This window comes from Larimichthys crocea, chromosome XII (assembly GCF_000972845.2).
Source record: "Larimichthys crocea isolate SSNF chromosome XII, L_crocea_2.0, whole genome shotgun sequence".
Classification (NCBI taxonomy): Eukaryota; Metazoa; Chordata; class Actinopteri; family Sciaenidae; genus Larimichthys; species Larimichthys crocea.
The window spans coordinates 24201720-24273808 of record NC_040022.1 but is presented as its reverse complement, the minus strand read 5'-3'; the positions used below and the strand labels follow the sequence as shown (position 1 = coordinate 24273808).

Below are 72089 nucleotides of genomic sequence, written 5' to 3'. Positions count from 1 at the left end.
GACACGCATGACTTAAGAGCCTTGTTTCATATTTTAGAGCACTGGTTCCCACAAGGCCTTCAGCATTTTTTTAAATGCACTCTACAGTAGGCCTATATCTCAGCATTTCATTAATATCTGTGAAGAATAAGACATATGATTTTAAAAAAAGAAGAAATCTCACAGGATAAGGGCATGGTGGAGACCTAAAAACTAAATATTCACAGAGCTTTCACTCCCTGCTAAACAGCCTCTCTGTGCATTAGAAAAGTGCAACCGAAGTGCTAACAGAAAAATGTAATTGGTCGAAAAACATGCCTGTTAAGTATGTCTGACTGAAATGCTTAAAATGTATCATACAGACAGAGAATTGTATAAAAAGTTCCTAAAATATCAGGAAAACTCTGACGCAATATTTACAGGAAAAAAATCTACTAATAATCTTAGAGTCTTGTAGATAGGAGACATGCTCACCATTGAGTTTTCTGATTAGAAAATAATGTATGATGAAGGTTTGACCAGTAGGTGGCATCACCACACAGCATTATTTATACACAACACACACTCTCAAAGAGAGAGAGAGAGAGAGAGAGAGAGGTCATGAAAAAGGTGTAGTAGAGGCAATGTGGTGCAATCAGTGACATCATGCTCTGATTTTGAACTCAACAAGCCAAAGCTTTTCCATCCCCATCTGCTCCATCATTCCATCCTGTGTTTCTAACAAACAGAATTTATCTGAGTATACATTAGGACTTGATGTTTTTTTTTTTTTTTTATTGGTTGTGTGAAGCAGGAACGGGAAGGGGTATCATATGACACATTATTTATATTACTGTGCACTGTGCGTGAGTTATTGCCTTTGATACTGCCATCAAACATTTCTGCCAGATAGCAATGTGAAAAAGAAATATGAAATAGCCCTGCCACTGTGTTCATCTCCTAATGTCTTAATCTATGCCCCTTTAATCTTGCAACTTCAATCTCTCCTTAGAGTCTTCCATCTCTCTCTCTTGGATGGCGCTCTAATGATTTCGTCAGTACTCTGTCTCCAGAGTCACCATTGTATTACTGTATAAATCAAACCTGCCTGTGTGAGCTCTGAAGCTCAGTGCCAGCATCCTGCTTCATTCCTGAGCAATTACTGCCCTCAGACCATTCCTCATCACAACACAAGCTTGGTATCTCTGAAAGATGCAGCAACTGTTCAATAGAAACACACATGCTTATACCTGCATGTATGAGAGGATTCGGGAAGATAGAGACTCTGTTCTCATTGCTACATATTAAGTTTAACAACTAACACAGTGTACATACTGACTATAGTGCCCCCTGCTGTGATCTTCTATTGGAAATGTATTTCTTGCTACACCAGTTCACATTTGTTTTCAGACTTGATATTCTTGGAACCATCTTGCAATTGAACAAATACTTTTATGTCACTGTTATTGCCATTATTTCACAGTATTGAGAAAGAGACATTTCAGCCTCTGCCTTACAAATGTGATTGTACTATCAAAGTCATGGTCAGTTATTGCTTTTCTGCTTTGGTCTTGCCAAGCCCTGAATTGCACTGTAATTTTCTCACTGCATATTTGTTCAGTCTTTCCTCAGAAACGCAATGTAACTTTGGAACAAATGCAGGAAGGGGGTCTAAATCATTCCACCTAAAATCTACATTTGGTGGCATGTTTAAACTGAGATGCCCTGCAGGCTGCAGACTGAGGTAGGTGTCACACTCATGGGGGCTTCATTTGATCAGTAAGAGATCTGTAAATCTGTAAGGCTAGACTCTGAGCTCTGAGCCCCCCAGATTGAACAAATCTCCTAGATAAAGCTATAGGGCTCTCAGAGACGTCTACTAGAAGAAAAGAACACTGCTGAAAAGCCTTTATTTCTGAAGTCAATACTGCCATATCTAGACATGACTCTGAGATATTGCTGTGCTTATCATGTGATATTTCAGCTCACAGAGGCAGTATCAAGGGAATTTTGTATTGTTGTGTCATAACTATATGTGTGCTTGTTTATCAGAGGACACAACTCGAGCACCGGATGGTAGTAAATGCAGATCATGGCATTTTGATGGAAGTGTTGTTGCTGTGTGGGCGCTAATCACACAGTGAATGTGCAGCCACATTAATGGTCCATCATTTCTGACATCACCAAAGTGTATTCCACAACACAAGTGTGAAATCTCTGCAAAAGAAAACCGAACACCTCTTAGACATGAGGAGGGCTGCCTGGAGTCCTTGTCTGACAGCTCCTAAATGACGCACTGAAATCCGCGAATTGCGATCTTCACAAGATCACCGCTCCAAAAAAAAAATACACGATTATTATTGCACATGGCAATCCGTGTAAGTTAAAGCTGCATTATTGAACAACAGTGTCAGTATACTTCAAGAAGATGTAATTGATGCAGGCTTGTGCCATTATGGCCCATTGATCCAAGTAGCTATTCTAAGGCCAAAACCACCATCTGCCTTTCCCCTTCCAATTTGTCCGACTCATTGACATTGACAATAAAGCCTTAAACACCACCAAGTGAGTTATGTTGATTTTTTACCAGTCAATTCTTTCAAATTACTCCACAGTTCTCATTTTGCAGGCTGCTTTTTTTCCAGTGAAACACAAAAGCTAAGGACTGCAGTCAATGAAAACAGGACTTCAAAAAGCAGTAAGACACCACATCTTTAAGAGGGTCTCTTCTGGACACGTGGGCTGTTCGCACATGGAGTTTTTCCTTTTTTATGTTGAAGCAAGTCTGGAAGAAGAAGTGTAAATCTGTTGTCCGTGTATTTGTGTTAGCACTTTGATCTATCCAAACTAGCCTCCAAGCTGGGATAGGCTCAAGCTCTTTGCAACCCTAAGCATGATAAGCACATATTGAAAGTGTTTTCATGTTAGCACCATGGTTCTATGGAGGACCACATTGGTCTCTATGTTGGTCCACCACTTTGTTCAACAACCATCAGATGGATTGCCCTTAAATTGTGTACAGACATCCATGGTTCTGTGATGATGCCCCCCTTAATGTCTTTCATGAATTTTTCTTACATCATACTGCATGCATCACAAATGTTACCACGCTAACATACTAAACTAAACATGTTGTTCATGTTAACATTTAGTTCAAAAGCACCACTGTACAGCCTCACAGAGCCGCTAACATATAGTATGTTTCTGTTTATATCTTGTTTCTCATCCACAGGGAGAATAAAGAGCAACAGGTCAGACCTGTGGTATTCTACAGAAGTTAATGAGGAGTGTTATTTTAATGACGTGCCTTTATATAGCCTTTTTATTTTGCCTGGCATTTGAATTTATAGCTAGCCAAGTAATTGCAAAGCTGTCACGTACCCACAAACGTAACACACGTTGGCATACACAAAGCTGGGTAGTGACAGTCTTTCCTTTTGTCTTTTATAATGGAATACTTGCAGTGTAATAAAAATCATCTGGATGCGCGTAACGGTTAAGTCCCACATGAATGTATCTCGAGGGAAATGCTTGTATCATGGATGAGAGAGTCAGAATAAAACAAAATGTGATAACCATGAACCCCAAAATAATGTTCCTTCGAGTGAGGTGATGTGTGTTATGTAGTGAATAGAGGAAAATTACATCCCTGTTATTCTTCCCTCAAGGCCCCCTCCCATAATAAACAGGTGGCCCAACTGAGCATGATACACATTTAACTGCAGCTTCGCACAGAACACACTCCCCTCTGACAGCTGTTGGAATGAAAGGACCTGTGGTAGCACTCTCCTCTGAGCAGTCTTGGTTGAGATCACAACAGTCGACAAAGGATGTGATAACTGCCCTTATCTCCTCCTTATTTCCTTCTAATACATTTCAATAATGGCTGTATCATCCGAAAACTTAAAGAGGTGACAGCTGTCAGTGTTGTGTCTGAAGTCCAATATGTACAGGGTAAAGAGAAATGGAGAGAGCACCGTACCCTGTGCGGCCTCCATGCTGCAAATCACCACCTCAGACACACAGTCATGAAGCCACGCGTACTGATAGTCCATAGTCCATCCAGCCCCTTCTAGCTTCCCCCTGAGCAGAGTAACCTTTAGAAAAACAACTCAGGGCTGTTCTGTTATACCTACCCAAAAAAAGCTGCGCACAATGCTTTACTAAATCATAATTATGGTGTGTGCACTTTGCCATAGCAATGCAAATACTTGCATAGCTCAGGGGGCAACATTTCAGAGTTGTAATATGTCACGAAGTGTAAACGAGACATTTTTACTCACCCAGTTAATTTAATCAAGTCAAAAACAGAAGCATTCTCAATCATAGATGTCATGTCTGAGTGTAATAAGTTACTTTAGGCCATTCTGATCAAAGCGTTGCTGGAAAATGTTGGCGTTTATGAATAAATTAAATATTAATGCTTTCCAGACATCCTTGCATTCTTCTCCATGTGCAGTTGCTTTATGTACAGAGAGGTGATTCCTGACATGACAAATTAATAAAAATAACATCTAAAGACAGCTCCTCTGGGTTTTTCCAATGATATTAACACACAATGTTTGTGTATAAAAACCCCAGCTTTGTTCAAGTTGTGTGATTATTAAGTAAAGAGTGAGTGGTTCAATAAAATAAATGCAGTTTTGGAACACTTACTTGCCAATCATATTGTAATTTTAGCATATTTGAAGCAGCTCAGTCTGTGAGGAACAGGAGGGAGTGGGGACAGGTGGGATGCCATTCACCTCCTCATCTCACAACCGCTCTCTCCATTACATTAATGCACGTGTACAGAGCCTGTTTGTGCATGTATGTGAAAAGTAACAGAGTATAAATATTGATATGAATAAAGTATCCCTTCTTTTCCCCTCTCCTGCCGGGTCTACAATGATAACACTCTGTGTTTCACATTGTGTCTGCTTGTAACTGATTACTTCTAGACATGTAAACAAAGCGCACAATATTCACAACAAATCACATCAATATCACAGAAAACAAACTCAGCTCCACTTCACCTCCTCCATCTTCTGCCCACATGCGTCATCATCAAGTCATTATCGGGGAAGGTGGAAAACAAACATTATGCCATGAGTAGATGAGGATATCGCTGGCTGGCTGCTATGGAGAGCGATGGGTCATATGAAGGTGTGAAGAGGGAAAAATTGGGATCCCTGGTTCATCTTTGATCTGTTTCATTCACCTTGTTTGTGTTTCCATTGAAACTATTTCACATTATCCTCCTTGTTAAAAGTCCAATCATCACAGAGGGAGCAGAAAAACCCAGTGAGATAGAAACTTACAAAATATTGTGTGATTCTGCTGTATAAAAACACAGTGATGAGGGAATATTCGGATAAAATAAACAACCATTATGAATCTGCCTCTGAGCTAGATAAAGCAGTATCTAGAGGAAGTACCATGACTCTAATTATGACAAACTGGGGCAGTAAGTCAGGATGTTGTACTCTGGCATTTACCTGCTGACAGCAGGAAACAACAAGAATGATTTTTCTAAAGGCAATTTTATCTAAAATATGCAGGAAATTGTTTCAAATTTAGTGAATAAAAGGAAAACAACATTTATCCTGTTCGAATCTGTGCCTCAAGTGGCACTTGGTGTATTGTGGCTGTCAAATGTGATGAATTTATCAAGTTGATTAGATTTTCTTACAGTATGGCTTTAGCTGCCATTTGCCAGTACCGAATCACCTCTCTGCTGATCATTTTGACTCTACTTCAGGCAATAAAACTCACCCAAGATTCATAAGGTTGTGAAGGAAGATGATAAGAACACCTCAGGCGATAAAGGGAAAATGCATTTATGTTTGAAAGCCCCCTAAACAGGTCAACAAGCACAGTGGCAAGCCGTCTATCTGGATGTTCCTCTGTGAGTTGTAATAATCTCACCTGGCAGCTACCTGCGGCATGACCCATTTCACACCAGGCTGGTTACTTTCCAAAATTTAAAAATGAAAGAAAATAAATGGAACAACACAGCATGCTACACTTACAATTTGTCTAAAACTTGAAATGTTTTCACATAAAATGCTGAGACACACAATGAATTACCATGAAACACGCTGGCTCACTGGGTAAATAGCAATTTGAGGTTTGCTTTCTTAGGAAGGACACTTTGATATGTGGACAGGAGGAGTTGGGGATTGAACCCTGCAATTAGTAGACAACTCAAGAAAACAGAGCACAGCTGGCTGAACAGAATCTCATTTTGCAGGTATTTGAAGAATTTGACCTGAGGATGGCATTATATTAGAAGTCTGGAGAACACAAACCAACAAATATAATCTCTAAAAAAGTTATAAAACTGTGCTTTTGCACTGTTTTCAGCTTGTGTTTGTGGGTGTGTGGGGCGTTTGTATTAAATTATATGACAATCCATAGTTATCAAGATATTCCAGCAGAACCCTATGATGCCACTGGAAGATGAAAAGTCAGGCGGACACCAAAGCATTTACAATACAACCTAAGGGCGATATAAATGTCTGTGGCAATTCATCTCAAAGCTGTTAAGATTTTTTACTTCATGATCAGTGGATCAACAGAATCATCAGGGGGTTACCCTCTGGGGACCAGGAGACCATCTCTACAGTCTGGACCAAAGTGGTGGAGCGACTGATGGACCAACATCAGCCAAAACTCACATGAAATGTGAGGATTTGAAGAATCAATATGTGAGAGAATGATGGTGTTTAGAGTTAAAGGTCATTGAGTCATGGTCACGGTCATGAGCTCAGCAATATAGCAATATGTCAACAAATGTCAAGATATAGCAACTGTTAAGCATGCATTTATTATCCATGCAGAAATATCCATGCAGAACCTTCTTTTTGCAGACGTTATGGAATTTCCATCAAGTCAGCTGGAATTTCTTCTTTCTGCTTGGACATCACATTTATATGGTTGCTTGGGGATTGGTGAATCAAAAATCTAATTACTCAACACTGGTATGTGGGGAGTGATGGAAAACTGTGGTCAGTGCATGGATGGCAACAAAGCAGAGCTAAACACCTGAGCATTTATCTGCTCCCAAGGTTTTTGAGTTAAAAAAAAAGTGAGTCATTGTTTAAAAAGTCAGCCAGTGTCTGACATCAAAACAGACAAAACACGCCATCAGTCCATTGTTCACAAATTCAGATCGATAAGAAGAAAAAGCAGTGATGAGCAGACAGAACACAAATAATCAAGAAAAGCTTTTTGATTGTTCTGTTTTGTTGTCTTTGTAAAAAACAATTACAGCCTTCTTATTGATATTTCTTTTTAAAGCGGAAGATAGTCAATAAGAATGAGGCAATTAATTAAAAGATTGAAGTGGCATTAAGAAAAGAAAGTTAGATAGTTTTTACAGCTACTTGAAGGAAAATCATTTTACAGCTTTAGAGTAAGCTTTATGTGGCAGCTTGTGCAGCACTGTTGCTCCATGACTGACTTGGGTACAGCTCAGTATGTCTACCCCGAGAGGCAGCTGGCTTGACAAGGAGAGAGGGAGGTGAGAAGTTCCTGTCGCTCGCCAACTGGTCTAATGTCCTTGTTAAAAAAGAAAAAAACCCAACTAAGATTGAGTTCTTGTATGTCATGGATGTCATGCAGTAACTGTGGTGATGACCCTGTGCCAGGAGACTGCTGAATATTTTGCCACATATTTCATAACGCAGAAATCTGCCTGTGTGGAGGAACAGTGAAGGTGGAATAATACAGTGGTGCATTCTGGTGGCTCAACTGAAGCCAATGTAGAAGTGCGAAAAAAAGAAAAAACAGAACGAGTCTCCATAAGCCCTCATAATAAAATGCCCAAATTCAGAGCAGAAATAAACATGTTTACAGCCTGGTTTGGTCTTTACAGCTGAGCAACCTCAACTTCGCCCATGCCCAGCTCTTCAGAACCCTATGAGTGACGTTACGGATATGACGTGCATGTTTCATACAGTCTAAGGTTATGACATAAACTCTGTAAAAAAAAAAATGAAACTGATAATTTAGTGCCAGAGATTGTCTTACTTCACTTGCAATATCATAATTTACTGTACCCTGACCTTGTGGAACTTCAGCTTTCATTTGTTCTTCTGGTAATCAAGTGAAGAAAAAATGCACAAAGCAGAATTTGTTCCATTATGAACCTGACGGACATCAAATGAAGAAAAATGTGGCTCACTCTTTGAAAATATTGATTTTGCTCTGCTCTCTGATGAGACGGCTCACTTGCTGTCAAGCTGTCTTTCAGTCAGGGTGACTGCTGAGAAAATGCAGCGTGAGAACTGTGGCTGAGGATTTTCCTGGCCCCAAAAGGGAACTGACAGATAGGTCACTGAAACTGGTTATGAATCCTTGATGGGGTCACACTTTTAATCATCACATGAGCCACCACACCTAGAGTAAATGTCCAGCGTGAACACACAGAATTTACTGGTTCCGACCGATTCCAACCCTGAGCCGCTGCGGCAAGTACTGAGCCTTCATACATGGGACAGATGCTCCGTCAACTGAGCTTACCGACACCCCCACAGCATACATTTTTACATTATCTTTCCTTTAGCTTATCCGAACACAACTGCGGTGCATTCACTGTGCAATCTTTGTTTTGGGGCAACGGATATTAGGGTTGACTAATTCTGCAAACTGCTAAAATGGATTTGTAAGAATCGCACATAAGTGATAATTGGATTTCAACGAGCAAGATGCGGTTTCGCCGAGGAGGAGATGCCCCCCGGCTATGATTTTGAAGTCTGTGTCAGCCTATCGTACAATATGTGTGAACTAGGGCGGGTGAGGACACAGACACACAGTAACGCATACAAGAGTTTGTTTGCTCGTGCATTGTATAAAACCACTTATTATTTCTGGATAATGATACAACATGATCAACAGGTTCCTCCATTTAATGTGTCACCTCCTGATGTGAAAAAGGAATCTGAGAGCTATTGGCAGCAACCTACTGATAATCAGTTGCTACGAGTAGCATGTTTGTTGTTCTCTAGATGGAGACTGTTTGACTTTGTGAGATAAACTGGGCGTGGAAAGGTCTGTCCAGTATACAGAGCTGTCTATTCTTGATATAGATTACGCCCTACACAGACTGCAATACTATACAATAGTTTACTATGTTTAAAAGTTTCTCCACTATGTTATAGATGTGGTACTGCTGAGGGATCACTATGATCCTGTCTAGTATTAGGTAATTTCTGCTGTGACATATTTAATTGGCTTTCCAAAAGTTATGAAATAAACATTCAGCCTTCAGACTGTAATTAGGCAATATTTGAATAAGACAGAATAAGGTCCCTTCCTACCCATCTAAAGGAGGCGTGGTTGCAGCTACAAATATTACTAAACTGAAAGTCTCCACCATCCTGATTTTTTTTAGGAGGTGGCTCAACAGAACGCTTTCACAAAACTATTTTCTGAAGGCGTTTTAGATATTTCTTGATGAGACCTGTTTTATTCATGAGCTCTGCTGTGATATTGTGTCTGTAATCTATGCAAACTGACTGACATTTAGCCCCAAACCGTTTTTTTATCCTCGACACTCTCACTAGAAGAGGCAGTCTCCTGCTTTGCCATTGTTGCTATACTGGCAGATTTGGATTTTAGGAGTTCTGGATATGAATCCGCTACCGTTCCTTCTCTTATTTTGTGTAATGTACTGGGTGCTTTATGTCTATTGTGTGTATTTGTTTTATTGTAAATAGAAAAGTCAAAATTAATCCGAAATGGGACTGTTTGACTACATCTCTTACTAGATCAAACCCACAGAGCAGTGCATTTGTGAATGGCAGGCACTGGTGTATTCTGAAATTTAGAAACAAAAACAGCCAATTTATCTTGATGAATGGAAATATCTGAAAGAGGTCATGATAAAAAGGTCCCACTGTGTCTTTGTCTAACCCTAAATGAACAAGAACAGAATCTCAAGAGCTTGTTTCAAGAACCAGATGTATTGATATATCTGGATCATTTTGCTAAGTAGATCCTCTCCACCCTTTTATTTATTACCCCCTCTCACAATGCCACTTGGCTCCAATCATTCACCATTCACATACTTCCTATCCCACCATCCAACTTCTTCCTGTTGCACTTGTATGCCAAGCATTGCTGTTTCAGGCTCTTCACATTGATGCCAACATCCAACCACAACCTGTCTTGCTACAAGCAGGATCGAGAACGATCTAGACTCTGGACTGCACACATTTCCCAACATATAAAAAATCTGAATAAAACAATGCTTTAACTCTATCTTCTGTGTCTCCTGTGTCACCTCATCTGTATGTTGTTGGACTATGGGAGTACATGTTATATGACTATGAAGTGTTACTGAAGCGGTGGCTGTCTGTGAACAGCAAGACAGTCATTTGGCAGCAAGAAGACAGTTTTGTAATGTGATCTCAAGCTGCTCTTCTTCCTATATGTATTACTGGGGGCAGCAAACATACCCTCATTAAAGTCAAGAGTGATGAGATGGGCATTGAAGGGTTCTTCTGGTCTGTTTCTATATGGTGGTTATTGCCAGCTCTTTTTCTGACTGGAACTAATCCTCCCTCCAAAGCAAACAGGCTCACCATGAGAAAGTACATCCAGGAGGGGAGATAACATGCAGATGCTTTTTTCTTGACAGCAGCAACACCTTCAACGCTAATGGCTGATAAAAATGCTCTAATTAGTGCGATTATATTGTTACACAATATAATGATAATGAAAATAACAAGTGCATGAATTGTAACTTTAATTAGCATCTTGTGATTAAGTAAGCACACTTAAAACCTTGAGTAATTAATTAATAAAGTCAGATGTTACATTTCAATATATAAAACAGTTGCTGCGCCGATAGTGTTTCGGTTTCCAATTCTAACCAATTAATATATCCATTAGTTCCACTCGGTCTGTGGACATGCATGCGTCTTTTTCTGAGGAGCGGTAGTCGTGAATAAATCAGTGTGGACAAAGTGTGAGCTGAATACGTTCTGCCCGTCTTCAATCTGCCTAGCAACAACCGTGTTGATATTATTAATACGCACAAAAGATAGAAGATAGAAAAGTTCTCCCTCTATTGCATCAGACAAAAACTTTGTGCTTCGCATCTGACACGCCATTTATAATTTGAAAAAGATAATAACTACAGGTTGAAAAAATAAAAATGGGACGACACTATCGGCTCCACTTTCAAAATTTCTTATCTTTTACAGCTTGGAAATCAAAGCCCATTGTTATACATTTGGCCATGGACATGTTTCTGTATTTCTATGATCAGCTGCTCATATACTGATTGCGGGGGACACAGCTGAAGCTCTAATGAAAGTGATTCTCATCAAGCCTCCTATCTGCTCTCATAATGAGTGTCAAGAAACACACCGTTAACCCTTAACCTTTCAGGCAGAGAAAAAGGAAGCTGTCACCATTTCTCTTGCACACAAAGCCCGTCTTTGTCAGCCTGGGGACCATTCAGCACCGATGTTAGACAGAGGATGACTGCTGCTTAGGTTTGGGCAATATCCTTCCCTTATGTTCTGTGATCTTTGATGTGTGATAACACATCAGGTGTCGGTGCTTTCCAGCACTCTGGTGTTGCTGTAGCTCAGCCAAACACAGATGGTAATCAGTGACAGGCATGAAGCCAACAGGAGAGGAAACACAGAGAACAACGCGTTTCTGCTGATTTCATCACCAGATAACTCAACAATGCAGAATTTTAATATCAGATGTTTCTTATGATATATAAACTGCTAACATAATGCACGCTAGTGGAAGATTAGGCGGCATGTTGCAGATGTTGTCTTACATGTGACTGGATAGATAAGCAAGGAGAAGTAACATGAACCTCAGCTACATTCCAGTATATGCTGGGTTGATTTGACAAGAGAGCTATTTTCGTGACAAACTGCGATTCTTGAGGACGTGCAAAGGCTTCAATTGTTTAAACCAAAAAGACAAAAAACAAAAACAAAGAGAACTTCGCTGATAGAATCACATAAAATCAATTCGTCTTTGAGCTGTGAAATCCCAAAAAGAACGTACGCGGCACAAATTGCCGGCACAGAGCACGCACTCATTTAGAAGCTTTGCTTTTATATCTCAGTTCAGTGTGAAAGCGTCATCGCTAATCCCCGAAAGCTTCAGAGATTGAACAGCACCACAAAAACCATTAAGAAGAGCAAAGAAACTCATTCTGCTGTCGCCCAACTTATCAGACTGACATATTGAGCAGCAACCTCTGCCGTTAATACCTCGCAGTGTGAATGATTTCATCATCAACACACTTTTTTCCTCTAAAGTTATCTCATGCTGGCTTCCCTCAACAATGCAAACATGAAGAACCAACATGCTGATAGTTTTCTAATAATTTCCTCCATCTATTAATTATTGGTTTGAATATGGATGGTTAGAGGAAGAGGAAAATACAAAATGGAATAGTAAAACAGTTTTGGTCAAGGTTTCATGTCCTTTTCCATGGTTGACTTGGTGCACTTGTTTCTGTTTATGGTTATACTGATGTTTACTGTTAAAATGTACTATCATCTTAACCTTTGGACTTATGGACGCATTGTGACAGACTTTTCCATTTGTTTGTACCAGAGACTTAGCAGCCCAGAGTGCAGTAAGAACATGCAGCTAACGATATGAAATCCCTGCCAGAAACAAGTCTGACCACTGCACAAATGTCCCATTTGGGATCTAATGATTTTAATCTTTCCCAATAGGTATATTCAGGATAAGCCCCCTGGCTATTACTTTCAACTAAATTCTGCCTGGGGCATCCAGAGATATTGAGTTTGGTCACACAGAGCACTGCATGAAAATTATGTGCATGAAATATATAATTTATCAGGCTATTAGAAAGATGGTAATGAGAATTTTAATGGACTCTGGTGAAGACAACACATTTGTGTTTTGAATTGCAGTCAAACTAGGTTCACCACCACTTTTATAACACACTAGAGTTTTCCATCAAGTAACCCCCCCCCATCAGTCCACTGCAAAACGTCACAGATAAAAACAAAGCCTAAGTCTTGAAAAGGTTTCATGTTAACCCTTAAATATTGTGCTGTGATCAAATTATCAATACATACACACTAGAGCCTTACTGACACAGGATTTTTGAAACAGCAATGTCAACTAGAATTGGTTGACAATGTACAGTGAATGTTAAACTATTTAACTTAAATATTCATTAATAAAGTTTTTTGTTGGCTTCTGGGTCCACCATATGAATGTTTCCCCTCTAGACTCAGCATCATGTTTGAACGCCAACGGGCATTTTTATTTGCATTGCATTTTTGTGCCGTTAGGCATGAAACCAGATGTGAATGAGGTTAAAGATTATTCTGTGATGGCTGGTTGACAGCTGGGGGGGTTGCTAAAATTGAGTTTATTATTTTGACCTTAATGCTAGTGTCTGATGAAAGAATGTTTTCCACAAATATGTTGAAAGCATATTAAAATGACATTAGCCTAATTAGGAGGTGACATGCTTGGTGCTGCTTGCAACAGTACTGTAAATCACAGTGCACTCTGCTGGATAAACTTGGCAGTGACATCAATGTATATTAGCATTTTTTTCTGAATCATGTACCAGAGGCAAATAGCAGATATCATATACACAAATACCGATAGGATACTGATATGTTTACGGAAGGCTAATACTGGCCAACCAATATATCGGTCAATCCACTGTTCAGTGTAGCTCAACTGCGCTGGAGCTATTCAGCAGATGTTGTCTGGGATGAATGACACTGAACTAATAGCTAATTACATTTCTGTACTTTTCAGGCGTGGGATTGGCTTCAGCTGCCCGTCTGGTGTCCGTAGTTTGTTGAAATAATCAAAGAACCATCATGCTGAGTAAAGTTTCTGTGGTAACCACCCGCACACACACAAACAATGACAGTGATCCGATGAAAAAGTGGTAATCCTACTAGGAATTATTAATATTTTTAGGCAATAATCACACATTTTATCATAAATGGCCATGAATGGGCATGGGAGTAACATGGCAACATGCTGTCATGGTGAATAAATAAATAATTCTTTTCTTCCTGAGATGGATGGATGTCCCCGATCACCTTTATTATTGGAAACATCAATCAATCAGTGACATAGGTTTCTTTTACCCTGAGCCTGTGTGTATTTCTTCTGACAGCTTCATAAACCTTAAGACATGGGCACACATATAGATAGATTACAGAAACATAGACTATAAGATAGATAATTGGGTGTGATTTCTCACCGAGCAGGGTCAACATAATTGGAGATAACGTGTTTGAGAGTTGTCGAGAGTTTTGAGAGTTTCTTATTCTGCATGGACAGAGAAAAGTAAAGAATCTGTCTGGGGTCTCTTTAATTTATAAGGATTTTATCATGTTTTAGTAAACAATTAGTACTTTCAAATACAAATAAATATGTGCTAATTAAGTGTTTTCAGAGTGGTTGATGAGCTTTATAATTTTCCAGCGTGTCACCTTATTTCATTCCCAATTAGGCTAATGTTAACTTAATTGAATTGCCAACAATTCACTGCAGAATAATCCTTAACCTCACTCACATCTCTTTTTATGCCTAAAAACACAAAAAAGCAAAAACAAAAATACCTACCAACATTCAAAATTTACTGTGGCTTTTCACACCTCAGTGCACCTCAGAGATCATTTTAGTATTCTGTTTGCAAAGGGAGGTTGAAAAGCATGTCTCTTTTCTTTTCAATTACATCTGAATGGGTCATTGGGTTAATATAAAAACCTAAATGGATGAACAACATGAACAACTCCACATGAATCCTAGGCAGCACAATTTCTGATGAATGCACTGAATGGAGTTCTTATTGTTGCTGTTAAGATGTAATTGGGATCAGAGGTGATGTAAAGCTGTATAATGAGAGGTTTCATGGACACAAGCTTAATTGCGAGAACACGCAGCAGTGGGAAACCAAGTGAAAAGGGTTTCAAGAGCCAGAAGAATCAGTCATGGTGCACATTTGTCTTGTCGTGCTGGCTGCATCCTTTTGTGATACCCGACACATTAGCTGCATGCTTTGTAAAATGGCATGGTGTATGTATTATCATGTATTTACAATAAATTACTCTATGTATCAAAGACCAGCAGCTGAGAGACAAATACATGAAAGTGATACAGTCACATCTTTTGGTAGACACCCTTCATAAAAAGCTTAGATGTAACTAATGGCTACTGGTTAATAAATCATTTACTAATGTTGCTGTTGACAGGTGTTTTTCTTTCTATCTGGTAAAAATGCAGTTAGAAATGTCACTTTTCTCACTTCTAATGGGCCATGAAGTCTACAGTTTATCTACAGTCATTAAAAAAAAGGGATTTCATCATCAATCTGCAGTTCATGTGTTCGGTGTATTGGAACGTATTGAGCATTTGAGTGGATGACAGAGAAACGATGTGTGAGCGTTGCTTGAGAAGCTTCTGTACACATTTATTTTCAAATGCGAAAACTCTGAATGGATTTAAATGATATTTTGGGTGGCATATCACAGCAATTAATTCCCCTGGCTACATTTGATTACACTTCTGACCTAAATGATAAGCCACCTGGGCTAATTATCAGCAACAATTCATCACCCCCGCTCCCTGTGGCACTGAGCTTTTTGCAAACTTGAAATTCTGCTTCCATTAAAAAAAAAAAAATGTTGATAATGATAATGCCAGAGCAGTTTTTTCCTCAAAACATATGCTAGTGAAAAATAGTTTAATACTGCAGTGGTCTGACTATGTTGGACCACAGTGTTTATGCAAATAACACCCATCAATATCAGTGGAGTGTGTAACTTAATTTAATTAGATGGCACAAAGTATAATTAATTGTTTCATTGGTGTCAAACATGGTGGAAGAATTTCATCATGCTCCAATTGGTGAATGAATCACACACCAAAAAAAAAAGAAAAATGAAATAAAAGACTTGTTCTTTGTAACAGAGCTCAGGAGCCCCTAATCTCATCATGCCATCCCTCCGACCATCTAAACCCCTCCACTAAAGCTACAGCTGCCCACTAAACCTGGCAAACCCTTCGCCACAGCAACTCTCTTGACAATAAAGCAATTTTCCAGCTTGAAACGGTGCAGGGTGACATCCACAACCCATCAGAACACCAACATATATTATCTCCCCAGCAGATGTATCCATCTCACTTTGCACAATATGTCCTGTGCACAGCTTACATTCTAATTTTTTGCTGCTAAGATACAAAATCCCAGTTTGTTTTTTGTTTTTACACAGCCATATGGCTTCACGATGGCTGAGGACGCTCATTTCCATGTTGCAGCGCCATGCATCTCACTTATATAAGATTTAGCCCTCTGCTCGGTGGCTTCAGAGCCGCTTCGGTCCATTTATCATCATATGTGCTGCGGAAAGTCAAGATCCTTGGAAAAAAAATGACAAGACCGGTGCTCTTGGTACACTAAATCCTAAATTAACGTTGACACTTGCTGTGATTAGCGAGGTCACAGCACAATAGTTATCTGCACTGATGTCAGATGACACAGTTAAATGTTCCAGTTCTTCATGCTAGTCACACTTCCTGCATGAAACCTCTTTAAAATCCAGGAAACAAACAGATGAGAATTGTGCCGATGTTCCAACACAACCTGCAAAACTGTGGATACATTTTTGAAGGTGTATCAAGAATTCAAGCATACTGCTATGCATTCAAATATACCGAAAATATCTAAATGATTGCATCCCCAACTGTAACCCAGAAGAATATTAGGATGAAATGCAAGACATTATCAAGCTTATAGCGCAGCCTGTTTGGATATACTTGGCTTATACAAGTAATAGTTTCTAACCTTGATTCAGCATGAAAGTCCAGTTACACATAATATTTGAAAAGCCACCGATCATCTATCACTGACCTGCACTTCTATGACACACGGTGCTTTAAAGCAGAATAAACAGGAGGATGTCACGCAGTATCCCAACATGGCATAGACACTCCTGACAGACACCCCCGGTCTACTCCGGAGAGGCGGCAGACATAATGAATCTAACCGAGTCATGTCTGTTGTTTTCTTCCGTCAGTTCACTCTCCTTAAGGCCCATCCATCCGCATCAGCTCACCTCAGCAGAGGCAGGTGTGTGAACGTAAGCAATGAGCTGTGGATTCTTGCTCTCAGTAGCGTAATGTGACAGTGATTTGAGAGGATGCTTACTGGGTAACTTTTGATGTGGAAAAAGAGAGTGGGCAGACCATTCTCTCATGGATTGTAAACCACTGCACCGTACAGCTCGGTTTCCTGTGTTGATTTGACACTATTTGCTCACATATCATACACAAAGTTGTTGCAATGGGCTATATTGTGCTTTAATGAGTCATGACTCATGTAAAAAAATTAAGTCAACACTGCTAAACACTATTGTCTACAATGTCTGACAGCTTACTGTTTGTAATCTGTTTTGTTTAATATAATTCTGGATTATTTATATTTTATTACTGCACCATTTACAAATCTCCTCCTCAATTACACAGCCCAAAGCACACGGCAGGTTCCGGCAGCAATGGTGCTTTTGGTTTGTTATTAAAGATTCATTAAGAGGCAGGCAATGCTTTATTGAAACAGGGTTTGTTGCTGCAGCCGAAGGCAGCCGAGCTCTCCATCTCTGTCACCACATCTCTGGCTGGGTATGACAACACACCTCTGCTTCTCCCTCTCCCTCTCCCTCTCTCTCTCTCTCTCTCTTTACCACTTGTCATGTTTCTGTATCTCTTCACACAGCCATCTGTGCCCAGCCTTGTGTGTTTTGTAATCTGTGTTGCTAAGCGAACATCACACAGGCCTCATATTTCCAAAAGCCTAAATCCTAAACTGTTACTCACTGGGCATTATGTAAATAAACAAATAATTCATTTTTATAAGAAACACAAATAAACAACAGATACAAGTCAATGAATAAAAAGAAGTTTATCTGCCGCCTCTTTCTGCCAATAAAAGACACATGAAACTCCAACCAGCACAGTACGCACACAAAGCAATAGGTTCACTTCACTGCAGGGCAGAGCCAGTGTGTGTGTGTGTACACCAAAAATTACACCAATTTGGCTGCTGCATATGCAAACACAGAAATCCTAAAACAAATATTTAAAGAACAGCACAGTATCTGCGAAAGAGTGAAAACAAGCGTGGAAATCATGGGAAAGTGCCATTGACTGTTGCTCCATTATTAATCCAGTATCAATCAGATATTGTTGCATGTTATTATCAAGGGTTTTGCATATCAGTGTGTGCGTGAGTGTCTGACAGACTCAAGGCAGTGGCATTTAAGCAGGATAAATATGCACATCCATGGCACCGGAGATAATCCCTGCAGGGCCACGGGGTGCACATTGTAAGCATGAATAAAGCCAGAGCTGAAAACAACTCATCCTAGACAACCAGACACGTGGACGGACAGAGGACAGCAGGTTACTTTTCATCTATATCTTATTAAACTCAAATAAGCCTTTTGTTGTACTGACTAATTCTCCCTTCACCACCCTGCTCCTATGCTGTGCATGTGCGCATGAAACATGATCTCTAAGTTACTGCAACATCTGTAATGTGCTGGAAGTGATTCTACGACAAAAATGGCACCAGCACATTTTTAAACAGACCATTTTCGAGTTAACCGACCATAATAAAACATAAACGAGGCTTCGATGCACTGACAATGGTAGAATTTTCCCGATTATGGCCAATTAAGTTTAAAGAGAGCTGTTTCTTATTATTCATAATGAATCTACCTGTTGAATGCATGATGAGTTCAAACCACAGAATGCACATAAAAGGCTTCACATGGACTGAATTATTACACAGAGAAGCTTAAGATGTAGCTAAGAAAAAAAGGTTAATTGAACTGGGAAAATCAAAGACGCACAGAACACATGAAGGAAGAAGATATGTTTGTTCCTTAACATCACTGGTCATTATTTTAGCTGAATGTTGGCCTATGAAACATCGAAATAAACCATCATGAAAACCTCATAAATACAAATTACAGATTGCCTCTTGAACCTGTGTCTGCTTTTATGTCGATAATCTGCTTTCACCACCGGTTTGACTTAAACATAATGTGGCTAATATTTCTTGATTTAGTGCCCACAGGCAGGTTGCACAACAAGTCCCTGTGTTCACTTATCAACAACAGAAGAGAGACAAGGAGAGAAAGATGAATTTTAAATTAAAGTTGATCCTCTCCGGTGTTTCAGACACTCTTGACCTACTTCATATGCAATGTCGTGCCAGCTCATGTAAACTGAACTGTTCCCTATACACGGCCAGGGTACGAAAAAGCACAAGGGCTTTCAAGAGATGCTGTTATGCAAGATACAAAACAGTATAAGATAGCACTAAGGGATGAATATCAAAGTCCATTTTGAAGCCTCTCAAAGGCGCAAGAATTAAGTTTCATGAAGCCTAGAAGCATGAGACTCCACATGAACTTTTAGAAAAATCTGTTTTCGCCTCTTACATTTGCATCTGCTGTGTTAATGTGTGGTGTTTCAATATGGATATTGATTCAATGTATTGTAAGGTACAATCCTTTTCTTTGTAGTGGCTGTGTCCATTTCAAAAGAAGCCCAGAAGCCACACTACTATTGGCCAAACAGGATTAATTAGTTGCTATAAAAGTTTCCTTGTGTAAGATCTGACAGGGTCTATTGGCATAAATTGAATATGTTATTTATAGGTAGGTTTTTGGTCGTTTATAATCACCTGGAAATAAGAATTGTGTTCTTGTTACCTTAGATTGAGCCTTTTATATGTTTTATATATAGACACCATTTCAACCACCCTGTTACTACAGAAGCCCAGAACAGACAAACCGGACACTTGAAAAAGGAGGCAGAGGTGAGCGGTATTCAGTTGGTTGCAAATGCAACCTCATTGCGAGATGCCACCAAATCGCACTCGCTGGACCTTTAACCTTTTAAATAATATCAAACTGAGATATCCTGTGGCATAAAATCTTATATATTAAATAGTGTATTCATTTTCTTTAATTACAGAACTGATGCATTTAATCATAAGTTCAGAGAAGAGGAAGGGGTACATTAGTACTATAGCACTAGTACTATAGAAACCTTAGCCAAGAGTAAGGCTTGCATTTATTTAAGAGCTTTGCCAAATAGCTTGTTCTAAATGCAAACAGATTTCCACTGAGCATATTAAATAAATTAAATCAAGTACAAAGATGCGTGATCAAATGCCCAGAGAGTCATGCTGTAAAAAGTTAACACCACTTTAAGTTATTTTTTACTGAATGGTGGCAGGTGCTTCACTCGTAGTTGGTAGATGAGAGGTCTGCGGTGTGCAGATGGCTGCACATTCTGTTTACACCTCTCCCAAAGAACAGGGCTACAGCCAAATCTGCCCCTCCTGCCCCAGTCTGAATGCTAATATATTAAGCGTACCACAGCCTCCTTCACTTACATACTGTACACACCAATACAGATGGGCCTTCTGAAGAAAGTAATACACAAAATCAAGTGAAACCTGTTGTTGGTTTTGCAATTTTACATTTTTTAAAAGGTCTGTTTCATCTCGCTGTATTGTTCAACATGGTATTTATTATGTTACCATAGCCATAAAATGATCAGTTTTACAAAAGTTAGAGCAAATACTTTTGAAAGTAAGGGATGACAAATGGTGTAGAGAGGACCCTCCTACTCGGAGGAACTGGCTGGACATAGTGGAGGAGATAATCAACATGGAAAAATTTACGTATATATTGAGACTTCGGCAAACGGAATTTGATAAGAAATGCGAAAAATAGACAGAACATAAATCTCAAAGCAGAGACACCACCGAAAACTTGGACTGATGTCAGAGACATTTGAGGAATATTAACAACATGTACCCCACTGACCCTGTGATGTGTTCTTTAATGTTGTTATATACCAAAAATCTATAAAGTTTGAGTATTAAAAAAAGAAAGTAAGGGATGACAACACGTTACATGTGATTGAAAAGCAGATGAACAGATGTCATGGTGCTGAGTAAAAAGTTGGCTTTCAATAAACACTAAAACATCACAATGATGCTGGAGTATGACTATTACTATGTGAGTAGCACAATTCAGATAAAACAAAAAAAAAATCTCCATGTGACTCAGACTTAAACTTCTAGCATGTAGGTCAGACTACATGGCATCATATTTTATCTACCATAGGTGTATTCAAGAGGGCACATTAGCTGCTCTCCACCAGTGATTAAGTTAAATATCATGCTGTGCACAACATTACCAGTCTGGTACTTTATAGAATATTTAGCACTTATGAGCCACATTTTAATCAATCCACAATGCAGAAGCAGAACTGGGGCAGGTGGTGTTATTCACTCCATTAATTTCCCCCATGATTCAAAGGCAATTTAGAAATAAAAAATGCATTCACAATCTTCATTTTCAGGCATGTAGCGCAGAGCATTTATTTGAGAGTTTCAAGAGAATCTTGAAAGTTGAAACAAACTCATCACATCACTAAACTTTGTAAGGAGCCCAGCAGGTATTTAATTTGTGAGACAATTAGTAATTTGTGTCAGCGCGAAGAGGAGTTCCTGCTGATGTGCCGGGAGAATAGCTCAACTAAATGGGTGGCATTTGAAGTGATAGAGTGGAAGTAAGTGTATGCTAGAATAGGCATTTAATTACTATTTCACATGTGGAAGAAGAAGTGCGTGTATGTTATTTCCACTGTTTAATGGAAATTCGGTACACATAATGGGATATTTGGACCAAACTACGTCTACTATCTAAAATGACAAACAAAATAAAAGCACTATACAAACGAAGAGGCTTTCTTTTTTTATCTGCAATGACTGATTCTAATATTATAACTCATGAGGGATGAGTATTGCCAGACACTACTGAGTCACGGACAGCCAAAGGAGGTGGTCAGTGCCACCAACAGCTCATTCAGACACAGCCCACCTGAGAAATCTGAGCTGACGCCTCCCCCCCATGAGCTACACTATCTATTATCTCCAGGCTCTGAAAAGACGAGTGGAAACAAATTTTGATTTCATGAGATTAGAAAGCTGCACACAGTGGGGCACAAGAGCTTTACTCCTCGGTTTGTTCTCTCACATGTAAGTGTGTAGCAGAAACGTGTGGCTGTAAGCGTTTTCCCTTTGGAAAAATAAACTATATAAGCTTCTCCTATAGAAAGCTAAATTGATTCATCGTAGATAATGGGTTTACCATACATCTGTGTGGCGCACATCTTGCTCACATGTCATTGCTGTGTGGATATTGCGTGATCCGAAGATGTGCAATTCTAAGGCTTTTGTGTCACGTGTAAAAAAAAATTTTTTTTAAAGGCTCTTGGAGGTGAAGGTGGTGCTGAAGAAATGAAATAAATGCTGTTGCAAGTAAGAAAAATGCAACATCCTGATGATAACTTTTTATATAACTTCATATGACTCTGCAATATTCTACTCTCCAGTGGTGGATGAAGTATTAAGATCCATCAGTTAAAGCAAAAGTTCAACTTTTTGAGAAATATGCTTATTCAAAGAGATGATGGCCGTCTGTTAAATATGAAGCTATAGCCAGGAGCGACGCTGAGATTGAAAAGTGACGGATGGTATGCCACTCCTGTTCTAGTGGCATAAGCTGATTCTGAGGGGAACACCTCTTTGACTGGCACACTAGACTATGAGTTGTAGTCACTGTTGGTATGAGAAATCAGTGAAAGCCACTGGGGAATGGTATTTGTCAGTGGGAGAGAAGAGAGATTTCCAATGCAGGTCAAACAGTCTTACGTGCCATGACAGAAGAGAGCGGGGGGGAGAGGTAAACTCTTAGAGATGGTTAAAATCACATCTGTGGAGCCCAGAAATCGACATAAACGACTTATTATAATGACACCTTTGGGCATTAAATGAACTGCAGTCAGCCTCCTGTTACTCTGTAGACGTGAGTGAGCATCAGCTTGGACATCAGCCAAGAGTGACATACACAAGACTGAATGCTGGAAAATAAATTACCATCATACTAACTCACCCCATCAGTCAACAACCGATGCCAGACCCACACTGCTCAGCCACGCAGCAGCCAGCTGGCTTAGCTCAGCTCTTCCTTTTCTTGCCACTTTAACCCCTGGTCACAACATCCCACTTATCAAAGCAGCATACCACTAAGAAGAATCGACATGACACTAACACCACCAGTATGCCAATGAAACAGGAGTAATAGCCATCACAGCACCATATTGTAATCAGCAGTGACATTTGTTAAGAAGAATGGCGGCGAGAAGTCGTGTATAACAGTGGAACATGGGTCACATAGCATATTTATGCCTAGTACAAAGGCTAGTAACATGGGAAAACAGCTGTCCACCTAGCAGCACCTCTAAAGCTCAATAATTTACATGGTGTACTTCAATACATAACAAAGCGACAAAAACAACAACTAAAAGTACAATATTATAGTACAAAATGAAAGGTACAAGTACCTCAAATATGTATTTAAGTACAGTACTGGAGTCAGTTACATTACTGCAAGGCACAAATGCTAAGTTACCAACTGGCCAAACACAGACAAAAACTGTAAAAAAGAAAGAATGAAAGAAAACAAGTGTATGATGAATAGTTTCATTTTATAAAAAAATTATTTGTTCCACCGGTTTGTTTTTTAAGGCCAAATTCACAGCAAAAAAGACTATCTGTTGTTACTCAGCCACAACCAGCCATTCATCGTTCAAAGGGAATGTGAGTACGACAATGTTACAGCTCAGTCTACAGCCTTCTGGGCTGAAGCTTCTGAGAGTCAGAAGTTTATAAAATTGTCTGGCGGCTGGAATGAAAAGGGGATAAAAAAAAACTATTTCAATGCACCATAAATCTACACCAAGAACAAAAGAAAATCAGCACTTTGAAGGAAAATCTGGTAATGGGATAACATTCAGTGCTTTATACCGTCGCAGACTCTGAAGACATACAGCAATAAGATGCCAACCCACATACATCTTAAAAGGTTGTGAGCTGGCTGCCAAGCTCAGATGTGGCACTGATCTTAAATCCTGAAAATCGTAGAGATCATTCAAAGGCTTCATTTACATTTTAATTAGTATGTTCCACTGGAAATAAAACATGTGTATGGATAAGCAAAAGGAAAATGAAATTAACATGAAACACAAAGTACCCCCCAAAATAGAAATACCACAAGGCACAAAACTGCACAATAAACACTGATTTCAATTAATCTCGTCTCAAATGTTTCGTCTTACTCATAAAGTACATTTTTAATCTGTAACGCTTTGAGAATGAATGTGACAAAATAACACAATCAATCACACCTAAAAGCCTTGAAAGCAGTTCTTTAGCTCCTCTGCAAAACAGAAAAAGTGACCAGCGTCTGCTTTGCATGCCAGGGTACAGGTTGCAACAAGCCTCTGAGGCTCTGAGAGTACAGTTACAGCCACGCCAGGAACTGACCGGCTGTCAGCTATTACATACAAACAGGTGACAACAGGCAAAGCAGCAGCTCGGTGGATGTACCACAAAATTCAACTACACTGTAAAGTATGTTGTGGGTAATATGGTATAAAACGATTTCTGTAGCTGCAAAATAATAGAAAAACCTCCTAATGTTTGATTTAATAAATCACACCACAGGCAACATTAATATCGCTAATTAGCCATTTAACAGTTTTCACAACACAGAATACACAGGGGAATAAATATGCACTTCCTCCAGCACTGTTGCTGTATCATCTCAACTTTACCCCCAAATTCGACAATTTATAATCCAATTTAAATGAAGCATTACAGCCACAGAGATGAATGTCTAATTCATTTGGATTTTACATGCAGCTATTTCAAATGTCACAGGAACATCTATTGTTAGAAATGTGGAATTACCGTAGTTAGTATTTATATTCTCTGTTAAGACCTCTGATTTGCAGTAGATCTAAATTCCTCATCGTCTTTCAGACTGTTTGGTCCCAGTTTGGCTATCACCTGCAGTCTCACATCTGTACCTCCTCGAAAGATAAACAGCACAATATTGTGCCTGTGATTCATGAAAACTCAGGCATGTGGCCTAAATATGTCACACTCATTGACAGGAACCTTTTAATTTGAAATCTGTTTCCTTCAGGAATTACGCCTGCTCATGTTCAACACATCACATCTACTGTAGAGTTTGTACAGCTATAAACTACAGTGGTAATACAGTCAATACATGGATATGTATTACAGTGGATATGTTTATATATTCATATTTATATATTAAGTGAGTTTTTATACAGCATTCCACAGTCAGCAAACCTTTAGCAAAAATGTCCTAATACAAGGTTTATTTCTAAGCTTTTTCCAGAGCATTCGACTGCATCTCACAGTCTTCATCAGATAAGTCCGCTCAGTTGTCATGGAGATGGATCAGATGTCATCACGTGACCTAAGTGTAGAACTGTGGTCACGTGACATGAAAGTGGTTGTATATGAAGAAGGTGATCACACCTGCAGCCTGTGCTCAAGGGGGGTTTTCACGAGAATGCTGATGAAGACGTGATGAGATGGACACTCTGGAAAAAGCTAATAAGTGGACATAAGATCATTTTATCAGTCTTCCAAGATGAATAAGGGACTTTCACATTCAAGTCAGCAAAAGTAAGTAGAATGGGTCTCAAATTTTGGCAGAAAATTCATTACAAGGCAGTAAAAATAAGGAGCATCTCAAAACTGACCACAAAAGCAGCATTGTCTAATACAGCCTAGTGTGCCACAAGCTGGTATTTATGTCAGTTTATGTCAGAATCTAAGAGTGACAAGGCAAAATATGGTATAAATGTCAAGGAAGAGGTGTGTTACGACAGTGTTTATGATGATACTACAGTCCCTCTTTTAGTGTTTGCTTTTTGAAAAGAGCATCAAGAGCGCCCAGATCAACATCCTCCAGAATAACGCCGTCACCACAACGGTGTCTCCTAGGAGCTAGAGTGAGCCTCTGCGGCCTTTATCACAGCAGCCAGACTCATTTTACGTAAATAAACAGCAATGTGTAAAGAGGACACACAGAGCAGCCGATACAAGTTGGCTTATGGATTGAGACTGTTCTGACTTGATAAGAGTCACAATTATACTGTGGCCACAGAGGAAACGTGTTGCTTGGCCGGCAAATGGATATCAAATATTAGAACACCTCAAATATATTCCCAGTTAAAAAGGTCCATTTTTCTAAATCAGTGTGCAACATACATCCTGTTGCCAGTTTATTAGGTACACCTTGCTAAAACTAATGCACACAACATCATAACCTTCATTAGGGCAGGATTTACTGTCATACTGTTGTAACTGAGTGTACATTAAACTGAAGGTAAACATTTGTTATTTAATACTTAAAAATGTATAGACCAATCAGAAACCCTTGAAAATGAAATGGTTGTTTTCTCTGACTCCTTGAACGTGAAGACTTCCTGCTGCTCTTCACGATATCTTTAGGTTATGGACTGTTGGTCAGACAAACTGTGATGGCCATTTTTCAACAACATCCTGACATTATCTGACATTTTATGAACCAATTAATCAAAATAATGATCAACACATCAATCAATAAATCATTGAAAAAAAAAGAGCAGCCCTATCAAAGCAAATACTACACTGCTCCATCTGTTTTTGTCATATATCAGAATAGCTCATTATATATAATCATTATTATTGGTTGGCAATTAGCAAGACATGTCCTTATGACTGAGATGGAAGAGGTCTGAATTCAATCCATGGGGACAAACGCTGCATCTATTGCAGCATGAAACAGACTGACGTGCACACAGGCTTTGATCTATCTGATAAAAAAACACAACTCTAAATCTGATTTATCTCCTCTTAATGAATCTGAAAATGATAAAAGGTTTGCATGAGGCCACTGAAGAACATTTGTTCTGTGCTAAAATATTGCAGCAATATTTCAGAACACCCGGTTAATACATTTCTCTCATAGCTGAATCATTACAAAAATGCCAAAAGCAGCAGCAATATTCATTGAATATTTTGTAGCAGCCTTGGGCTACTAATTGTTTGTCAATTTACCCTGGTAGGATGTATAATCAATGCTTTTAATTCAGGGCCTGGAACAGAGGGGTGCTTGGTCATGCCTCAGTAATTAGAAAGCAAATAAAGACCTGAGCTTTGAGCTTTCTCCTGCATTATATCTCCACTATCAGTTGAAGTAACCAAATTCAATCAACCCAAGGAGCCATCAAGAGTTCACTCCAGACATCATTTAATGCCAATATGTATTGGCATTCTTGTGCCACTCTAAAATAATACTGATAAACAACGCTAATACCTGAAGGGTCCTTTTGGTTTGTCTCATCAATAATCCTTTTTTTTAATCTTTAACTGCCCTAACATCTCAAGAAGGTAAATGAAAACATCATTCTAGTCAAAACATCAATGTTAAACTGTCACAGCAAAATTTTACCCATATAGTACTTACCACAGGTTAATGGGTCATTGATTGCGCCTTCGGGCAAGATAACCTCTAATGATTTATGGCTTTTTCTTCTTAATTCATTTAATTTCCCCAGTGACCTTTCCGCCTGCGCCATGCAGAGTTCATGTGCAAACAAAACCTCCACACAGAGTAAGACAAACTACCACCGTCTCTCATTTTGCAAAATTGCACACACTTTGGCAGCAAGACATGCTTTCCCAGCTCTCATTTAATTACTTTTTGGCCAAAGAATAACGTGAAATCAATCAGTGTTGAGTTTTTAAAAAACAAAGAGAAGGAACAAGCATCTATTATCAATACATTGCTTCAGTAGCAGATTGCCTGACACCTTTAAGAGACATGGAGTCGCAGCAAGTCAGTGCATGACTTTGATAACATGAGGAATGCATCAGCTCAGCTCCATCGACAAAGAAATAAGAAGCTACCTAACCTACGGGTCAGGAATAAAACATACTCTTCTTGTTAAAAATCAACATATTTCAAAAGAAGCTCACATCTATCCGCTTCAATTCCCTCCACGACAGAACCTGCTCCTCAGCCGTGCTAACTAAAGTGACTGAGGCTTCTTGGAGGCACTGAAAAAAACCTTTGGCCCAAAATTTGGTGAGTTCAGTATCCCTGCTGAGGTGAGGAGTTGTGTGAAGGATCCTCTGACTTTTGAAGTGGTTTGCACTGACAGCAAAGCAGCTGATTCCCTTTAGTTAGATGAGACCTCCAGACTTGACCAATCTGATTTTAAGTCATTAGATGACATAAAAGCAGCCCTGCACCTTTTTGTATTTTAAAATGTGGAGAGAAACCCAAATCCGTGACTGTGGGTAAAAGCATAGAAAATAGTATTTAAATGAACCAATACCAAACACTTCCAAGAAAACTAGAGAGGTCATATAGTTCAGAAGTTAAAGCATCATTTTAGGTGACAGAAGATGATCCCTAGATTAAAACAAATTCCCTCATCAGTCCCTTGCTCGCTGCGTATTATTTGGTTTACTTTAATCATGTTTTTGCCACATAAGTACCACTTTAGTTGACAAAGGTGAAACGCACCTTACCTGTGCAGCAGATTGAAATACACTCCAGAATACACACCAGAATGCAGGGATGCATTTCTATCAAACTGTGAAGGGTTGAATGGCCTCTGTATGATCATCCACACACAGTGGGCTGATGTTTTGGAGATTGGATGTAGGTTGATGATCAGATGTTTGGAGAAAATCTGAGGCCTGGGCAACCACCACAACGCGGAAAAGGCCAGTATCCGTCCACATACAGACCCACACATATTTTATACTTTTATCTTATCTGATTAACAACAACACATGTTCACATGAAGTTTGCTTGGGGAGCGTGTGGGATTTTCACGGCGCGTAATTTCAGCGCTGCTTCGCATCTCCGCGCTCATTGCTGCCTCTGATGGTTGGAGTGTGGAGCACGGGTGGACCTGGATCTGGGTGGGCTGTAATTTAATTTAACCAAGACCCAGAACTCACACCTGCATAAACACTTCATAAAAAAAAGCAATATTGTTCCCAAAAGAGGATTTACATCTGTATGTAACTCCGATAAATGGTCGTGGGGGCGTGCGTAAAAACGGGTTATGTTTGACTAATTAATTATATTATATTGACACATTTCAAAGGCCCATTGTGAGAGCATTTCCTGTTTTTTGCAACATACTGTCAAATTTATTCAGCAATTATTCATCCATTAACATCCTTTAGTGAGAAAAGTCAGTGCGAATTTTGAGAAAAACATGGAAGTAGCACTTCGGCTCGAGTATTGGGGAGAAAAGTTACATTCCTACTTCACCCTGATGTGTCCAAAAGACCTGCTGTGTTTTAATATTGTTAAAGGTTGTGACTTTAAATGGCCATTTTTCCTCTCCGTGCCCACTCTCAGCACCATGTTCAACAAGCTTCGCTCTCCATGAATTTTTATTAAGGTGCCATTAAAATGTGCGCTCTACTTAACTTGGCATCATTTGTATGCAGTACTGGATGTGTATCACAGGAGACAGCCTCTCCTTCGCTCAGAGGTGGTCAGAGGTCTCTTCAGCACCTCCTCGGCGCTGTTCATGTGCGTCCTTTAACATATCCGCGCTCTCCAGCTGGTGCCAGTCACAGAGCGCGCCACACCACGAGCGCATAGGCGCTTTTAGCAGAGCAAAGCGGCTTTTATACATTATGTACTTGTCCGACCTTTTTTTTTAATTTCGTTCTCCTCGTGTTAAATGCACGCTACATAATTGGATTATTAAAATGGAAATTCACATTCCAGAGATGTTTTTTTCACTACGCCGCCGGTGAGACAAACTTGAAGATGAATCTGCCATAAACACTGAAATACTTCCTTGCAGGAGTGTCGTATGTCTTATGTAAATAGTGAGATCAAATCCAGCTGCAGGTAAGATGATACTTTTGTTGACTTACAGTGGAATGACTGCTGAATTGTCACAGATGACGCACATGTCAGTAAATGTACATTTTATGTACAATTTGATTATTCCATTACTCAAACATGAAGATTTTTTATTTTTTTTTTATCGTTTGAAACAATACAATATTTACTGTGGTGTCTCCATGTGTCCCAGTCTGCGCGTTGCCCTGGTGAAATGGTGAACAAACACGATTTCGTTCCACAAAATCCTCAGCTGGCAGAGTTGGGAACATTTTAAAATTAAATTCCTGTCTTGACCTCATTCTCACATTATTTTCCATGAGCTGGATTTGCATGATTAACTCTGAGAATATAATCATTTATTCAGCTGAGTATCCACCTCCTACCTTGTAGTTGCTAAAAGCAAAAGTTAGAGTAGAATTTATGGCCTTGATCAGTGAAGAAGAAAAATACTACCTGAAAAAAGGAACTTGAAGTTTCCACTTTATGTGAGTGGTATTTCACCAGTTATTCTGGTGGAAACAGTTTTGACTGTACTGGCTCCATGGCTGTTTTTATATAAAGAATACCTGTTGCTTGATATACATAATGCCTCACAGTTATTTCATAATGATGACTTGATGATTTAACAAATGCTTCAGTTGGACATTCTTTATGACTAATCAATAATCATGTGTTTATCTTATGCAACACAAACAGAAGATGTTTCCCCCAAAGCGTTTCCAACTGCTACATGACACAATATTTTGTCCATCCACCTGACTCAGACAACGCACATTTATGGACAAACAGGCTGATGTTTTCATTGAGCTCAAACATCTGGTCACCAATTCACCAAAAACAAGACTCCACACAATTCTGCTGCCATGGTAAAAATGATAAACTGGCGTAATAAAAAATCTCATGTTATTGGCACCAAACAAAGTTGTCAGACCACGTTTGCCTCCTGTGCAGTGGCAGTGACAAGCACTTCAATCTGACTGTGTCAAGGCTATCGGCAGTACGATGATTCCCCTCATTCAATTACTTAGGCTGGAATTAATTTACATCCATGCCCACCCACTAATAAATTGAAAAAATGTGTCTTTCGGTGTAACCTGCCACAGCCTATCATGTGAAGGGCAAGCAATTCCCCAAGGAAAAGCTGATGACTGTAGGGTGTGCGGAGTGATTTCCCTTGGTGGTAGTGCCTGACCAAATAAACACACAGAGAATGTCTGTGCCTCGGGTGGAAATCACTACCATAGACCCTGAGGTACTCTTCTTTACACATGCTATAAATCAGAAAGAGGCTTCAGATACAAAATCGATAAAATCCTTCATAGAGGTGCTGTACCTCTGAACATAAGGGTGATTAAAAAAAACACATTTTCTTTGTGACTTCTTCAGCTAACAGGAACGTCAGCTTTTGGTTTGACTCATAGGATGGATTCATGATGTCACAATGATTACTGTGTCTCCTCACTCTTGAGCTGCAATGCAAAAAATGGCACTTGAGAGGCATGTATTACGTTTAGATCAATTGGTTCAATAGACTAACATCCGTCAGCAAGTAGTCAGAAGAGAGGAAGAAGGAGAGCTCACATTCAATATCAAATGAAGATGATAAGTATGGATTTTACTGGAAAGCAAAAAAATCAATATAAAAATCTATTTCAAGTGAAATGGCTTTTTTTATTCTCGGTTAACTGGACTATAACTGCCAAGACTGTAAAAATAATTTATAATAAAAAGCTGATTTTAATGTATTTGCATACTGACATACATTTTTATGTGTTCAGGTGATGCCATAATCCACAGACAGTGAGGTATCATGGACTCCTGGATCTTCCCATCATCCCCTCCGAACCTCTCGGAGCACCTCATGTATGATAGCTTTGAGCAGGGCAATGAGACCAATCTCCAAGGGAACTACACAGACCACAGCTTCAACAAAACCAGCACGGTGGTCATCACCTGCCTGTACTTTCTGGTTTGTACCGTGGGGCTCTGTGGGAACGCCCTTGTCATCTACGTCATCCTGCGCTATGCTAAGATGAAGACAGTTACCAACATCTACATCCTCAACCTGGCAGTGGCTGATGTGCTCTTCATGCTGGGCCTGCCGTTCATCGCCATCCAGCTGGCGCTGGTTCATTGGCCGTTTGGTCCCGTGCTCTGCAGGGTGGTGATGACTGTTGACTCCTTGAACCAGTTCACATCCATCTTCTGCCTGATGGTCATGAGCATTGACCGCTACCTGGCTGTGGTGCATCCGATTAAGTCCACAAAGTGGCGCAAGCCACGCATGGCCAAGACTATTAACATAGCAGTGTGGGGGGTGTCACTGATGGTTAACCTTCCCATTGTTTTCTACAGTGGGATCATCACAAAGCATGATGGCTGCTTCTGCACGATCGTGTGGCCTGAGCCTGAAGAGGCCTACTACACAGCGTTTATGTTCTACACCTTCATCCTGGGCTTCTTGCTGCCCCTCATGGTCATCTGCCTTTGCTACTTGTTCATCATCATTAAGGTGAAATCCTCAGGCATCCGTGTGGGTTCATCCAAGAGGAAACGGTCAGAGAGGAAGGTGACTCGGATGGTGTCCATCGTGGTGGCAGTGTTTGTCTTCTGCTGGCTTCCTTTCTACGTCTTCAACGTCACCTCGGTGACGGGAACAATCAGCACCACTCCCATCCTGAGGAGCACCTTTGCGTTTGTGGTGGTTCTTGGATACGCCAACAGCTGCGCCAACCCAATCCTCTATGCATTCCTGTCGGAGAACTTCAAGAAGAGTTTCCAGAATGTTTTATGTCTAAAGAAGGTGGGTGGGCTGGATGAGGTAGATCGAAGCGATAGCCGGCAGGATAAGTCTCGCATGATGAATGACCCCACGGAGACCCAAAGTACTCTGCTGAATGGCGACCTGCAGACCAGCATCTGAGGAGGAAGGTCGTAGGACTCATACAGACAGGCATCTCTTTGAAACTAAGGGGAGTGGGCTCTTAAATCTGTAGAATATCTGTAAGATCACATCAGAGATGGTGAAAACATAATTAAATATAGACTTCACAGAGGAACATGAAAACACCAAATGAAAAACACGTGGAAGTACACTGTTCTTTCTTCTATCTGCCTTGGACACATTGTTGTGTTTCCCTGTAAACAAATCCAGTATAATATAACCAGAAGTTCATCCGACTGTTTGTTCTGTTCTGTAAATGAAAATCTGTTTGAATGTTTGTTCTCTGTATTGAGGTAAGGTACAAGGGAAACGAATGCCAACTTGCCAATGGTCCCCCGGGTGATCTGAATTTTCCGTGGAAACCTAGGATTATATACATAGCTTACAGCAGAAGGCCTGTGGCAAATTTCCATAGTCCTGTACTGTGTAAAAAAATAACATCTCAACACTGTGCTCATTCTTGTTAAAACTGGCACCCTTATCACTCCTCTATTTCTGTTCCAGGTTATTTCTTCAGGAAGGTGGTGCGACTGTAAATAACTGTACAGAAAACAGAAACTGTATGAAAAGTTGGAGGGTTTTTCTATTTAAAACTTTAAATCTGACTTGTGAAAAAGCGATGACATTTCTTTCAGACACTAAAAAGGTAATGAATGTCAGTGCAACTCTTGTGTTCTGTAGTACAGCAGTGTGATTTGATGTGTGACCAATTTTACTGAAATGTATTAAAACATAAATGTGAATAAGAGTATTCAATCAGCAGGAAAGTATTTCATACCATGTCACTCGCTGCTTCATTAAGGCTACATGCATAATTTATATTACATAAATAGCACTGGTTTGGTTGATATACCGAGCCTGCCTCTAACCAAATTGCTGCTAAGATGTATAGACACTGTACTACACTGTTGTATAGTATTATATAAAGTAATGTCACTGTATGCCTGTTTCTACTGGACTGTTGGGAACTGTGCTCTGTCACAGCTTATTTTACCATTATTTATGTATGTCATGTAATACTGTTACTTGTTGTTGTTTGCAGTTGTTATAGTAACTTTATCAAAAATGCCAGACTGCATGATTCTAAATTATTCAATTGAGTAGTGGCTCAGATTCATGTTTTTATGTCAGCCGCAAATTATTATTTTACTCCCATTTCTCGTCCACCTCTCTTTAATTCTAAACACATATTAATAATTTTATTGTTATTTCCCTGTGTTGTATTACAGAAAACACTGTTTGGTAACTGTCTCTTGTGTGTTTTTGGTTACTCCTCTGTTTTTCTATTTTCTCTTTGACTCAGTATAGCAAGACTATGCTTGTGCCATGCTGCCTCCCATCCCAAGCTACTTGTAAACGCGGTGTACACTGATGCATCCTCCTTTTTTTAATCTGTGAGGCCACATTTGAAGTGTTGTTTCTGTCTCCAGATGTCTCCAAGATGATTTGTGAAGGGCTAGAACACTTATCCTGAAGAGGCTCTGGTGTTCCTTTATCATCATCACTGTGCTGCTCCAGGAGTCCACAGTTCACCCTGCCATCTTGTGACTCCTTGTCTTTCTGTAGTCAGATTACTATCTATATTGTGAGTTATTAAACCTTCGCCCAACATTTGCAGGTTCCCTCATATACACCAAAGCCAGTGACAGTGGTGTGTGTGTATATATATATACACACACACATATACACATATATATATATATATCCTTGAATCCTTGAATCAGCCCTCAGTACAGATGTGAACAGCTGTGTCATGCTCATCACTTCTTCAGTCTTGAGTCGTGATCTCCCTGCGTGAGCTGTGCGTGTGTCATCTCTGACGTTAAACCGGCCCGCCTACATCGTCTCCCCTCCAATGACACACACACACACACACACACACACGGAGGAGGTGGAGGAGGAGAGATCACCGCATCCGCCGCTCTCACCGACGAGTCCGTCCGTCAGTCAGTCCTCACTTAACACATACAAACTGCTATACGCATGATTTTTGATTACCTGCATATAAGTTCTTCATGTCACAGTATTGCATGATACGCAGAAGTGCATACACACATTTTGATCCTCCAGGCATGACGAATCAATTTCTATATGTAGCGAATGATGTGACACACCTCCAATGTCCTATATTTCCATAGCAACAGTGACCAAGTGTGTGTCGGTCCCATGGTTACATTAATTAGCATAGTAATAATAGAAATGACAAGAGATGATTCTGGACATGAATTAGGAATGTAGACATTGCTTAGATGACTCGAGCATTAATATCACCATCCCCCAAGCTGTGAAACCAAACACCTCATCAAACACTGTTACATTAAACCTGTTTAAAATGTATAGTTTGTGTTGGTGTGCAGAACAAAATGTGAAACCAAACCTCGCTTACTGTATCAGAGAATACAACAATGTTAGACTGGACATACACACATTGTACAATATCATACAGCTGTTCTTGTAGTAATTATGATTCTTACAACTACGCTCAGTTTATTTTTCTGCTTTTCTTAGGACCATATTTTCTCCATGTGTGTTTTTGTAGTTAGTGTGCTTTTATGATAAATCTTGTTTTTTATTTCTCAACTAGTACGTCTCATGAGCTCAAGTTTGCCACAATTGTTATAGGTTTAACTGTTTCTATAGAAGGTTTTCAGTCAGTATGTTGTTCCAGTTTCTGTTCTGTTAGACTGTACCCAAAGTTTGATGGAGAAAACAAAGTTTGTGTATAGTTGTGTTGAAATGAAATAAAGTCAGTAATAAGTGACTCTTGTGGTGTAATATTGTGGAATGCTCCTCTTTGTGACAAATTATTACCGAAAGATATAAAATATTTAAATGAAAAGCTGTAATTAATTTGTTCTTTCAATTAATACTAAATTAGGTCTGCATTTTACATTTGACAATTATTTCCAAAATAATTGCAAGTCATCACAAATCAGACATGTACCAATTAAAGTTTGTCACAGAATCTTTTATGTAATATTAATGCCTGCTGCTAATGACTAATAACGTGCGGCATGTTAGACCAAAAGTATGAAAACAGTGTGAGACTCTCATTGGAGGTGTAGAAATATTCTTTTCTTGACACGTTTTCACATGCCTGCATTACACACAACCCTAAAGGCAGGTTTGATTTTGAGTTTCAGACCTCATCTGAGCTTCTTGGTTTTCACCACAAAGTGGCGCCAAAATCAAACGCATGACTGGAGCTGCTTCATGCCAGAAGAGTTTTAGTAGAAAGGCGAGTGTGTGTGTTTACAAGTATGTTTGACTGTATTCAGTTTTTCAGCTCTTGGGTTTTCTTGCCAGCATTTTCTTGTTCTATCATTACAGTAATATAGGGCAGACAGCTTTCCAAAAACACTCACCACTCATACACCACAGTGCTTCAATCCTGGGAAAAAGGTTATTGTCCTAATGACGGGAAGTGTGAATGGAAGAATGAGACAAAAGACAGCACATAGACATTCCAGTTTTGTTCTGAGTTTAATCACTGAAACGGATAATGAAGCTCTCCTCTTCCTTTTCGTTTCAGCTGCGTCCCTGAATGTCCTTGGGTGGCCTTAACTGCTCCATGATACATCAAAACCATAGTGCGACCATTTTACAAGTCTTTGATTTTACTATTCAGAAACCCACCGATGCCCTTCTGCAGCAGACCAAAGGATATGCATGTTTATTTTCAATTACAGAGCAGCTAAACAACCAGGGGGTTGTGGTTTTTTAATGTGGCATTACTTTGTGATAGGTTAGAGCCCTCATCTTATACATGAGTGAGTAGTTTTTAATTCTGTATCTTTTTTTTTTTTTAATACATACACAATCAGTGATATTCAAACAAAACAGACCACAACACCCTGATGTGCATTATCTAAAGTCCGACTTGACAGCATACTGATTGAATAGAGCACTGGGTTTACTGCACTGCAGAGGCAAGACACACCACGAACCACACCGGTCTACACCAGCCGCACAGTTGCCACGGAGAAGATTAACACTGATGGATTCAGAGCCAGGCTGTGGTCGCACAGTGCCCATATACGTGCAATGCGTTTCACCCTCTATGTATCTCACATGATCGCCTCCCGATCCCCAAACTACAGAACAAAAATCATGATGGGCAGCAGGCCGTGAGGCATTACTGAGGGCAATTTTTCACATATTATAAAGATCATGAGAGCCCAGTCGCATGCAGTGTTGTTAAATGGGCTTCTTTTTTTTTTTAAACTTTCTTTTTTTTGTGCACAGAGCATTCAAGGTGTTCAATGAGGAAAGACCACAGCTTTCTCGCATATTATAGGACCCTCATCTGGAGTTCATGTATCAAGTCTTCTCTTCAGAATGCCATATGAAACCCAAAGCTCACATTCAACATACAATTCATAAACAGCAAAAGGTGAGCCAATTTAATCATCACCATCATTATACCAACAATTCCACAAGAATGAAAGTATAATACGTCCAAAAACATTTCCAGTACCAGGACAGCAAGGGACATATGACTGTACTGAAAACTTAAAAAAAAAAAAAAAAAAAAAAAAAAAAAGACACTGAAAAGAACAGTAAACAAAAACTCAAAATTCAATGAGTTGCTAAAAAAAAATAGATATTCCCTGCCCTCAACCAGACTTAAAAATAAAACAATCAACACAGTAAATAAAGGAACATGAGCACACTCAGGTCCAAATCTGCTTAGTTTCCATGGCAGCACTTCCCCAGCAACTGGCAAAGGCAGCGTCTCTAAGCTCTCATGTTTTCTTTGCTCTTAAAAAATAGATGTATACTAGATTCATACAGTATTTCATAACAAAAGTCACAAATGATAAGAATCATAACCATATCTTTAAAAATCTTCTTGCAAAGTTCATAATACGTTGATTCTATTCTCTCTCTCTTTCTCTCTTTTTTTTTTTTGCATTCAGTCCCATATGCATATGACAAACCTGTCTTCCATCATGACTAAGTTAAATGCTTGGTCAGTTGAAATGAGAGCACCATGGGAGAGAAATGGAGGGTGTGTTCAGGGCGGGGGGTGGGAAGTGGGAAGGGGTCAGAATACTGTAAGAAAAAAAAAATAATCCAGATGTGCCCAATCAACATGACAGTCGGTCACTCTCGGACTCTGCCCCTGCAGCAGGAAGAGGGGAAGTGACAGAGAGAGAGAGAGAGAGACAGGAAGAGAGAGAGAGACAGAGAGGGGGGGGGTGTGGGGCCTCTTCCCTCTGCCCAAGCCCGGAACTGATGACGCCCGACTCTTCCTCCTCCTCCTCCTCCTCTCCTCTTCATTCAGTTTTGTCAAGTAGATGCCAAGAAGTAGCTCAGTGCTTGTTTTTTTTGTGTTTTTTTTTGTTTGTTTTTTTGTTTTTTTTAACTTTTCCTCTTTTGAAAGTTTGCATGATTTCACACGTCTTTTTATTGTTTGTCCTCCACAGCCGGAGGAGCAGACTGATAAGTCAAAGAGTTTCAGGTAGGTTTGTGTGTTTGTGTTTTCATCCTGTCCCCAGTCCCTTGACTCTCACATTAGAAGCAGTGGTTCTTTATGGTCAGTGGTCACAAGGACTACTCGTACTCAAGGAACTGTTTATGGTAGAATAAGAGATATCTGAGGAGAGGGAGGGGAGGAAACAGAAACATTTGATTCAGATGTTGTAGAATATTTGTAGAACTTTTTTTTTGTAGCACGGCTCGTGTCTTGTGTGCTTTCTTACCCTTCGCTATCGAGTACATCCTTAATGCTGGCCTTGGTGATTATGGCATCATCACATTTGAACCACTGGTCTTTGTGCTGGCGGATGAAGCTGGTGTAGTGGCCACTCTCTAATGTGCCTTGGTGGTTGACTACCGCAAACAAGGAATACCTGAAAAAAAGAAAGACAGACCAGATTGTGAATTTGTTCTGTTGTATTTGTGGCCACCTTGCGTTCAGACTCTTGTGTCTACTTGCAAGCAGCCTGTCAACGGTATTAAGACCATAAATTCCCAATAAATGTTCTGGAAAATGAAAGCTATTGTAACCGTCGTGGATGAAGAGAACTAAGCAGCTTTTAATAGGCTTCAAATTGATTTCATTTGGGGGAAGCCACAGTCGGATGCTTCAGGTCATTAGCATGTGCTGCTGTGCTAGAGTAGAAATTTGTACTGTTATGTCAGTGCTCCTGTGAAGCAGCAGAGAGCTAATAAATCACGCTGTGATACACAAAAAAAAAAAAAGGTACTCACTTATTGTCATTGTTTAATACATCGACCGTCTGTTGATACTGTCCGTTCATTCTGCTCTCTTTACTGCGGGCCACAGAGAAAGAAGAAGAAAAAAAAACAGGATGTTAGCATTCAGAATGATGCATGTATGTGTAAACATGCTACACTGACACATAAATCCACTAGGTGGCAGAATTATTTCATCTATGAAAGCTGATATCTTCCTCGCCTGAACCGCTTAATGATTTTTCTGTCTCTGAACAGAGCTGAATGGATGCTACAGCCAGGGGTGGGGCAAGACTGCTGCTGCATGCTCTACTGACATTCGTTAAAAAAGGAGCGTTTGATAATAAAAGAGCATTTTATTTTTATGTTGACGTGAACAGTCGCAGGATACACTGTGTGGGGGGCAGAGGAACTAAGGGGCTGCTGGGTGGAGGAGCTTACCTGGATGCCATGAAGGGCGTCATGTCCAACTCTAGAGGGAAGGAAACATATGTAGTGATCTTCCTCCGCAGTTTAGCAGAGTGCTCAAACCGCTGGGGATGGCCAGAGAGGGAGGATGAGAGCGAGAGAGAGGGAGGGAGTGGGAGGTGTGGGGGTTAGAAAATGGTAAGAGAGAGGGAGAAAGTGGGGGGAGGGGAGAGAACACATATTTAGATATAACAGGCATCATCATTACAACATGCAACACAGCTCGTGAAGAGTAAGAACGTGTGATTTCTCCTCTGCTGCTGTCACACTTTTACACATTCGTAACAAGATAATAATAGGCTTGGATTGATCTAAGACAATCTCCTTGCAGCCTTTTCCTATGAATATCATAAATATATTATGGCCGTCCAATGCTGTTATGATAAATAAAACATGGGACAGCGGAGGACTGTACGAGTCATTGAAATCATAGGTGTCCTGGGACGCAGTGAAAGGCCTGCACAACAGGAGGCAATGCACAAACACAACTCAATTAAATTAGGAGCGTACATATACGCACGAGTAACGTACAAGACACAGTATGAAATGTACCGCCATTAGATGGAAGGCTGCATACATACAGAAGGGATCATATATATATTACGCTGTATTAATGTATCTATATTGTGCACAACGTAAGAATGAAGACGAACAGATAAAACTGAAATTAAATCAAATTATATAAAATAAAAAGAAATAAAGTATCTACATTTGGATGCTTGTTGAAGCCACATCCTGCAGCACTGTTTACAACACATTTTAGCATCTGCTGTTTTGGAGTAATGACAAAATTAGACGTGAGAATGATAAAAAAGCTCCATGTTCCCCGAAAATAATCAAACTAACACAGACAAGTGGCAGATAATGCAACAAGTGATAACTGGCAGCGCGTCGTCGCTGGCCGACTTACTTTGAGATGGAAACACGCTACGATGGGGAGCTTCTTCATTGTCAGCTGTTTGGTGGACTCCTGGTAACTATGGCAACCGCCGCACTTGATTTTGGCACTGCTTCCTAGATGCTCGGGCCGTGTGAACCTGCAGCGAGAGGGTAAAAATAAAAAAAAAAGAGAAGAGAGAGAGAGAAAACGTGTGTGAGGAAGTGTGAGCAAACGGGAAGTGAAAACTGGGAATAAGAGGAAGGAGACGATTATGGTTATATTTTGTTCATCTGGCCTTTTGTGCCCGGCAGCACCTAGTTCTGGTGAATCTGAAGATAAGGGGTCTCGTGCATTAAGTCTGCCTGCAGAGTTTTGGTGCAGCCACTCTGTGTGTCAGCCCACCCAACCTAGAGCCCTGCTGGTATTGCCAACGCCTCTATCACCATGGCAACTGCACCAACCAGTTCTGTACCTTTAAGAGACTTGCTGCAGCAACTAGGGGTGTGTGAGGAGCTGCAGTGAGAGGGGAAAAAAAAAAAAAAAAAAAGTCAGAAGGAAAGAAAGCGAGAGAAAGAGGGGGGAGGATGAGACGAACGCGAGAGGTAGAGTGAGGGCACGGGGGAAAAGGAATTAGGTGGAGAGGGGAGGGAATGAAATAAGATAAGGAGAAAGGGAAAAGAAATTGCAAAAATGAAGAGGCAGTAGAGGAGATACAAGAGGTCACACCTGCTCTGCAAATCTAGTGATGGCTGGAGACAAGATGCAGGGATAACAGGGCGGCTCACACACCATATGTGACCCCTCCTTATACGAGTGGAGAGATGAATGAAATTTATTTGACTACAAGTGGAGATGACTGATACCCTTCATTTCCCAGTGTTATGAACGTGATTTATTTTTTCCATCTAACAAAGTTTCAATGATATGAATGTCATCAATCCGCCCGGGTTGTCAAGCTCAGACCGAAGCTGTACCTGCGTAGGCAGTCTGTGAGTGTGGTGGACCCTGACAGGTGGCTCTCTCCGTTCACTGTGCTGCCATCCCCTCCAGGGCTGAGAGGCCAGAAAGGCGTGGATGAGCCAGGAAGGTCCAGACTGATGTCCCAGAATGGATCTATCGTTGTGGAAACCCCGCTAGATGGAAAAAAATAAAAAAATTGAGAACGAGAGAAGGGTTTTTTTAATTAAACGGCAAGTAATTGCGTGTATGTTTGTGTGTCACTTAGTACAGGTCGTGATGAAAGGATGATGACATGGATGGCAACACAGCCCCTGCAGATTCTGATCATGTTTTTGTTTAAGCCTGCGAGAGGACTCAATGTGTGCATATGCACACTGTTCTTACAAGGCCATTTGCAATTCAATGAAGTGTTACATCAGAGAAAATTGGCTTTACATAAGGAATTTGTATTATTAGAGCCTCGTGACTGTGATGGACTGCGCTCAAAAGGAGGCTTCCAGTGTAGATGGTGGTGAGAGGGCAATCCTGCAGTAATACTGCACCACTATGGTACCATTTGCCTTGGGGGGGTGTATTTTATTTGTGCTCAAGGCTCTACCCAGAAGTAATCTTTCGCCATCAGGAGATCCGTTTAATGATTTAGGAAGGAGTTTAAATTATGGCAGAACGATACACCAGACACAGTGGCTAGCTCTACATCAGCATTCCCTCTCTTCACTGTGGAGGGCAGGTAACGTCACACTGAGCTGGGCTCGGCATGCCGGCTCGCCTGGGCGAGGTGCTTTGCAGTTCAGTGCAGCGCGCTGGTGTTAATGTGACAGGACAGCTCTAGGGGGCGGGCAGGCAACGCTTGGGTTGTGCTGCTGTCTAGACAACCCCCCTTACAGCAGCTCTGCAGGGACCGGGCCTTTAAATAAGAGCAGTGGAGAGGACACAACCGGTGGTGCAGCCACTCCGGGAGGACGGGTGGTGTCCACATCGATCAGCTCAGCGGTAAGAGGCGGCTACAGCGCTGAAGGACAAGGAGGCTGGACGGATGATGGTAATTGGTAAATGTATGAAAGAAGGGAGGAGGTTTACGGTGGTGACGTGAGGCTCCATCAATATCAATGGATAGCAACCTCAGGTGGGACTTTTTTTTTTTTTAAAACAGAAGGACACACAAACTTACTGGCAAACTTGACAGGTAACATCTGATTGCAGGCCCCCAGTGAAGATTTGGTCAATGATGCAGTTACAGTGGTTTGGATTGTTGGCCTTCTTTCCATTGTCATCTCCTGTGAACCACAAAGAGCACAAAGTATAAATACACACACAGATAACACAGACAACCTCTTTAGCACCTCTGAAGGACTGTCTGGCCCTCTTTCTCACTTTACCATTCCCCTGCAGCGGAGCCTGCCTGCCACTTCACAACCCTCTGGATTCTCTGTAGCTAAAAATCGAAGCAAGCCTTTACCGCAGGGTCTGTTGGGTGAGTCAGCCTGTCGTTGCACTGCAGCAGGGCCTATTGACATTCTGCTGCTACTGCTTGCTTGCTGTCCCCCTGGTACACGCCATTGTCAGTCTCCTTCAGTGCGTTTCCAGAGAAGTAAGGCACTGTGCTCTTTGGGTAGATCTAAAGTATGACTCCACATTTGCTGGATCCGACAGTAAGGGGCATTGTAACGGGCACGCTCCTCTCAATCTCAACTGACACTGCTTTTTTTGTTGTATTTCGCCCATTTCAATCCAACTTGGAATAACCTGCAATCCTGGCCTGATGGGAAATATTCAAGAAGACACTTATTTTGATTGTGTGTATAGCTTACTGATGGTGTCCCCTTTGCAGTGCCTGTGTAGTACATCCAACGCTGCGATGAGGAACTCGTGGGCGTCTTGCTGCTCGTAGCCTGCGAGGTGACGTGCATGAGTCCACACCAGGTGCAGCAGCCGAAAGGGAATGTGGGGCGAACGGTGGCCCGAGTAGAACTGAGAGCGAGGAAGAAAGATGGGAGAGGTGGGTGGAGGTGATGAGGAGAGGGTGGTTAGCCTATTTTGCCAGGTGTTACAGGGTGAATTATATTTTATCACCTCTTTGCCAGTCTCATTGCTACATAGCTCGGCCTCATCTATAATTTATTTCTGAACCATAACAAAATGTACTGTCAGCCCAGGTTGATTTTTGGACTCTTTCATCGGATATGAATGAATTTTGTCACTTAACAGCGCCGGCTTTAACAGAGGCAAGAGGTGTGAGGCAGAAAAGACAAAGTGGCTAGAAAAGGGGGAGCGCTCATCCATCTATGAAGTGTTGCAGAGTCTTTCAGTTGCCATGGGAATTCAAGTGAGTGACAATTCAGGTCAGGGTCAGGAGATGTGGGTAAGAACACAGCAGAGCAGAGCAGAGCGCGAGAGTTGGCGGGGTGCAAACACCTACAATGAAGTTTCAACCGGAGCTCATTAATGCCAGAGAGGGGCTCTCGTTTCTTGATATGAAAACGTCATCGCGCCTTATTCTCCACGGTTCTTATCTGAAATCTGATTGAGCTATGACACGGGAAAAAAAAGAAAAAAAAAAATTGAATCGTACAAACTCTGCTCCTTTTTCAGCAGTTTGAAGGTGGCTCACAAACGAAAGGCGCTACAGGAGGAAAGCTAGGAGGGAGAGTGATGATCAAAGCGGGACGCGCCTCTCACCTTCATATCTGAAACGGCTCTGTGTGAGAGCGTGTGTGTGCAGAGTCAGAAGACGAGAGCTTTTGATGACGATATGGAGGCGGGTTAAAAAAGAACGAAGGTGGGGGGGGTATTGAAATTGTTGGAGTTGGAGTTGGAGTTGGGGATAAAGCGTGGAGGTAGAAAGAATGACACTATGTATATTAGTGTTTAAATGAATCTTTCCCACATGGCTGACCTTGACTTGTGTGTCTCAAGCACACTTGAATACTCAATCAATGTCTGCCTCCAGGGGTGACAGAGGTGTGCGGCCATCTCCTTTGTGTGTTATGTAGGTGAACGGTTCATCCAATGGAGACAGGGCAGGGCTCTGTGTGTGCGTGTCATGAAGGGGGGCGGGGGGGAGGGAGGGAGGGAGCGAGGGAGGAGGGAGGGAGGGGGTGATGACTCAACTCATTATAGCACCGCTTGCCATCTGTGGGCCCATATATACCGAGAAGTGAGAGGGTGTAAGAAGAAAAAAAAAAAGAGAGAAATAAAGCGAGGCAGTGTGGGAGCGGACCAGGCAGAAATTACATAACATCCAGCGCCGATGAGTTTGTTAAATGAAAAATGCTAAAGTTCTGTATCACAGAGCTCCGATTTAAAAGGCTATAATTGGGTGTGCAACATAGTTCGCATGGAGTGATCAGGTTCAATAAAGGTATAATTAGTGCATTCTGCTCATTCATTTGTACGTGGCTCTTTACATTCCGTTCAAGCTGGATTTTTCCCTCCTCTCTGCCTCCCTTCTTTGGACTGGACAAAAGAGCAGTGACTCAGCCTACTGCAGTGGTTTACACCGCGAGAGAACGTTCTGTATTATGTGGTTGTTTTAAAAACGACAAAATAAACTCAAATTATGGCTCGTTTTTTAATTAGAAGCTCTTCTTCTCCACGTGGGATGAAACCAATTCATGGACCAAGTTCACGCATGCGAAAAAAACCAAACATGTGCATCATACCTCCTGAAAGAGCTGCGACATCTCACACACCAGACAGGAGTTTGATTGCATCTCGCACTTGTGTCTGTCGGAGAGAAAGAAATCTCGCAGCAGTGGCGTGTGTGTTAGGGCCTGAACAATACAGTTCATGAAACATGTGTTGCCCAGGTTTATTAACCCTCGTAAACCTGCGGGACAAGGAGAAGAAGAGACAAAGAGAAATGTGTGAACAGCACTGGAAATGAGGATTAAACATGGGTGTGATTCAGATAGCTGGTGAGAGGGGAAATATGATTCACCACTTCCTGATCTTACTGACTCGAGTTTCAGCTGTGGTCAGCTTGCTTATTAAGAAACCAACAAAACCAGACTTGGTAGCATTAAAAAACACACACACAGATATTAAGAATTTATTCATTTAAGTCATTAATCGAGCAAAAATGCCAAATATAACCTAGATGCAGATTCTCAATTGTTTTATGTCATAGTAGAATGGATATCTTTGGTTATTGGTCAGAGTCTAAAGACGTCACTTTGGGCTTCAGGATCATTTTCTGACATTTAAAAGCCAAATTATTATTCTAAATGAATCCATACACACACACACACACAACATAAAAGCTACTGGCTCTTTCAGATTCACGTTTCCTTTGCGTATGGCTGGAACGTTAACAATAAGGTGCTGGGTAAGGTCTGCCAGCAAAACGGTGTGTATCCTGGAGCAGACCCCGAAGCTGTGAATGGATTCATTTAGAGTGAGAGAAAGTAAAGCTACAGTCTTTCAGCGATGGCCAGTAGAACAGGTGAGACACAGCGAGGTCTTGGGTTTAATCCATTAGAACATGGTTTGATTCTGGAAGAGCCCGAGCACTCAGTGTGAACGCTAGCACTTCAGACTGGTCCTGGTGTGCACGCACATGCACAGGCACGCACGCACAAAGCCTACTGCCCATTTAGATCTTTAGACCGACCAAGCTCTTTATAGATATAAAGGGGGTGAAGGATGACCAGAGACAGCAGACAGAGGCGAAGATAAAAAAAAAAAAATAAAACAAATAGAGTACATGGACGAAATCAGAGACACAACAGAGATAGCAAGGAGAAATCAAAACAACAGATTACTGAGAAAACAAGTTGTGGAGACACAGAGATAAATTCAGGCCCACTGTAGTGTGCATCCATCAGAGAGGGAACAATGTGTTCTGCCTCTCACAGTGTGTTGCCTGTGGAGCTCAGCCCAGTCCTGTTGACCTTGGGTATCACACTTAAATACAAGTGTGACCCTAAGTACATGGGCACATGTAGAGACAAACACACACACAGGGAGGGATTAAAGTGCAGTGTATTGCCCACCTATGGTACAGTTCGTAGTGATTTTCCTCCGCTTTGGATTGTGTCGTAATAATTCTAGCTCCCTCTTGGTTGGCTCCCACGTCGTGTATTTCTCCCCAATGCCTGTGGACACAAAAGAAACACGAGTGTGACGGCACAGAGGCGTCAGGGTGGCCTTCTTTTGGAAAGCTGCATTAAGTTCTCTGACAGAAAGCAGAATGATCTACCTTGCAATTTCCAGGCTTTCCTCTGCTCCTCTTTGGCAATCTGCTCCATGTCTTTGTCGTATATGTAGTCTTGACACACAAAACAATATATTCCACCGTATAATAAGTCTATCGCTGGAAGTGGGAGGGAGGGAAAAGAGAGGGAGAAAGAGAGATTGAACCATAATTACAAATGGATTTTTGCTCTCCACAGTGGGCTTTATTTCACTGTCCAACCTCGCTGGCACAGCCAGCATCGAGACAAGTGCTTTTTTTTTTTCGCCCCGCATTTTCCACCCGCCGCAATATGTTTCCATCTCATTGCCCGCACTGAACAATTATAAAGAGATGTGAAGGGAGCAGTGATGGAACAGGTGTATTTGTCTCACACCCATCTCCTCTTCCATTCTCAAACTCCACGGCAACAATACCTCAGCTCTGTTGCCGTGACAACCTATTTTTAGCTTAACCGGACTTCTTTTTTTTTTTTTTTTTTTTGGTGCTACCCACACTCAGAAAGCGAGCCAATACATCGTGTAGAAAACCCGACTGGTGCATGTTATGTTGTCGTCACAGTGCCACGTTTTGTGTCTGTGTTTTTAAATCATGTGCGCGAAATCACGCAGAATTTCTTTTTTTATTTATTTTTTCCTTCTTCTCCTGGTAAGCCATGTCCACATTTGATAACCGTGTGTGCCAAATGAGATGCTACTCTCTGGACAACAGCAACCCGGTTAAGAGAGAAAAATGAGAGCAACACAAGTGGCAGCAAGAGGAAGAAAATATAGACTAAGAGCACTCCACAAGGCACAGGCAGGAATTCATAAATCTTGAGTGAAGGACGAGAGCAAGAGCAAAGAATGAGAGGACAGGGATGGTAGGGGGGGAAGAAAATGGACAGAGTCCTGAAAGGAGTGAGGCTGTAAGGAAAAGGAGGCCTCAGAAGAGAGCTTGCTATCTAGCAGACAGGGGAGTTTGGATTAATTTGATTAGAGGTGGAGAAGAACAGAGCGCCGGTGTCAGAGAGGCTCCTGTGGAAAGCTCAAAGCTAATTAACACTGTAGCCATGCACTTGGGGTGTGTGTGTGTGTGTGTGTGTCTGTGTGTGTGTGTGTAACCAAACTGTTGAAATGCATTAATAAATCAATTAAAGACATTCAGACAACTACCAAGCCACCCTACCATCTCCCGTTTCCATATTTAGTCAATATCTTGCTAATTAGTGTAATGTCTCATTTAGCATAATTAGTATGTAAAGGCTGAAAGCTAGGCTTTCTAGCAGCTGTGGATTAGTGATGTTGACCCCTCCCTTGCTGCTGTATGAAGGGGAGTGTACCAACTTAAACCCGTGACATTTGACTGGATAAGGCGCTCCCACCAGAATGGTAATGCGCCGTGGTTAGAGAGAGGTTCAGCTCCCTTGTCTGCTCAGAGGAGGAAGCTGCCCAAAGTAATGCTGTAATCCTTCACTGATAATAGCTGATGCTGCAGTGGGCCACGGGGACGCATGTGAATGTGACGAGGGCTGAGTCTTAGACAGAGGAAGGGGACAATATACCAATATCATCGTTTATCAACAATCATTTGTGAGGTTTCTTTTTTTTCCAGATTGATTTACTGAAACAGTTGTGGGTGGGTGGGTGGCTTACCTAGATTGTGTCTCTTGTTTTTCGCGTGCTCGTGGATGTGCTTCTTCGAAAAACAGCCGAAAAAGACACAGTAGAGACAGGAGTGGAGCCGGTTCAGGTGGGCGCCACACATGTGACAGATACACGACTTGGCCTGGAGAAAAAAAAAGAAAAGGGGGTTTGGGGATTGAGAGTGAGAAAGGAGAGGACAGTCAGTGTGGTGAGAAAATCCTCTGCAGCAGGACAGAGCCCTGAGCTGTAATACAGAGTGGCGTAGGCAGACAGAGTGGGACTCCCTGCCAGATGAATTAGATTTGTATCTCGAAGTCAGTCACACAAACACTTGCTCGGTGCTCGGATAGACCCGATAGGAAGACGGGCTAAAGATTTGCCGGGCCTGCTGACAAATCCAACGCGGTTGAACAACAACATATTTCCACACCGAATCTTTCACTCTCTAACACATGCGGGGCATGATGGGATTTAATGCTTGGCAGACACACTGGAGAAGGCAAATCTGTCTGAAGCACACACACTGATGGCAGCTGGAGATTGAGTAAGTGGTTTGACTACAGCAACCGGAGGAAACCTGAAGAAATTGAACATCAGAATGCCAGACATCTTTTTGGAAAAGCTGCAACAATGAGCCCTACAGGTGCTGCATGGGAACACAGGTGGTTACGAATATTATAAACACCCATGAGAAAGGAGAGCTCATGAACATGTCTAGCAAGAAAAAATTCTGTAAGACAGATAAGGGGATCAAAAGGATGAACCACTAAAGTGGTTGGCAAGTGAGATACATGAGATACAGATGCTGTGTGTGAGCACAGTCACACATGAACATGAATTATTATACCGATTATAATTGATTTAAGACCGCAGCTGGCTGGCTGTGCCCATATACAGACTGCTGAACCTGGAGAATTGTGGTGGACAATGAACAAAACGATAGTGAGAGCTTTACCTGCCGCTCCATCAGACACCCGGTGCAAGCGTTTGATCAGATACGTGGAATATTATAAAATTAAGCTGGGTAAATATTCCAAATTGATGGGAATTATGGAAATAGATGGGAATTAATGGGAATAAACTGGAAATTTGGGGTAATTAACTAATTGGGGGTAAGCTCATCATGATAGACTCATAAATGGTCAATGAAATGATGCCAGCTAAAGCTTATTTAGCATCTAATTTATCAGCTAGCTATTTACTGCATGAATTCATTTTCATATGCTACTTAATTACTTATTATTTATTTATATTTATAATGTGTGGTCCAGGGTTCTAGAAATGATCTGTGCATGTGATGCATGCATGGGCATGGCCTCAATAGCCCTGTAGTAAGCAGTGTGCTACGTGCATGTGATTGAGGAACAGTAGATATTCAAGTGCATGAAATCTGGTTGTTTTAGTCAAGCAAGTTATGCTAAAATATAGTCTCCCCAACTATATTTAAGTTCTCTGTTTTGTAAATTCCCTGTTTTTTCCCCCATTTATTCTGATAAATTTCCCATAAATTCCCATGGAAAGTTTCCTACTTTGAAAATTCCCAGAATTTTGCAACCCTGTAGATCATTTTAAAAAACAATTAGTATATCAGTAATTAGTCTGTCTTCATAGAGCAGTTCTGTTGGTAATGTGAGTGACAGTACAGCAAAGAGAAAGAGAGACAGAGAGATATATTGAATAAGAGAAAAGCCAGAGCAATCTAATCAAAGCCTTTCAGGGTGCAGACCTGCCGCAATGAGTCGCCCACTCACCGAGAGAAGACAGAGGGAAAGGAGGTGTGACGCAAAGGTGAAGAGAAACAAAGTGGAGAAAGAAACTATTGGATGGAGAGATTTGAACAGTTTTCAGTTTCACTGTGAGAAACCAGCTCGGAGGACAAGACTCGCACACTCCTACACTCCAAGCTTATGCTATTGGCCATGAACTCAATGGCACCGCGCTGTATTGTCTGCCTATTGCCGCCCTTTGACGAGAGACACAATAGTATAACTTGACACCATCTGAATGACATTAAGGTGCATTGTTGTGGAGAAATAAAATAGCTTGTGCCAGTCAGTTTCGCTTCCTTCTCTCTGGACGACAAAGAACAATGGGATGACTACACAACTAAAACCCAAACGCTTATGAGGCAACGAAACAAAGACCATCTCACTACATAACTCACAGGATGACTCAAACACTCAACATCCAAAGCTATAACCTATATATAATGTGTTTGGGTAGCTTGTGGTCATATTTAAAGACGTGCTTTATTTGTATGGACCAGTTGATGGGAGCTACATAAGTAATTCAACATTCATTTGCTTGCATCATGGTATATTGAGGATATGGCTGTTACACAACACACCAGACATAGATAGGCCGTAAAACTCACACGCAGGTCTGTGTTTTGGCTGAGCATTAGTAGGCATGGGCTACATTGTGATGACATTGCAGTAGAGGGGATATTCAGGGTCGCAGACCCTAAGCTCTGGTTTTATTCATATTGGTTCAAGCCAGCTCTGAATGGGTGTGTGAGAGAGAAAAGTAGTGGCAACAAATCAGTGACTTAACTTTTAAGGTAGAGCTTGTATTGTGTTGAAAGAAAAGAGGCCACAGAGAAGATTAAAAAAAAAAAAGGGGAGAGAGTGTGAAGCAGGACTTGTGTTGTCAGAATCTAAAGGAACATGGCCCAGTAAAAATACAGGCCACACATTGTGTGGAAACAAAAATATACGTCTTAGTTGCCCCTTTAAGCCTCAGCACTGATGTTGTTAGTGCCCACTCCTCCTCCATTGCACCAGGACTGCATGTCAAAAACAAGAAACCCTGCCAACGCCACGCCTTGCCCTCCCTCCTCACTCCAACACCCCCCTTTAAAAAAAAAAAAAAAAGGGGCCAGAAAATCTATCTCTCCTCCAGCCCTCCCTCGGCTTCTCTGTGCTCTCCCTCTCACCAGGGTTCCCGGGTCGTCTATTCCTCAGTGTCAGCAGTCCTGCATCTCTCTGCGCCCTGGGATTTTAATGTTCTATTACATCAGCTATTGATCAGCTGCTGGCTCAGATGACTGGAACAAGTGTCGGACAGGTAGCAAGCTCACATTCGTGCTGCGCCAGGCTGCATCTCCCATCTGGGATGTGCTCTTTGAGGCGAGTTGGGCTGGGCTCCATGTCCAGGGGAAAAAACCCATTAATGTACAAAGGTGTTGAGTGATGGAAGAACAGATGCAGACAGGCATAAGCCAGATGAACAGATCGACAATACATCCTTAACGTGAAGATAAGATAGCATTACGTGCTTTGTGGGTCTGTGAGCGGACGTCGGCCGACAATGACCCGGCTCGAACACATAAAGTATGAATCCTCCAGTGCTCTAGATGTAGCTGCATATATATGAATTTAAATAAAGTAACATCCATGCCTCACACACTCAGCTTCTCCATCTCCTCCTGCATTATTCCCTCCCTCAGCATTTAGGTTAATGCATTCATATATTCGAACAGAGCCAGTAATGTGATGAGCTGTAACTGAGGAGGAGAGCGAACGACGACGATGATTATGATGTGGACAAAGGTCTGGCTCTACTGAGCACGCTCCTGCTGCTGCAAAGAACAGACCGGGGAGGGGAGGGGAGGGGAGAGAGAGAGAGAGAGTCAATACAGAGTAGAGAGCTATATGAGAGGAGTGACTCACCATGCTGCCTCACACACATAAGCCTGTGCATGCTTCTCTACACACACACACACACACACACACACTCATACATTAACAAAATTAACAATGGCTGACGTGCACTGCACACAAGAAATACACAGAATAGCTCCACAAACAATTGTCCGACATGTGCTATGAGGACTCGGACGCACAGTCCTGATTCGGATTCTATATCTAATATGAACAAGCTGAGGGAGGCTGGGGAAGGAGACTGATGGTGATGCTCGGGAACTGCGCTGCCGACTGACCCCGTGGGGCTGCAGCCTGTCAGTGCCTTGGCAGGATGATGTTGTTACCCCCTTTCCTCCCCCCTCCCCCTTCCCCCTTCCTCACTCCGCATGACAATGCCCGGCCTGTGAAATGCAGTCTCAGTAAGCAGCCCGAGAGACACGCGCAATATCTTAACTCTATTCTCTTATTCGCTTCCGTTCGGCTCGTTGTAACCTCTGTCGACAGTGACATGCTGCGTGGTCTCTGTGTGAGAACGTGTTCCCTCCTCGTCCAAATGAATCCGATGTCGTGGGAGAGATGAGGGACCGCTGGAGTGTGCAGGTTGGCCTCATACTGTCACACACTGCTATAAGGACATTATAGCTAAACCCTGAGCCCAAAGCCCACGGAAAGTCGCTTCTTGCCGTCTCCTGGAAACTAAATAAAACGCAATGAAACGTGGATGGAGTGGAACTAAACTCCAGACACTCACGGTGGAGTAGCTTTGATGCCATGATCAAAAATGTTGTCATGCGCTTCTCCAGGGTTTGTGAAAGTTGATGTGATACAGCGGGATGTGAATCTGATTATAGAACACTCGACTAGGGAAAGGGTTGTACTCCTTGATTCCCAGAGATCAGTGGGTGTAGGAGGAAAGAGAGGTAGAGGTAGATGTAAAAGCATGATGTACTATGATTTATTATGCTGTGAAAGCATCATTTGGTCCCAGAGTGACTCCATGTGTCCATATACATGTGATCAGAGTAGGGAAACAAACACCAAACATGCACGCTTCAAATCCGTTACACAAGAGCACCAAACCAACACGCAAGCGCACACTGACCTAGGATAAAAAATGTTTTTTTTAAAAACTCAACAAGTAAAAACAAACATGTACGGCAAGAGAGGAAGATCATACAGACGGCAGTGTTTGTGTTCATACACACAGATGGTTAACAGTCGAGCTCCAGCTTAGCAAAAGCCTGCGTGATCATTTGTCAAACCTAGCAGCCACCAGATGCCCACAGCCACCCTGCTCCACCGAAGGAAAACACACAAATCGAAGAGCGAGCGTTGATGTGACTGACACCCGTGGCACGGAGCTTCTGAATTGTCCCCTTGGACTCTCATCAGATGACAAATTGATTTCTTTTCTTTCCCACAGCACCAATCAGGAACTACAGAGGCTTCGATGTTACCTAGAAAATCTATGAACACTACCCACAGAATAAAGGCACAGTGGGGCTATTAGTGCACTACAGTCTTTAAAACGGAGTGTATATATATATAGAGAGAGAGCAGACCTAAGTAATAAATTACCTTGCAAAGGTCTAATCTTCACCTTTTTCCACTAGAACAGAGAACAGTTTCCTCACTAAACATCTAGTCCCATGAAAGGCTGTCACATGGGCCCATGGTTTTAACAATAGGGGAATAATTGAGCGTCCGCTCTCAAAGAGATTGATTGCCTCTTGGTTTTTGGGCTTGGCCGGCCCCTGGAGGGTGATTGACAGCTCATTAGCCAGATGGTGGTACTAAGGGAGGGCTGGACGGCAGCCCTCATTGGCTGGCTCAGGCCATGACCAGCATGCTTTGTAGCGGCGATGTCTTTTCAGAGCCTGCTGGACAGTCAAATGAGAGGAGAGCTGGACGTGGCTCACACAAGAGACGAGCCTCGAAGACTAACCCCTTACCCAAGCCATTAAAATATAGATTTAGTTACTGCTTTGAAGGCAAAGTTTAACACTGTCAATTACCAGCCTCATGCAGCATCCCACCCACACCTCCTTTACCCTCCAGTTTCACTTTCACCTGTGTCATGTTGTATCTCCTTGACCAGGATTGCTCCCTAGTGGAAGATTGCTTTAAAGGATGCTAAATGTCTGTGGGAGGCTGGTTTCTCCGGAGGTTGAAAAATTTGAAAGCAATAGCACGCGAAAGGGACACCACAAGGTGACACGCCAGGTCTACGATTACTCTGGGAGGAGGTTACAGACCTTGCGCTGTTTGTTTAGTCTGAATCACTGAGCCACAGCCACAGTGACTGACAGATGGAAAGCCACAACAGACAAGACCTGGGAGTGACAGAGAGCACATGGATGTGGAAGAAAGGAAGGAATAGGGCTGGATGGGGGCCAGAGACCAACGTCTGACATCACCAAAGCCACTGAGTGTTGTGTATGAGAGGGATGAGGGGAAAAGGACAGGATGGGAAGTGGAGGAAATGAGAGGATTAGAGGTTTGGCTATGAATTTCACAGGATCAAAAAAAAAAAAAAAAAAAAAAAAGAATCTGATGAAAACCTCTGTGAATAGAAAATGTGATTTTAGTATGACAGCCTGTTTGTATATTTTTAAAATTGCAAACAACTACAGTGATATAATTACCAAACAATTACACAATGCAAGCACAAATTTAATGAGATAATCAAGAGGCAACGAGAATCACGGGCTGCTGAACTAGGTTTGCAAATAGCACACACACACACACACACACACAAAAAAAAGAGAAAGCAAAGAAGGGGAAGAAGAAAGCGTGGGAGTGAGCGCAGAAGAGGAACAAGCGAACGCTATGAAGAGGCTGGAGGAATAGATCCTGACGCTACAAACGTATGCTGATGAGTCAGGGCGCGGGCCTGTGATGTGGAGGGAGACTGATCTGACAAAGAGATCTGCTCACTGCACAGGAATCAGCCAATGTCTGAGTGCATTTTGTGTGTGTGTGTTTGTATGTGTGTGAAGCGAAAGAACAAGAGAGTGGAGTCGAGTGACGGAGGGAAGTAAATGTGTCATCCTTGAGAATATAACCATCTTCCTAATTCTGAAATTCTCAGCAACATCCAGCAAACGATCTCTCTCTCTCTCTTTCTCTCTCATCTTCCCTCATCACAGGCAGAAAGAGGCTTTGCACTTGTGGGAAGGGGAGGAAAGGGGGGTGTTATGGTTCCTCTGATTATATACAATTCATCAAAACTAGAAGATTAAAAATAAAAAAATAAAAGAAAGTTGAGTTCAGCTCTCTAATCACGACCCTCGCCCCTTTAATCAAAGTGACAGCAAATTCTTCAAAGCAGTTATGGCTGTAATATTCTGCCAACCACACCCACCCTGCTTTCATCTCGTCCAATTTCCACTCAACCTAAGATAATAGCTCCGGTTTAACTGCCTGGCAGATTCCTTCATGCTTGCACTGTTACTCCTCTTACGGATAAATACAGTAAATAGAGTCCTGCTGGATGAAGAGGCGCAAAAATAATAAAAATACTAATAATAACCACAACCTTCATGAATAGTCACACCACCCTTCCACCACCGTAGCCTTTCACAAACTATAAATTATGAATATGACTGCAGTTGGGCCTCACGAGGAATTAATTCAACTGTTAAAACCAAAAAGGGGGCAGGTTTCTGTCGACGGGCTGTGCTGACAATCCTTCTGTCTGCTTAAATGGCACTTGGCAATCTGATGGAAGATGAATCTCAATTAAGAGGCAAAACATTAAAAAAAAAAAACTGCTCAGAGAAAGGCTCACGTATCGTACTCAAGCAATCGCTCAATAAAGTCATTAACATTCGCTCAACAACACAGTAATAATAGATTAAGACCACAGAGGTCAAAATAAAGACAGAAGGGTGGGGGGGATAGTTCCTGCTCCTCGATCTGAAATGGAGACGATTTTTGTTACATGACACAAACTGACAGTGGGTGTAGCCCCTCGAGGTACGCTGAATGGCCAATCAAAAGCTTTCTACCGACAGCACTCGACATGTAGCACACCTCGACGAGGACGGAATATAATGACGCTCGGGTTGGACAAAAGAAAATCTCATTTAACGTCAAAGAGCATTTAATTGTTTTCTCCAGAGTCGTTAGGTCATACGCTATTGCAAAAACAGTTCGTGACATCCCCCTCAGACTCGAGGCCGGGAAGAGTCCACAACAACCAAGCTAAATACATAATTTATAGCGGACACTGTGACCAGTGTACACACTCACATACACTGTGCTAATGTAAATCTACATGCTCATCCAAGCTAATGGGGCATTTCATCTAGGCTCAACATGCCAGACAAATTATTATGTAAATGTTCCCTAATAAAGGGTAGCAGCTCCCATGCCACACTGGGCCGTGATGTCACTTCTGCAAACTCCTATCTGTGGCATTCATTCTGACGTTTTGGTTACCACCCATGTGGGTTTCAGATTGCGCATGCAGAGCAGGTGACTGATCTTCCACCAGTGTTCCTGCACATTGCCTGGGAATTGATTTTAGCCTGGGGTAGAGAGGATGACAGCTTGCAGGAAGGCTGCTGAGAACAGACTACAGAGAAGGGTGTGAAAAAGGAAATGAGAAAAGAGGAGGTGAAAAACAGCAATTCAGGATGAAAGGCACCGGCTAATGAAACAAAGTCTGAATACAATGTCAGAAACGCTTTTTTTTCCCCTTTTAAATCCCTTAGTCTCTGCATGACAATGCTTTTTAACTTCCCTCTATGCAGACGGAGTGCCCGCCATGTATTATATAAGAGAAATATGTAGAGAGCAGTGCCGTGATAAGCTCTCGTTTTATCAACCATTCAGAGTGCCTCTCCAATGCCACTGTCATCTATTTAACTAAACATTACGACATAGCAAGGACAGATGCAGGATTTATGTGTCTTTTTATTCCACAATGAGATATTAACAAGGCCCCTATTCTTCTAGCTGAACAAAAACCAAAGACTGCCCGACCTCGGGAGAATGCACTGCCTGCGTACCGCTGGAGGAGCACTACACCTGCTCTGCATGTCAGATCAGTTAGGTGGTGAGGAGCCTCGGTGAAAAGAGGGGGGGGTGTGGGACTTAATGCTGATATTTCCATACAGCCTTCCTGGAGTTCAATTAGGCAGCAGGAGAGAAAACGCTTCATTCAGGAGCCGCCGTTATCTCTCCGTATCAGTCACCTGCACAATCAGCGTCCGGGGACCAGATGGGCCGAACGGAACCACTCGGTGCACACCTTAACAGATGTTAGACAGCTGTTAAACAAACAAAATTATACGCAAAGCTAAAAAGAGGGATGGATCTCATGGGCAAAACTGACTCCACAGCTGTATTCATTAATGCGACGGCACAACCACTTTCTAGGCACAATCCTTCAGAGCACAGAAAACATTTATGCGTAGTTGCATTTCTACTATAAATGAATAAAAGCAGAGGCTTGCCTTCCTCTTTTTCGCTTGCATTACAGACAAAAATACACTTGTCAAAGTAATTATACATCTGAAACTTCACCATTACATACAGCACTGGCGTCACACAGCATTTTAAAAGGCCTCTTTATGTAAGATCACTTCAAGATTACAAGGCCGCTGTTGTATTATGACGCAGTGGCGCTGCACTGACAGATGTCATGGACTGACGGAGGGCAGAGCATAAAGAATACAATATGATGAAGTCTGAAACTGTCCGTGACGGCTTCAAAGTTTATAGAAACTGGCTCACGACTGCGCAACCTAAATAGTTTCAATAAAACTGTCTTTGAATGCCATCTAACCTTGACGACTGTGACAGCGAGCGGGGCTTCAAACCTGGGAGGACTGATATTCATGCAGCTTGCCACCGAGTACATGGCAAGGCAGAAAAACAGGGAGGAGAGATTTCACAATACCCTTCATAACTCAACACTCGCTGCGTTTCTCTCAACGTGGCAGAGACGACGAGTGTTTGTCAGGAGGTTAAAAAGTGGCGGTCGCTGTTGATGCGCTAATTGCGGAAGACATCATCTTGACAAGGAGGGTGACGGTGTGAGTGAGGTTGGCAGGGGAAGGTGCTGAGACAGGAGAGGGTTTAAAAAAAAAAAAAAAAGCAGTACAGAAATAGTTCTTCCCAAAAAGTGAGCGACGGGGCCAAATTTGGAAGTGGTAAACACGCCTCGAGGACTGAGCAGAATATTGTGAAATGCACAGAAGTCAGCAAAAAGAAAGGAAGCAGTCTCATTTCCATGACTGAGCTCCTGTTGATTGCATCGGGCAACAATGGGAGAAAGAAACTACACAGTCCAAATTAACATTCATCAAATACTTGTGTCATCCACGACACGGTCTGATAATCTTTAAGGGATGCTCTCTTGCACTTTTTAATTCGGATGTACTTCAGGGCATTAAAAGCAAATAACAAAAAAGAAATGCGAACGCTGCTCAAACCAAAAGCATGTCACTACAACACTGCATAAACAGACCAAAAAAAAAAAGGGTCATCGACCATTTTGCACTAGCTATTTGCTTTGACATGCCCGCACTGTAAGGGAGCAATGCTTCTGGCTGTTCTGCTCACAGTCCACCCTCCCCGCTTGGTAATCTTACAGGAGATACAAAAAACAAAAACAGGGCTGAATTCTTCCACTGTGCAGGTTTACGTCTAATATTAGAGCACATTAAAAACACACAGATAGGTGAGCAAGAGGAAAGAAAGCAAGCCGGAGCTCTTTATTCATCTGAACTATCTTAGGAGTATGTCAGTGAAGATGAGAGAGAGAGAGAGAGAGAGAGAGGAGGAGAGGAGGGAGGGGAAAGCATCAACTCACCAGCTCTGTCCATCCTGCATCACTCTGAAGCACCTATTTTAAAATCACAACGACATAAAAATGTAATGACATATACGAGAAGAGTTCTTGGGAAAACAACAGTCAAGCAACCTACAAGATTGCTGCTAAAGCGACAGTGTGGAGTGAAAAGCTTCTCTATATGGATCAAACATCATGTGGCACCAAAAAAAAACAACAAGTTTATGATGAGCAAAGAGGGAAAAAAGAAAGTGAAAGACTCTCCAGTGATGACATCACACTGTAGGCCGAGCAGGTGTTGGAGATGAGCTCGCAAAAAGAAATAAAGCAATCAGCTGATGTGCCAACATCCAAAACTCTTGAGTGACAAAAACAAAAAACAGTCCTGGGATGCCTTGGGGAAGAGAAGCGCTAAATCTATGGACCCGGTTGTGTGCGTGTGGACAGAGACAGAGAGAGACACACAATGGGTCCATTTGGTGTGGTGATGTTAGCCCCCATGGTTACAACTCTCTCCCCTAAACACCAAGTTCAGCCATCCAAGCTTTCTGGACAAACAGAGCCTGCTCGGGCTAACCCTCACTCACAAAAAAATAAATAAAGATTTGCACAAAAAGAAGAAATAGAAGTAGTCCCTGCAGATCAACAAGCTGGCTAACTTACCGGTGATAACCTAGCTGGCTAACACTACACAGCTCCAGCAAACACCGTCATCATGTTCATGATGTGTGCTTCATGTGGGGACATCGTTTACTCTGTGTGTGTGTCACATTACAATCACTTTTTTTTGTTTTTAGTCTTTTTGTTGTTGTTGTTTTTTTACCTTGCGTCTCCTCGTCTCAGCAGTACCACTCCAAACAAAGCATTGGTATATGACTCGAAGGTTTTGTTTCCAATTATCCACCTTATAACCGTTCACATGGGAGCACCCGGCCGGACTCATGACAGACAAAACATTCAGTTTAGGGTTTTTATAGGTGACAATGAAAAAAGAAAAAAAAAAAAACAAGAGTCTCCTGGATTTCACTTTGAGCTAGCTAGCTGGCTTGGCTTGGCTTGCTTGCTGCTGGCTAGCACGAACTGTCTGTCCAGAAATGGTTTCCGTTTGGAAACGGGACAATCGATGTAGTATCCAAAATGCTCCTCGGGCATCTGACAAACACGGTCTCTGGTTAACTAGCCACACACTCTGTGTCTCATGGAGTCAGCTAAAACAGGAGTGTTGACTTCAGTAGGTTTTTTCTGCTTCCCCCTCTTTGCTTGCTTTGACAGTTTTTTTCCTTTTGCACGTTAGCTCCACTTCCACTCTCACGATTAGTTAGCTTTCTTTCTCTAGTTAGCAACTCCAGCTTCACAATGCCCGCCCAGCGCGCACACTGATTTGCCAAGACAAAGACGCTGCGTCACCACGTCGCTTCGAGAAGCACGTTGGGTGCGCTTGGTTTGTAACCCTGTGTGTTCCGTGTGTGTGGATTTTTATTTTATTTTATTATTATTTTTTTTGGATTCTGGCTGTTTATGAAGAGGATTTAAATCGTCGACGTTTCCTTTACAAATAAAATAAAATAAAAAACACCCCTTATTCAGGAGGCTCTGGATAAAAAAAAACATACATTTATGTTATGTTATTGTCCACAGCATTGTCCATTGGCTACTATATGTCAATCATTGATTAAATTCCTAAATGTCTTAAATTATTGAATGACCTCTTCACTGTCCATTTTTAACCCGGCATCAGACTCTGTTTCTGTTTTTGCTTTATTGTTATTTTAATATTGTTTATTATTGTTTTTTTATATTGTTCTTATTCGTTTAATGTTTTAAATTGTTTGTTTAAAATGTTTTATTTCTATTGCTATTGCTTGTCTTAATGTCAAATGTTTTTCCTTGCCTCTGTAAAGCACTATGAATTGCCTTGTGTACGAATTGTGCTATACAAATAAACTTGCCTTGCCTTGCCTTATGTTTTATGTTTTATATTGCATGTACAGCACTTTGTGTCTTTAAAAGGCTTTGTGAATAAAGTTGAGTTGAGACTGTTTTTGAGCGATACAATTAAGCTACTTCATAATAATCCACCAAAAACACACATAGTTCATGACAGCAGTCTAACTCTGTGACATCTAAAGAGTACTATAAACTAAATATCAGAACATCACCCGCACTTATTTGAATGTTTGCTAGAAGTTCAATCCCTTTCAGTATCACCAATTAAAGCCTACCACCTAGTGGTGATATGGTGTATGCGTGCAGTCACTGTGAAAAACAAGCATAAAAGTCAGCATGGGAGAGCATAGATGGATACAAAGCATGCCAGTGGAAGGGAGTCAGAGAAGCCTGCATGGCCCTCAATGCAGGCTTCTCTGACTAAATATTACTCTTATATGTCTCTCAGCTTTGATTGACATAAAGGTAAGTTTTGTGTTTTTCTCTGGCACAGGACTGACTATTACATATCTAAATCTGTGTGATTAAATGCAGCAAGTAGATCAGAATGAATAAATTAAAGCACATCGAGGAATAAATAATGTCCAGACTAACTCACCTTCAAATTTAACAATCACTTTCCCCATCTAATTCATTTAGAACTGGTGTTTTTCACAAAAGAAATAAATCAACCCAACTGTTCTGTTAATATGTACTGAATTTTCAAAGGATTTTACAATCGTGCTGAATGCAGAGAGTCTACCTTCAACTGCAAGATTCACACAGGAGAGCAGACCTTATAAGCACAGCCATAACAGGGCATAGGGGTGTCGTGTGTGCTTCAACACAATTTATTTTGTGTTTGAAGGTAACACTAATGAGCCTTTGCGCATTTGGATACAATTACTCGCTTTTTTTCTGGTTTATATTGTGGTCAATGGGGTATGTCTTCACGGGTAAATGATATTTTCAGATTGGTCAGATATAGCTTTTCGTGGATTTGAAGTAGTGGTAACAGACCAAAATAGTATAAGACGTAGAGCATTGTTCCCAGGGGTCTCATATTTATTTCTGGAAAGAACATTTACTTCAATAAAAATAGCAATGCAGTGTAGAAATACAGAACAAAGGTATTAACATCAAATGCACTTAAAGTAGGAAAAGGAAAAGTAGTTACTATGCAGAATGGCCCATTTTAGAATAATACTCAATTAATGAATTGCAATTAGTGATGAATTAATGTGTATGCATCATTTTTGTGTTCCAGCTTGTAAAGGTGGGGGTAATTTTATATATTGCTGGATATTTTAATCTATAAATCATGATTTATTTGTTGATTTTATACTTTACTTTGCAGAGTCTGCAAAGTAAAGGTGGTGAATAAAACGTATTCCTCTGAAATGCAGTGGACTGAAAGTATACAGTAGCAGAAAATGGAATTACTCAAGTAAAGTACGAGTTTTTCTAAAAAATGTACTGTACTTGAGTAAATGTACTTAGTTACTTACCACCACTGGTGTAATGGATTAGATGTGCATCTGGGAGGAAGATGACCAAGAGCATCTTAACCAAGAGCATGCCCTTGTTTGTGAAATTGGGGTGGGGGGTTACTTCCCTTAATTGTTCACTTGGGGGCAGTGTAGGTCTATGTATCCTCATTATAATGTGTAGCGCTCAGGAAGAGATTTTGCTATTATAGAACTATATACTACTACTACTTCCCCACTTCTCCATCCCTTACGATTTATAATTAATGTCATTGAAAACAGCTCACATTTGAATTCAATGAGTTGTCCCACTTTTCCTGCACAGCCTTTTTTATTTTTTTATTTTATGATTTTCATTTCTTATATTTTCTGAGCAAACAAACGAAAGCATTTTGCTTCGAGTGAGCTAGTCAGGGTATGCATTTTGAGTGTTTGCTTTGACAACACTGGGTGTCTGGTATCAGCAGGAAATTAAAATCAAACTAAAATCATGATTAGGATTGTGAATATAAAAATTATATTGTTTAATGTGTGTGTGTGTGTGTAGTATTATATATATATATATATATATATATTATATATATATATATATATATATATTATATATATATATATATATATACATATCATATACATATACATATATATACATATATAAAGGTATAGTGTATAGTACAGCGGTTAAAAGTCAAACTAGAGACTACTGACCAATACAAGAGGGACTGGCACAACAGACTCTGTCTGTGTTTTAAGCTACTGTCTTAACAGAAGAATGAATTCAGAATGAATATGTCTCAGATGATTCTATTTATCATGGATTGAATGGCGAGAAAAAACACAATGTTCTTGTCTTAGACAGTTGGAGAGGTTTTAGGGACAGGCGCTCAGCAACTTGGTGGATAAGTCACAAAAGATGATCCCAGCGAGGGAACAGCTTGTTCACATTTGATCGTGTCTTACTGTGGAGTCAGTTCACAGTTGGGTATTAATCAACACTATGGTTCAGAAAAATCTTCTCAAAATGACTTACTTATTTTTCAATTGTCTGAGGCTTAAAGGAATAAGTAACACAGATAAAGGGTACATTAATGAGAAAATAAAAAAAATGCAATTTCTGAATAAATTGAAGTGAGATTGCTGACTGCTGAAAAGCTGACTGCTGAAATTGCTGGATGGACAGCCAAGAGCTGAACTACACTGCTTGAAAAGCTGGAAGCTGTATTCATCTGTGCACAGCTGGGAGCTGGACAGCATGGCCTAATAAATGGCTAGAGGCTGAAGAGAGAAACAAGGCAAAATAAAGTGGAAGCAATTCAAGTGTTATTCAAGTGTCTTAGTAATAATAAGTGTAAACCACTATGAGCCTCCTATGTACTAGGAGTTGAGTTGTTTGTGTAGAGAAAAATGCATGTTGAAACGTATCTGTCCTAAATGTGACACCACAGACAACAGAAAAGCAGTGTTAATTAGTAAATCACCACTCAAAACCACCACTATTAATTGCATAGATTTTTTTTTTTTTAGATTATGTGAGAGAGTAGACTCTCTAGGAGAATTCTGTTAAAAGCAGAATGAGATTATCAAGGGTCCGTGGATCTGACTCTCAGTTTTCGAGGACATCTGAGCGTACTAACACATTCTGATGAGAATAAGCCAATTCTAGGGTAATTTTCTAGTGATGTCAGAGCCAGTTCCAAGTAAGACAGACACATAGACGTTGGCCCTGTTATAATTTATGACTCTTGGTTCATTTTTGACACCCATGTGATTTCATGAGCGAAATTCTGTCCCATACACTTCTCTGGAATCACGACTCACATGACAGGATTGGAATTATGTTTTGCACAGGCTGATCATGTCTGTCCATCTCAGTATTTATTAAATATAATACACTCACAATATGTAGGAATGTTTGTCTGGTCAGAAAAATAACAGCTTTCATGACATGCATTCCCCTGCTCCCTTCCCAACCAGTAGCTCAGCCTGTAGGGATTTGGCTTGGGAACCCAAGGAAGTCCAAGTCCAGCTGGAGCTGTTCATGTCGTTGGAACTGCTGAGGTGCCCTTGAGCAAGGTACCAAACCCCCTAACTGCTCCCAGGGTGCGGCACCATCTCCACAAACCAAACATGATTGATTGGCACCCGTGGATACAATAGGTCTTTTACTTTCATATGATACCAGCATGTTCACTAGAGCTTTACAACTATGTTACAGCCTCTGTAATACAGTGATGTCAGCCAAGGATATCAGCATCCCCATGGAGTGAAGTAAACACAATTTCATTTCTAAGGAAATGTTTTTCCCACAATCTGGCTTTGAGGCCATGGCACTAGTATTATCCTATGTCCAGAGAACTGGCCATTGTTCATATGAAGCATGCTAATATTAAACCACTGATCAACAGACAGTATGTCAGCATCTGTTGGAAGCTGTCAGTGGCCCTTTCACGTCATCACAGAGATTGGGTGGAGCGAGGCAAGCCACTTTGGGAATACTACGCAGAGGCCACCCATGCCTAAAAGTCAACAAGAACTCCCTTGTTAGTCATTCACTTTAAGATTTTTTTTCCATGAAAGATCCTTTAACCTCTGGAGTTGATAAATGGGAATTTTTATCTTTTCTCATAGATCTTACTTCTTTTTGATGTAATCAGAGGTCTTGAGTTTTAAAGAAATTAGCTGCAAGCATAAAAAAATTGGACTCATTTCTTCAGCAAAATATTTATCAAGACTGATAATGGCATGCAGGCTTTTGTGTAAAGTTAGGTTATCCTAAAAACTGAAGAACCAATGCAGACACTGTCTTTAAATAAAGGAAACTAGTTCATGGCTAACCATGACATGAATATCTCGCAGAGCATAATAAATTTCAGCCGATCCTATACAAGGGAAATAATTTTCTGCCTTTCTTCACCTTTTGTTGCTGAGATGAGGGAAGGATATGAGAAATGCAAGAGTGCCAGAATGTGTGTGTGATCACTATGTGTGTTGACTGAATGTAAATTTTCCCATTTCAAGAAACTAGTTCACTCACAAAGCATTATGGCAGAATCATTCCTTCTTTAATATAATCCCCAGCCTGTGTGCAGGACATGTACAGGCGTCATTATGTTTATTTGATGAACTATATTGAGGAAAGGCAATATTCAGAGCATACTGTATAGAATATATAGGACAGCAATTACCATTACACATTAACATTTGTCTTAAATAGGTTTTATGTGACTTCTGTAAGCCCTCAGTGGTTTACATTTTCTAAAGTCGATCATTTCTCACATGTCAAACATCACTGAGAGAAAGAGATATATTATTATACTTATGTGCCTTTGAAAGTTCTTGAAAGTATTTTTTTTTCCTCCTTTGAATTTATATATCATGAAGATACATTACTGATAAACTTAATGAAAGCAACGCTCTTTACAGTGGTGATTTAAATAGCACGATCATCTTTAGATCATCTGTAATTAACCTTATGAATGAAAGCGTTCCACTGAGGGGTCATAAGTTCAGAAAGGTAACTACATTATATAAAATTACTCATTATAATTGCTGTAAGCAAAGAGAGTGTCAGCGATGTCAGTGAAACCTCCAAACCATAATTGTATATTCTAGGTCAAGTGTAAATCTACTTTGCTTTTGCAGACAAGTGCTCTGCCTCTGCTGGTCATTAGAAAGAATGCATGTATAATGTTGCATTCAAATGGGTCCAGGAAGATGGTAAATGGCAAACCAAATATTGGTGAATCGGTTAAAGTCTGTGTAAAGTAAGTATAAATATGTGTTCTGAGTTTGTCAGACCCAAGAAAAAAGTATTTGAAAATCTGAATGATTACAAACATCGAGTTCATGGAATTAGGTGTCAAAATCCACGCGCACTCGTCAAGCAGCAATTTTGAAGTGACTGAAACATGTCCGATGAATTAAAAAAAAAAAAAAACTAACTTTGAAACTCTCTGAGCAAGATGAATTAATCTCTATCGCTATGCGCGGGTGCAGGGGTATGTTCAGGGTCAGGTAAAAATCCTGAAACTGATGAAACCATTAACCTCTAACTCCACATTTCAGTAATATATTATTAAAAGTCTTTTCATGTGTTTTCAGCAACTATTTCCCAACATTTAAAGTTATAATATTTTTACTTTTTGCCATCCTTCAAACAGAGTTTCATTTCATATATTTTATTCCAATATCACCAAAGCAACATGTCATCATGCATGTTTCTACTAACATCCAAGCAGTGAGATAATATAATATAATATAATATAATATAATATAATATAATATAATATAATAACAAGTGAGATAAGTAAGGTAACACATAGTAAATCATTCAAAGTGATATCAGTGATTGTGACCAACATCAGAGTAAGTTAACAAGCTCCTTCCTGTCTTCTGGCTAATTTCCCGGCGGTATATGGGTCAAAGTAACTCAGGATTTATCAGGATGAGACAAGAGTCAAAATGAAGCAAACTCTTACGTCCACAAACTAATATGATACCTCACCTGGATAGGAAATATTAGTGCCTTTACTATTGTCCCACACGTCATTTGTACTCTATGACACAGCTGTTACGTTCTAATATCCAATTACAGTAACAATGTTCCTCTTATTCAAATCAAATATGTTCAATTTTTTTGTGTGGGATAAGATTGCTGGGTCATGAGATGGCCCACGTTTCACAACTAATAAATGCGAGGTGTCAAAGCTTTCCTCATGACCCAAATGGTAAAACACTCCACTTGCATAATGCCCTACAAAATCAAATCTGGGTCACATATACAAACTGGGAAAGATTATGAACAGTATGTAACACTCAAGGTCATCCTGGAAAATTGACATCTGGTAAGATCATTACACTACCATTCTGTAGAAGATGGGATCAAAGAAAATGTTTAATAATCCTCACATCTGAACTACTCTTAATGAGGTCTTTACTGGCTGCGTCACGCCAGTGGTCTCTCTACTGCTGTGGCTAATGAGAATTTGTCCCTGTAGTGTTTACCAGGTGTGGGTATAGTGCGTGCATGTGTGGAACAGAGGGGATCAACAGCTCAATCTATCCTTTTATGTGAACATATACCACAGAAAATATATAGGTCAGTGAGGTTTAGAAGATCAAACGATAAAATCAAAACACCATAAAATATCAACTGCTACAACAGAGACCAGCATACGCAAACCAGGCCAGTGTGTGGTTTTGTGTTTTTAAGATAAGACACCTCTGATACCTTTAGATAAATTAACTACATTACAAACACAGTGTGTAATCTGTGATGCTCCTATTTTGTTCTCCGTTTACATGCAGACGATAAGCAACTCAATAAACACTACGCATGGCCAATACCAATATTAACTCACAGACTTATCAGTGGTCAAACACTAAGTGAGTCTATTGTAAAATCATTCAAGTTGCCGGGCTAATGAGGCTTACGACTAGCACGATCAGGATGGAGGCCTGTGGATGATTGAGGCCATGATATCACAGGAATATGGGTCAGTGAAGGGGATGCATTCATGTTATTATGAATTACTTTCTCTTGATTGGCAGGGCACCTTATGTTATGCCTAATTTCAGCAGCTGTGTATGTGTGTGTGTATTGCCACACACACACACACACACAAGGAAGAGGCATACCCAGATAAAATGCTTGACCTGAATACGACTCTTCACTGATCTACAGAATAGACATTTAGTATGACCCATTGTTGTCCATTAGATCTTATTTGTGGCCGCCATGCACAGCAATCATTACGCAGGTTGCCATGTTTCGCTTCACATGCACACCACGTGCCATGTCACACTTGTAGACATAGGAGATTGAAGTTAGGTATAGGTGCTTATAAGGTTGCTGGGTAGCAACATGTGAAGCATAAATTTATTCCCAGCCATTGCGGGTCAGATTTGCTTGTTCTGTGTGTTGATAGGTTGACCCGATTGAACCCGATTTGACTTGAATCCTATAAATTAAGCAAGCATCCAACTTCCACGATCAATTTCTCCATCGTTCTACTGATAACATTGTGAAAGAAGTGAAATAGGTGAAATCCTCTCAGTTTTCCCCTTTTGGACCATCACATTTAAGATAAGATAAGATACTCTGGAAATTTATGGTTTCAGTGGGAAAGAAATTACTCATAAGTAAGAAAGATAGAGGTGGGGTTAAAGAGTCTGACAACTGTTGGAATAAAGGACCTCTGGTAGTACTCATTCTTACATGGTGGATGTTGCAGTCTGTTGCTGAAGGAGCTGTTTAAGGCCGCCACAGTCTCATACACAGCTGACATCCTCCTCTCTCCCACTTCCTCTATGGAGTCTAGGGGGCAATCACCAAGACACAGCTGACCCTCTTGACCAGTTTGTTAAGTCTTTTTTCTGTCACTTGGACACAGCTTTACAATAAGATAGGTTCAAATAAAGAACCCAGCATGTCTGTTAGCCTCAATGTGTTTTGATGGCACAAGGCAGTGGCATGAAAGATTAAGTTACTCACATATATTCAGCTTTAATAATAATAATAAATATTACATTTTATTTCATAGGCGCCTTTCTGTCACCCAAGGACGCCTTACAATAAATAAAAGTAGACAGCAAATAACAGAAACAAACAAACAAAAAGAACCATAAAAGTATATCAAATTACAACAATACAACATTAAAAACAGGTTAAAATAGATGGAAAAGGCTATTTTAAACAGGAGGGTTTTAAGTGCAGACTTGAATTGTGAGAGTGAGTTGACGTTCCTTATGATCATTTCCTTTATAATGATCATAAAGAATAATAATAATCATAATCCTCAGTTCCTTTATAGCCATGTGTAGTGTTTATGAACACATATCAAAGCCCATCTGAAGCATAAGACAGTATAAAAACAGTGAGACAATGCCATGATTCAGTGTCATAATAAAAAAAAAATAATAATAATTTTAACTTTTTTTTTTTAAATCAACAGTGCCAATTTGCTTGTATATACTTTTGTACAATATATTTTATTTACTATTGCTATTTTTGATATTTTATTATGTATAGTTTGTATATTTTTTAATTCTTATGTTGTCTATTGTGACTGTTTGTAATGCTGCTGCACTGTAATTTCCCAGCTTGGGATAAATAAAGTCTATCTATCTATCTATCTATCTATCTATCTATCTATCTATCTATCTATCTATCTATCTATCTATCTATCTAATCACGTGACGTCATCGCGCAACGTATGACGTGACCCGGCGTCTGCGCCGCCGGAGCTCGGAGCGTGATGGCGGCGTCTCAGCCAAGGCTAGAGAAAGAGGGCGACGACTGCTCTTTGCTGCCTTTAGTTCATGACATTATCAAATGGTAAGATGACTGGCGGGTCCCTGCGTGTTGCATGTTTGTGTGGACACCTCTTTACCTGTCGTGAATAGTCGCTGTGGTGAAATTACCAAGCTTGTTGTTCGCGAAAGCTAACGTTAGCTCCCAGGCTAACTCGGTAGATGTCCAAAAATGAGACAGCAGCAGGTAAATAACATGTCACCGTGTCCTCCTTACTTCCTTTAAGCATGGACAAGGACAGCCAGGATGTCCACCAAGAGCTGACCAAGTTGAAGGCGAAGATCCAGGAAGCTCGGGAGCAGATATCCAACATGCCCGGGATAGACAGCAGCCCGTCGGAGCAGCAGCAGCAGCTGGCCACGCTGCGGGAGCAGGTCCGCACCAAGAACCAGCTGCTGCAGAAATACAAAAGCATGTGCATGTTTGACGTGCCCAAAGCATCGTGAAAGCGAGGACTGGATCACAGCACTGACTGGAGGAAGCTCACGGAGAGAGTCGAGGTACAGGAAGGACTTTTTGTTTTTGTTTACATCCTCGCCTTTGGAGCAGATAACTGCGGATCGAGAAGACGTGATGGACTTTAAATGGACAAAGACTTGTTTCTCCTCAGTTGAAGTTTGCTGCAGTGTTTTTTGAAAGTCAGGCAACATCCTCTTCATGTCCTTTTTGCAGTGTGAGAATGAAAGCTTGTCTGTTTGTATTAAACGTAGCTTTTCTTTGTCTTATCTTGTGATATCCTTATTTTGTAATAAAAAGTAATTGATCAAATACTGATTGGCTTAAATAGTTTTTATTTTATAAAGGTCTAGTGTGTAAGATTTAAGCATCTTTTGGCAGGAATTGAATATTCTAATAGTTAGTATGACTTTGTGTGAATCAGTGTTTTTGTCCTTTTCCACAGAGTCCACCGTGTTTTTGTACAGTAACCCAGAACAGACAAACCAAAGATGTATCTAGATATAACCTTTTGCTTTTTTTTGTGAATTTCACCGAGTTTTTCCTGCATGCTTGGAAGGACAGGGTGAGGCGTAACAGAGTATTCATTCGGTTGCAATCTGCAACTTCGCCACTAGGTGCCGCTAAATCCTACACACTTTCAATTAGCTACTAGTGGTACATTCATTTAAGCTTTTACGTTTTTGGACACAAACTACTCTGGTATGTTTGTCAGTGACTCAATAGTGGAACCAGCATTTAATAGCCGGTGGCAGAAATGGCTGTGATTGTTAAATATGAGTGAAAGTACATTGTGGTGCATGTTAAGGGTCCCTAGAAGACCCTCAATGACAGGATGATGATGTTGAACGTGTCTTCATTGTGTTTTATGCACACATAAAAGGAAAGAGAAGATGAAGACAGATTATGAAAGTAGCAAGTTTGGTTTTATTTTCTCTTTTATGCAAAAGTAGACGTAGACATAATAAATACACATTCAGATTCAAATTTGTTCATAACGCAACAAACATTCAAGTGTTGAGGGGGGGAGAAAAAAAAAGAAACATTAAATGTAAACATTGTTTTTTCTCAATTGCCAGTTCTCGGCAAGCTAACGTAGAGGCAGATTTTACAGCATCTGATGCATCTACTGCATCACTACATGAGGATCCCATGTGTCTGAGCGATCTTTCTTTTCACCTCAGGCTCAAATCTACAGGACTTGGAGCTCATGCGCCCTGTGTGCAGAGCAGAGCTGGTTTCCTCCTCAGCTGCTGGGAAAAGTCTCAGAGTCTCTTGCAAAGAAAGTGTCAGCATATGACGCAGCCTTTCTCTTTGGTCTGGCTGCCTCCTACAGCTTTCTCCTTTATGTACATCAAGTCACTGTGAACGCTTGGTCTCCGCGCAAACGGTGCCACAATCCCATACGCGTTCCCATCTTTACACTTCTTGTTTCTGAAGGACTTTCTGTGGAGAACCTCGCAGTACTGCAGGGACACCTTGCAGTGCCGATCGGGGCTCATCTCGTTCGGCAGCTTGGCCATGGTAAAGAGAGTCTGAAACATTTGGTCCACGTTGGTGTTCTTCTTCGCTGAGATTTCAAAGTAAGCGCAGTGCTCGTCTCCGCCGACAAGTTGCTCGATCTCTTCCTCCTGCACCTCACGATAAAAGTCCCTGTCACATTTGTTGCCGCAGATGACCAGCGGGACGTCCACGTTCTCCTTGGTTTTGTTTCGCAGGCAGGATTTGGTCTCATAAATCTGGCGCTTCAGGCGCTGCACCTCCTGGAAGGAGTCTCTGTTATCCAGGCTGAATACCAAGATGAATACATCGCCTGGAAAACACAAGAGGAAGACAGATTTAGTGCCAAACAATAACACTGCAAGCTCCGCAAACCAGCTTTAGTTTGAGAGTGTTTTTAAAAGTTTTAAAGCTCAACTTACCGGTGAGAATTGAAAGCCTCCTCATTGCAGGGAAGGGATGATTTCCAGATGTGTCCAAAATGTCCAGCTGGTAAACGTCTCCCTTGATGCTGTACAATTTCCTATGAAAGTCCTCAATAGTCGGCGTGTACTGGTCGTCAAACCTTTCGTTCAGAAACCGAGAGATGATGGCTGTCTTCCCAACTTTCGTGGAGCCCAGAATCACCATCCTGTGGCAATTCTTGGCCGGTATGTCGAACTCGTTCTCGGATGGTGACATTTTCTTAATCATTCTCGCAGCGATTGCAAGAGATGGTTTTAAATCCTTCCCAGTGATGTGAGAAGTGCGTGAGAGGTAACCTCGCTGTCTTTCTGAAGCCAGAGGAGCAGCAGACTGGCAATTTATAGGGGAAGTTTGCCGCGCCTCCCCAACGCGTCATGCGTCACACACTCCAGTTTGGGGAGCT

General features: G+C 41.0%; 4 protein-coding genes across 5 annotated transcripts; 2 read left to right on the top strand and 2 right to left on the bottom strand.

The window, feature by feature from the left end:
- The first annotated feature begins 29421 nt into the window (after nucleotides 1-29421).
- On the top strand, nucleotides 29422-32856 carry LOC104918336 (somatostatin receptor type 2). The gene is made up of 2 exons (XM_010730055.3): nucleotides 29422-29825; nucleotides 31601-32856. The coding sequence occupies exon 2, from the start codon at nucleotides 31633-31635 to the stop codon at nucleotides 32743-32745; it is 1113 nt and encodes a 370-aa protein (XP_010728357.1). The 5' UTR covers nucleotides 29422-29825; nucleotides 31601-31632; the 3' UTR covers nucleotides 32746-32856.
- Nucleotides 32857-36233: 3377 nt separating this feature from the next.
- On the bottom strand, nucleotides 36234-59931 carry LOC104918338 (ubiquitin carboxyl-terminal hydrolase 22). 2 transcript variants are annotated; one of them, XM_027285200.1, is made up of 14 exons: nucleotides 59364-59931; nucleotides 58562-58594; nucleotides 48104-48236; nucleotides 46476-46589; nucleotides 46270-46371; nucleotides 44938-45104; nucleotides 43087-43246; nucleotides 42447-42552; nucleotides 41290-41448; nucleotides 40346-40472; nucleotides 39409-39500; nucleotides 38983-39045; nucleotides 38472-38621; nucleotides 36234-38365 (listed from the first exon to the last, which is right to left on the bottom strand). In XM_027285200.1, the coding sequence occupies exons 1-14, from the start codon at nucleotides 59481-59483 to the stop codon at nucleotides 38323-38325; spliced, it is 1569 nt and encodes a 522-aa protein (XP_027141001.1). In that variant the 5' UTR covers nucleotides 59484-59931; the 3' UTR covers nucleotides 36234-38322. The 2 variants fall into 2 exon arrangements, with proteins under 2 accessions (XP_027141001.1, XP_027141002.1); XM_027285201.1 differs by lacking the exon at nucleotides 58562-58594 and having other exon boundaries at nucleotides 59364-59929.
- A 9199-nt stretch (nucleotides 59932-69130) lies between these two features.
- On the top strand, nucleotides 69131-70036 carry med9 (mediator complex subunit 9). Its single transcript, XM_010730058.3, has 2 exons — nucleotides 69131-69289; nucleotides 69492-70036. Exons 1-2 carry the CDS (start codon nucleotides 69210-69212, stop codon nucleotides 69709-69711), a joined length of 300 nt encoding a protein of 99 aa, XP_010728360.1. The 5' UTR covers nucleotides 69131-69209; the 3' UTR covers nucleotides 69712-70036.
- Nucleotides 70037-70647: 611 nt separating this feature from the next.
- On the bottom strand, nucleotides 70648-72044 carry LOC104918344 (dexamethasone-induced Ras-related protein 1). The gene is made up of 2 exons (XM_010730064.3): nucleotides 71644-72044; nucleotides 70648-71534 (listed from the first exon to the last, which is right to left on the bottom strand). Exons 1-2 carry the CDS (start codon nucleotides 71912-71914, stop codon nucleotides 71011-71013), a joined length of 795 nt encoding a protein of 264 aa, XP_010728366.1. The 5' UTR covers nucleotides 71915-72044; the 3' UTR covers nucleotides 70648-71010.
- Between the last annotated feature and the right edge of the window lie 45 nt (nucleotides 72045-72089).

Bases quoted from the DNA above. Each gene is read 5' to 3' on its own strand.
- LOC104918336 (XM_010730055.3), top strand. From the start codon at position 31,633: ATGGACTCCTGGATCTTCCCATCATCCCCTCCGAACCTCTCGGAGCAC.
- LOC104918338 (XM_027285200.1), bottom strand. From the start codon at position 59,483: ATGAGTCCGGCCGGGTGCTCCCATGTGAACGGTTATAAGGTGGATAAT. The intron at 45,105-46,269 runs GTGGGCAATACA...CTTGTCCCGCAG, and splicing joins CACTACGAACTGTACCATAG to GTTTACGAGGGTTAATAAAC. The intron at 41,449-42,446 runs GTAAGTTTGTGT...TTTTCCATCTAG, and splicing joins GTTACCTGTCAAGTTTGCCA to CGGGGTTTCCACAACGATAG.
- med9 (XM_010730058.3), top strand. From the start codon at position 69,210: ATGGCGGCGTCTCAGCCAAGGCTAGAGAAAGAGGGCGACGACTGCTCT. The intron at 69,290-69,491 runs GTAAGATGACTG...ACTTCCTTTAAG, and splicing joins GTTCATGACATTATCAAATG to CATGGACAAGGACAGCCAGG.
- LOC104918344 (XM_010730064.3), bottom strand. From the start codon at position 71,914: ATGATTAAGAAAATGTCACCATCCGAGAACGAGTTCGACATACCGGCC. The intron at 71,535-71,643 runs GTAAGTTGAGCT...TGTGTTTTCCAG, and splicing joins GAGGCTTTCAATTCTCACCG to GCGATGTATTCATCTTGGTA.